The 72,089-nt window shown below is 47.3% G+C and overlaps 3 protein-coding genes across 3 annotated transcripts in view; 1 reads left to right on the top strand and 2 right to left on the bottom strand.

Moving 5' to 3' along the window:
- Positions 1-1,972, top strand: part of LOC119375277 (uncharacterized protein K02A2.6) — a 4,837-nt gene extending 2,865 nt beyond the window's left edge. The window contains exons 2-3 of the mRNA XM_037645458.2: positions 1,198-1,382; positions 1,452-1,972. Coding sequence (XP_037501386.2) covers positions 1,198-1,382; positions 1,452-1,972 — 706 coding nt within the window. The remainder of the gene's footprint in view (positions 1-1,197; positions 1,383-1,451) is intronic.
- Positions 1,973-22,792: 20,820 nt separating this feature from the next.
- Positions 22,793-23,455, bottom strand: LOC119375276 (sulfotransferase ssu-1). The gene has a single exon (XM_037645457.2). The coding sequence runs from the start codon at positions 23,453-23,455 to the stop codon at positions 22,793-22,795; it is 663 nt and encodes a 220-aa protein (XP_037501385.1).
- Positions 23,456-37,908: 14,453 nt separating this feature from the next.
- LOC119373364 (sulfotransferase 1B1) lies at positions 37,909-38,914 on the bottom strand. Its single transcript, XM_037643386.2, has one exon. The coding sequence runs from the start codon at positions 38,890-38,892 to the stop codon at positions 37,951-37,953; it is 942 nt and encodes a 313-aa protein (XP_037499314.1). The 5' UTR covers positions 38,893-38,914; the 3' UTR covers positions 37,909-37,950.
- Between the last annotated feature and the right edge of the window lie 33,175 nt (positions 38,915-72,089).

Raw genomic sequence — 72,089 nt, 5'->3', positions numbered from 1 at the left:
ATCTATCTATCTATCTATCTATCTATCTATCTGTCTGTCTGTCTGTCTGTCTATCTATCTATCTATCTATCTATCTATCTATCTATCTATCTATCTATCTATCTATCTATCTATCTATCTATCTATCTATCTATCTATCTATCTATCTATCTATCTATCTATCTATCTATCTATCTATCTATCTATCTATCTATCTATCTATCTATCTATCTATCTATCTATCTATCTATCTATCTATCTATCTATCTATCTATCTATCTATCTATCTATCTATCTATCTATCTATCTATCTATCTATCTATCTATCTATCTATCTATCTATCTATCTATCTATCTATCTATCTATCTATCTATCTATCTATCTATCTATCTATCTATCTATCTATGGAAGATGTTTCACGTTGATTACGGATCACAAGCCGTTGCATGCAAACAATCTTGGGACAAAAAACAGGCATTCCACCCATTGCAGCAGCACGTTTACAGCGATGGGCCGTCACGTTGTCAACTTACAAGTACTCGCTCGTGTACAAAAAATCCAGTGACAACGCAGAAGCAGACAGAAGCAGACATTTTTTCAAGGTTCCCGCTCCAGGGAGCTGAAGACAGCACATCCGAAGGCGAGGAATCGTTTTATGTCTTGCGCCTCGACTCCATGCCTGTGTCCGGATCACGCACTACAGCACGTGATCCGGTGCTCAGTAAAGTGCTCCAGCTTACAAGCATAGGCTGGCCATTGCACTTGCGAGATGTGAGCTTAAAACCACTTTTCGACCGACGTTTGCAGGTCAGCGTGCATCAAGGGTGCCTCATGTATGGACTCAGGATTGTTATCCCGTCTCCCCTTCGGCAATCAGTGCTCGAAGAACTGCACCTAGGCCATCCCGGCATGGTGAGGTGCAAGGAGTTAGCTCGCAGCTACGTGTGGTGACCGTAAATTGATGCAGATTTAGAGACAAAGGTACGAAGTTGCCAAGCCTGCCAGGAACAACGGAATGATCCATGTAAGGCACCTCTGCATCCCTGGGCAAGGCCGACCGCACCATGGAGGCGAATTCACTTGGATTTTGCGGGGCCTTTCCGGGCAACTATGTTTTTGGTGGTGGTAGATGCCCACTCAAAGTGGCCGGAAGTGTTCATTATGCGAAGCACAACGTCCGAGCGCACTGTTGCCTGCTTGCGCGAACTTTTCTGCAGATTCGGAATGCCGGAGACGGTGGTGTCCGACAATGGACCACAACTGGTGTCCGAAGAGTTCAAAGCGTTTATGCGGGACGTCGGGGCCAGACATGTCGTGAGCGCCCCTTATCATCCAAGCACAAATGGCCTGGTGGAGCGGTTCGTGCAAACGTTGAAGTCTGCTCTGCGCAAGTCACCGCCCGGTAAGTCTGTCGAAGAAACACTTCACAACTTTTTATTGGCATACCGAAACACGCCTCATCCTACGACAGGAGAAGCTCCAGCTAACCTGTTGATGGGTAGGAAATTGCGCACCAGACTGGATGCCATGAAGCCTACAGTGGAGGGGCAGGTGGCGAACAGTCAATTCACCCAAATGCAGCAGCGGAAGAGCGACAGAAACTGTTTTTGTATTAATGACAGTGTTCTAGTTCGCAATTACAGAGGCTCACCCAAGTGGGTTCGTGGAACCGTGCTAAAGAAGACTGGCCCAGTCTCTTATAAAGTCATAGTCACTACACCCAGAGGCAAGTTCATCTGGCAGCGACACCTCGACCAGCTGCTGGCAGGCACGGGCACTGTGGCGACACCAAGGGCATCAGAGCCAGACTTCACGGAGGGGTTCCTGGCCCTCCCTCAAAGCCAGGCTGGTGACCAGTCAACGTCGGAAGAGCCTGTGCCCATGGAGGCTGGCCCTCCAGCGCCCGCTCCTCCATCGGAGACACCCGCACCGGAAAGGCGCTACCTGTCAAGACAACGCCGTCCACCTGATCGATACGACGCCCGCTTTTAAATATTGCATAAGGATACAAATTCACCCTCTAAATAAAAGGGGAGGAGTGTTATGTTATCATCGCCCATAGAGCGATAACAGCGGCTCCACTAGCTACGCCCCTGGTAACGATACAAAATTATCTGCGCAGTGAAACCAAATGCTCAATGTTTTGAAAGTGCCAGTAATCACTCTGCTTTCGAAAATATTCAATATATGACTTACATTGGATCACCATTCAGAAAAAGGACACGAATCACAATACTGGATACGACATTCATCAACAGTAGAAATTTCACCAGATATATTCATATTTCCGGGATATACAAGCAAACAATAATTCAAATTGGCGAAAGAAAGGTCATTGACAACAACCACAATAATATAATAATAATAATACTTAATATTATTATTATAGTAGTAGTAGTACACTCACTCTCGATAAAATGGCTTGGGCTCCAAATAGTAGGTGTAGCGGTTTGCACATCTACCTCACCAGGCACTGCCGCCCCGCAGCTGTGACATCAGCACTGTCACGGAGGACGGAGGCCTGTGTTCCATTTTCATAATAGAGGAAATTGCAACCCGCGTTAAGGCCTTTAGATAGATTTAGTGCAGCGCAAAACACGCAGAACAGTCAGTGAGCCGTAATATTTGTGAAGGTCACTGGAGCGAGCCCGGAGAAGCCAGCTGTTGTTTAAGAGTGCATCAGTAGTATTATGGTACGTTCCACAGGTTGTTTTCGAGCGCTCCAGAGAGCTCTGGCGACGTGCCGCACGTTCGGTTGCCCGATGTCCAGCTCTCTGAATACGATAACACTTCCGCTTAGCTCGCCTAAGCTCGTCCACAGCGAAACAATCGTACGGGAGCACCGCAGTTAAGCTACTCTGATTAAGAGAGAGAGTGGGATTGGGCGTGTTGGTACAACATGATAAAGAGTGCTTAACAGCGCAAACGACAGGAGGGGATAGAAGAGAAGAGACAGAGCGCTGAACTGCCAACAATTTATTTCTTGCGAAAGTCTTCGCCTTTGTACAGTCACCAATCTGGTGGATTCTAGGTTGTTGCTAGCCTTTAGCTAGGTTAGTTATGCCATGGATGTCCAAACTCCGCAACCAACCGTTGGCACCTCTCATAGATCTACGGGCACGTCGTCGTCGGCCTAGGGCTTCCATCGTTTCGGGCTTATCTCGCAGCCGCCGTTGCTTTTCGCGTTCTCTAGTATGGCCGCGTGCAGTGATGGTGCCAAGCCTCAAGGAAGAGCGCAGCTGGGTGACCTTCTTTGTGTCTCATCATTTTTTCTTTTCTTCTCCTTCTTCCTCTTTTTACTTGTGTGCCATTTTTGTACCTGTTTATATTTCTTCCTTTTCATTTATTTCGTTTTTGTTTTTTTTTGTGTTTATTTCTCTTTCATCGCTTTCTTTCTCTCAGGTTTCTTTCTCTCTCTCTTTCTATTTCTTTTGTCTTGACCTTTCTATTTTTTTATGCTTCTCTCTCTGCTTCTTTCCCTCTCTCTTTCTGTGTTTCTCTTCCTCTCTCAATATTTTTCTCTGTCTTTTTATCATTTTATGTCTTGATTCTCAATAATTATCTCCATTTTTCCTTTCCCTTTTTTTCTATAGCTTTCTCTCTCTCTCTCTTACTAAACCAGTGATGAGTAGTGGGATTTGCCCAATTTCTGTGGCACACACCCGTTCATGATGATGATAGTTTTCTGATGGGCCGCACAAACTACGCTTAGTTTACACAGCATCGCTGTTAAGCAGACAAGAAATTACACTTGTTCGTTGACTACCGACGACTTAACATTCACCAAATGAGTTCTTTATCCAGAGCCACGGATTGATAACGTCTTGGATTGTCTACACCATGCTCAGTTCTTTAAATCATTATACCGCAAGTTTGAGTACTGGCAAATTGAAGTTGAAGAGGGCGATCGCGAGAAAACCACGTTCCTGACTCCCGATGGGATTTTCTAATTTAAAGTACTGCCTTTTGGTCTCTGTTCCGCTCCCGCCACGTTTCAACGAATGATGGTACTGTGCTAGCTGGACTTAAGTGGCAGACTTAAGTGTCTTAAGTGTCTCGTACTGGACTTAAGTGTCTCGTATACTTGCACAACGTCGTTGTGTTTCGAAGCTCGTTCGACGAACATCCTGCAAGGCTAAAAAGCCTCCTCGCTGCAATGCGCAAGGCAAACCCTACTGTCAAGCCCGAAAAGCGCTGCTTTGGCAACCAGAAACTCAAGTTTTAGTCCACGTGGAGAGCACTGAGGGTGTTTGACCATACTCGGAGAAGGTGGCGGCCGTCGCCGAGCTCCCTCGTCCTGAAGACAAGAAGGCTGTTCAGCGGTTTCTTTCTCTCTGCGCCTACTACCGTCGTTTTGTGGAAGGGTTCTCGAATATTGCAGAACAAGACTAACACGACAAGATGTACCCTTCGTGTGGACGGAAGAGCAAGAACAGGCCTTCGTAGGCTTATTCAAGCGACTTGAAACAGCTCAAGTGCTGGCACCTTTTGACGACACTACGGAAACTGAGATTCCCATGGACGCCAGCAACGTAGGACTTGGAGATATTCTAGTTCAATCGCAGGACGGCGCAGAGCTTGTGACCGCTTACGCGAGCCGAAGTATCACGAAAGCACAGGCTAACTACTCTACCAGTGAAAAAGAGTGCTTAGCAGTTTGGGCCATCAGCAAGTTTTGACCCCATCTATACGACCGGCCATTTCGAGCGGTAAGTGACCACCATTCTCATTGTTGGCTTGCCAATCATGTAGATCCATGATGCCGACTCGCTAGCTAGAGCCTTCGTCTTCAAGAGTACGACATCACTGTCGTCTACCGATCAGCGCATCAGCATACCTATGCTGACTGCCTACCCGCACTGAACCAGATTTGCCGTTTCTTGGCGTCATCGACGTCGTGCGGATGGTTGAACATCAACATGGGGACACTGAACTGCTCTGTGTCATCCGGTATCTTCAAGGAGCCGACGTTGTCATCCCACACCCGCTCTCACGCGGATTGACATCGTATTGCCTCCGGAACAACGTTCACTACGAAAGTAATTACAAAAAAATTCACTACAAAAAAGAATAGCGAGAAAACGTTTCTCTTCGTCGTTCCAACGGCACTGCGTGAGGAAGTTTTGCAGGCGTGCCACGACAAGGCCTCTACCGGTGACTTAGGCTTGGAAGGACATTGCGCGGATATGTAAAAAGTGCTACTGGTCACAGCTATATGTGCCTTTTCAACGCTATGTCCGAACCTGCCGTGACAGTCATGGCGTAAAGTTCCACCCGTCAAGCCTGCCGGTTTCCTCCAGCCTTTAGACCTGCCTCCAGCGCCGTTCCAGCAAGTGGGAGTGGATCTTCTCGGTCCGGTTCCTACATCATCCTCGGAAATTAAGTGAATAATCGTCGCAATAACTATCTAGCTCGATGCGCAGAAACAGAGCTGTGCCTGGGAGAACTACTGTCGAAGTCGGCAGATTCTTCGTCCACGGCATTGTTTTTCGTCATGGTGAACCTGCTTTTTTTCATCACTGATCGCGGCGCAGCGTTTACCGCAGATTTATTGCAGCAGGTTGCCAAGCTGACGCACACCACCCACCGGAAGACCCCACCCTATCATCCCAAAATAAACGGCTTGACGGAGCGATTAAACAGAACACTGGTCGACATGCTATGTATGTATGTTGACGTAGACGACAAAACATGGGATGAAATTTTACCATACGTGACGTTTGCTTATAACACAGCTGTGCAGGAGACCATCGAGCTAACGCCATTCGAGCTTGTTTACGGACGTCGCGTCACAACCTCGTTAGACGCCATGCTCCCAAGACCAAGACACCAGGAGAAATGACAGCGTTGACGGCTTCGTTCAGAAAGCCTAGGAAGCCGCCTAGCCTGCTCGGAACCGTATCCGCACGCAGCACGATACCGACGCTCGCCATTGAAACCATGGCCGACGAAGCGTCCACTAACAGCCAAGCAATTATGTCTGGGTGTGGACACCTATCGGAAAGCGTGTGCTCTCGGAGAAGCCATTAGAAAGCTATTTTGGCTTTAACAAAGTTGTGCGCTGCCTCAGTGACGTGAATTAAGAGGTGGTGCCCCAAAGCTCTGATCCAAGTTTGAGCCAATGACGTTCACGTGCCGGGCTGGTACACGTAGTACGGATGAAGCCGTACCACGCCGGCGAGTGAAAAGCAACAATCCAAACGCCTTTGAATCATGAAGCTTATTACTGCCGTAATTTTTTTCTGTCACGCTACCACCTTCCTCCATAGTGATGTCCTCTGGCACCTGAACCGATCCACAGGAAGGTTGCTCTTGAGAGAAAATTGACCTGAAGTAGGCTGGCAATTGTAGTCGCCACCCTCTCAAATAACGACATGAGTCAGTGTGCGTCCTCTCTCGGGTGTCAGCCATTTTATTGCGATAGCAATTATATGGAGAGTCTCGGCTGAATTTTGCCGTCGCCGTCATGCACCGTATATGTATAAGTATGTGTATATATAAAAAAGCCCCAAAGAAAAATAATTCAGAAAAATGCTTCTGAAGCGCGGAATCGAACCAGGGACCTTTTGCTCCGCAGCGAGTGGCGCTAACCGCTACGCCACGAAACGCAGATCGTGCAAGTAGCTATATTGGCCTCGAGGAGTTACGGAGTCGCCCTCTATCGGACTCGCCTCGATTGCGTGCTAGGCAGGATACCGCCGGCGCGCTCCCCATAGGTTTTGCTGTCGGCGCTCTACAAAAACACCTCGCGGAAGCCCTCCAGGGCATTTCTGTAAGTACTTTCGAAATGAACTGTGTTCTTTAGTGTCAAAATAATGATTTTCGACGAACTGAAAGCACAAGTTAGTCTACAGTCGCTGTCTCTTTGCATAAAACCGAGCACCCGCTTCACGCTGTCACCGCGTTGGAGAGCCCTGAACCGGCTTCTTGCGTGAAAGGTAGTCACTTGCTGAGTGCAAACTATGTGAAATATCTCGTTAGAGTAGACTGCCTGTATAACCAAGCGGAGCATAAGAGAAAGAAGCCTCAAGCCAGCGATCGCACGGGTTCGCGACGACTGACAGTGCCTCTGCATGTATGAGCGTCTACATGTATGTTCGTACTGATGGTTTCGCTTTTGCTACGAGCGCGTTTTGGCACCGCGCTGTGAACTTTAGGCCGCAAAATTTAAGAATTTGTGCGTAAACAAACAACTACTGTTGCGCGGACGCTATCAGAGCAGTTCAAAAACAATTTCCTTACAACTGCGGCTTCGGTGGGCATGGCAACTTTGTGATCGGCCGTCTCGACGACTCAGTGTTTTTTTTTTCTTTTTCAGTCTAAATTCGGGTACGTTTCAATGTCACTTGACAAGTTGTCTCGTACTGCGTATTGATCGGTCTTCTCAGCGGGCAAATGCCGCTGCTTCTGTTTCTGTATTCAGCGCATTCGATTCGTTTGATGCTCACACAAAACGTGAGCAAATGCGACGCCTTTTTTTAATGCTCCTTAATTATCGTTCCGTTCCCATTCCAGTGAACTTGCCGCTCTATGTCATCAACAAATTCATAGACCAAAGCTTCACCACTTCGAGATTGCTGGTGGAAGAAGAACCAGTCTACCAGACCGAGCATGTAGTAGCATGCGTCGCCTCGGAAAAGAAAGAAAATACAGTAACGTTTGCCAGACTCGTTCTGCAAACGTCGGCTGTGAACTAGGACCCACATGAACTTGAAATAGCGGTGAATAAAATAGAAGTTACTGCAGCAACCAGCAGCCGCAAAACAGGATAGTAATTATTTGGCGAGTACCCAAGCAATTTTGGCAGCAGTGTCGTGTCTAACGCCAACAGGGTGGCATCTTTCCCACGTAAATAAATGAGGCTCCAAGAAAATACATGGGGTTAGCCGGTGGGCCGATCATTGGTGGGCCGATAACGGAGGCAAGGCAAAATTTATGTAGCTTATGAAGCAATGCATGCCTCATCAAATAGGAAGGTTGCCCGTCGGCATCCCGCGTCGGCGGCGTCAGCACGAGTGATGCAAAAAATAATCGTCACGTGATGGTGTCACCATATGACGTCATCATGACGTCACAGATCGCCAAAATATGTAGCGTCATTATGACGTCACATAATGGGACGTCACATGATGACGTATTCACACATCATGGTCGCTTTGCATTGCCTCCGTGATCGGTCACGGAGGCCGTGCAAAACCGTGTTAGTTGCAGAACGCGTTTGGAGGGGAATCAGTAGATCGACTGACAAGAAGAAGATGGCTTTCGCCTTCTAGTCATCTTTAACGAATGCATAGGGGAACCTGTGCGTTTTTTAATTCAACGTATCTAAACAATGACTTGCGCATCTGCAGCCGATTTCGTGGACGCTGAGCACGGGGCCGACGATCAAGGGTTGCACGGGAGGGTTCTGAGATGGCATCGCACATGGTAAAAGGTAGCGCTTTTTCCATCCTGTGGCAGATAAGCATCATTTGCCGGCGGGAAGCGCGCGCGAGCCATCGTCTCAGTGCGCGCTGTCTGCTACTCACCGAACATCACAGGCCCGACGCAGTAACAAAAGTCTTCGTCTCGGAAGTGCTTGTTGCACACAAGACTCGTAGCGGATGGCTACTTGCCGGTTCTTAGCTCTAAAACCCATGCTTAACGCTGTTTATTGTCCCGCGGTTACCGGTGCAGGCTAACACTGGGCTCCTTTGCGTAAGCGCGGCACTGCGGCACCGAGCGGCAGAGCCCCATGTTCCTCGCCTTCGGAGGCAGCCACTCTATTACAATGGTTTCAATTGAGTAGAAAATGAGAGAAAACTTCCGAATTTGAACAGACCACAGCGCATGTGGGACTTGAAACTCGTTTTCAAAGAACGCGGCAGTGCGCCACGAGCAGCCGACGCGGCCGCGGAGACCACGTGATCCTGCCAAGCACGTCACGTCGACTGTGGCGCCGGCATTTCCAGTGGTGGGCCCCGAGGCCAATACATACCCTTTACCGCTGGACGGACTCAGAGACGGCCTGCGCTTATAAGCGTTTCTTCACTACCGGCGAGATGGCGCTAGGAGCACGACGGGCGCATTTAAAAGTCGTCGGCGAGCTCGCTCGCTTCTTCTTATATTTGCGCAGGGAGAACCTTGCCATTCCGCTGTCTGCTCGCGCGGTTTTCTGGTGGTGAGGGGAAGAGAGGGTTGTTTCAAGCTTTCAGCGTGGTGTCCGCGCTCATGTTACGGAGCGTAGGATAGCCACTCGAGCTCAAGGGACGCCGCTAAATGAACAAACAGACGATGAGCGCGAACTATCAAGTGTCACAGCTCGACACTTGAAGCACGCTAGTCTCCTTCGCTGCTTCGGCCGCCTTTGCAACAGGAACGCTGTTCAAACTGAGAGTATCCATTGACGAGCCTCACTTCGTACAGCATTAGTTTCTTGCTATCGCATTCATTGCTTCGCCCTTGCGGCGAAACTGTGACTTTTTTCTAAAGAAAACGCACCTGTTTTGTACCATCGCCGTCTGTCTTTAAGTATCTAGCTGTACATGGTGACTTGTAGTATAGCGTCGTACAAGGGTAAAATAACAACCTGGCATCGCACAATGCGATTTGCGCAACGAGAGGTGTGTTGAATGCTTCCATCCCTTTACAAAGGGATCAGCCACAATTCTTCATTGTCATTTGGCACAGAACAAAGTGGACATAATCATCATCATCATTTATTTACCCTTAAGGGCCCCTCATGGGGCATTGCATAAGGGGGGGGTAACAATAGGTAACCACGGGTCACAAGGTTACATGACATAAATACTGTTGGAAAAACAAGAAAAATATACAGTAAGGGGGAAAAAAGCAAGAAAAACAATAAAACATAACATGTAAATGGGAAGGCAGGTATTGGCGGCGAGGAGTTACGGAGTCGCCCTCTATCGGACGCGCCTCGATTGCGTACTAGGCAGGATGCCGCCGGCGCGCGCCCCATAGGTTTTGCTGTCGGCGCTCTACAAAATCACCTCGCGGAAGCCCTCCGGGACATTTCTGCACGTACTTTCGAAAAGAAATATGTTCTTTCCTGTCAAAAGAATAATTTTCGACGAACAGAAAGCACAAGATAGTCTACAGTCGCTGTCTCTCTGCAGAAAACCTAGCACCCGCTTCACGCGGTCACCTCGTTGGCAACCCCTGAACCAGGGGCGTAGCCAGAAATTTTTTTCGGGGGGGGGGGGGTTCAACCATACTTTATGTATGTTCGTGCGTGCGTTTGTATGTGTGCGTGTATATATACGCAAGCAAAACTGAAAAATTTCGGGGGGGGGGGGGTTCGAGCCCCCCAACCCCCCCCCCCCCCCCCTTGGCTACGCCCCTGCCCTGAACCGGCTTCTCGCGTGAAATGTAGTGACTCACTGAGTGCAAAATATGTGAAATATCTCGTTAGAGTAGACTGCCTGTATAACCAAACGGAGTATAACAGAAAGAAGCCTCAAGCCAGCGATCGCACGGGTTCGCGACGACTGACGGTGCCTCTGCATCTATGAGCGTCTGCATGTATGCTCGTACTGATGGTTTCGATTTTGCTACGAGCGCATTTTCGCACCGCGCTGTGAACTTTAGGCCCCAAAATATGAGAATTCGTGAGTACACGAACAACCACTGTTGCGCGGACGCTATCAGAGCAGTTCAAAAACAATTTCTTTACAACTACGGCTTCCGTGCGCATGGCAACTTTGTGATGTGCCGTCCCGACGATTCAGTTTTTTTTCTTCGGGCTAAATTCGTGTACGTTTCAATGTCATTTGACAAGTTGTCTCGCACTGCGTATTGATCGGTCTTCTCAGCGGGTAAATGCCACTGCTTCTGTTTCTTTATTCAGTGTATTCGTTTCGTTTGGTGCTCACACAAAACGTGAGCAAATGCGACGCCTTTTTTTAATGCTGCCTAATTATCGTTCCATTTACATTCAAGTGAACTTGCCGCCCTCTGTCATCAACAAATACATAGACCAAAGCTTCACCACTTCGAGATTGCTGGTGGAAGGAGAAGTAGTCTACGGGACTGAGCATGTAGTAGCATGCAACGCCAAGGAAAAGAAAGAAAATACAGTGACGTTCGCCGGACTTGTTCTGCAAACGTCGGCTATGAACTAGAACTCATGTGAACTTGAAATAGCGGTGAATAAAATAGAAGTTATTGCAGCAACCAGCAGCCGCAAAACAAGAGTAAATATTTGACGAGTAACCCAGCAATTTTGGCAGCAGTGTCGTGTTTAACGTCAACAGGGTGGTATCTTTCCCACGTAAATGAATGAGACTCCAAGAAAATACATGGGGTTGGAGAGTCCCAACGTCAGTTTGAGAGTGACACAAGTAAATTTGGGACATAGTGTTTGCGTCAGGGGAACGCAAGCTTGACTGAAAAAAATGTTATTGCCAACATAAATGCAGTACGCAGCCGCAGCATTTGACTCTCTCGCTATGTACGTCCACCAGCAAACGTCGCGTAGCTTATAAAGGCGAAAGCCAGATGCCTCTTCAAACGGGAAGATTGACCATCGCGGCATCGAGACGAGTGACGCAAAAAATTATCGTCACGTGATGAGGTCAACATACGGCGTCATCATGACGTCAGAGACCTCCTAAATTTGTAACTTCATTATGATATCACCATGACGTGACATAACGTGATGTCACATGATGACATATTCACACGACATGGTCCCATTGCATTGCCTCCGGGATCGGCGATGGCGTTATCATATGACGTCATCACGACGTCACATACCGGCAATATATATAGCGCCATTATGGCGTCTTATAACGTGACGTCACATGACGTATTCACACGACATGGTCGCTTCGCATTGCCTCCGTGATCGGTCACGGAGGCCGTGCAAAGCCGCGTTAGGTCAGAACGCTTTTGGAGGGGGGCGCGGGAAAATCAATACATCGACTGACAAGAAGATGGCTTTCGCCTTCTGGTCATCTTTGGCCAATGCATAAGGGACCCTGTGAGTTTTTTAATTCAACGTATCTAAACAATGACTTGCGCATCTGCAGCCGATTTTGTGGACGCAGAGCGCGGGGCCGACGATCAAGAAGTCGCACGGGAGGCTTCTGATATGGTATCGCACGTGGTAAAAGGTTGCGCCTTTTCCATCCTGTGGCAGATAAGCATCATTTGCCGGCGGGAAGCACGCGCCATCGTCTTAGTGCGCGCTGCCTGCTACTCACCGAACATCGCAGGCCCGACGCAGTAGCGAAAGTCTTCGCCGCGGAAGTGCTTGTTTCACACAAGACTCGTAGCGGATGGCTACTTGCCGGTTCTTAGCTTCACAACCCATGCTTCACGCAGTTTCTTGTCCCGCGGTTGCCGGTGCAGGCTGACACTCCGTTGCGTAAGCCCGGCACTGCTGCACCGAGCGGTAGAGCCCCATGTTCGTCGCCTTCGGCGGCAGCCACTCTATTAAAATGGTTTCAGTTGAGCAGAAAATGCGAGAAAACCTGTGTATTTGAACAGACCGCAGCGCATGTGGTACTTGAAACTCGTTTTCAAAGCACGCGGCAGCGCTGCACAAGCAGCCGACGCGGCCGCTGAGACCACGTGATCCTGCCAAGCACGTCACGCCGACGGTGGCGCCGGCGTTTCCAGTGGTGGGCCTCGAGGCCAATAAACGCGCAAAGAACAGGGCTACTGCTCGGCCTAGTGACAGTGGTGCTGTAACAATAAATCTTTAAATTTCACACAGTTTACCTCACTAACAATACCGTCAGGAAGTACATTCCAGTCCGATATGACAGTCGGTAGAAACGATTTATTGAAGGCGTTAGTTGAACCATGAATGCGTTGAACACTGTGACAGTTAAACAGAGGTCGTGATGATCTCATGGGCGGCAGGATTAGGCTCTCGTGTAAATGAGGAAAGTTATATTACAGCTTATGGAAAACGCAAATACTTGCTATTTTGCGACGGGATGCCAAAGGCGTTAGACCAATCGAACTTTTGATGTTAGTGACGCTGAATCTAGAATCGTATTTGGAAGTCATAAAACGAGCAGCTCGATTTTCTATTGCCTCCAACGCCTCGATTAGGTACTCTTGATGGGGGTTCCAGATAGAGGATGCGTATTCAAGTTTAGTGCGTATAAAAGTTTCGTATGCCATTAGTTTAACTGTGGGCGAAGCAAATGTGAGTGATCGTCTAATGAAACCTAGTGATCTAGAAACGCTTGCAGAAAGTAACGTGGTGTGCTTAGGCCAGTTTAGATTATCTGTTATTTCTACGCCGAGATACCTATGAGATTCCACCTGTTGTAGAGCGGTATTGTTTATCGTGTATGGGAAGTGTAGATGAGATTTCTTACGGGACGCGTGCATAAACTTACATTTTGATACGTTTAACTGCATGAGCCAGGTTGAGCACCAGTTTTGAATTAAGGTTAAGTCATCCTGCAGCAATTCCTGGTCGTTAATAGTAGAGATACGTCGGTAGAGAACGCAATCATCCGCGAACAAACGAATGGTTGATGAAATTTGAGCAGGAAGATCATTGATGAAAATTAGGAATAGAAGCGGGCCAAGGACAGAGCCCCGTGGGACTCCGGAGATAACGCTAGTGGCGGCAGATGGATGGCCTGCGATGACGGTGTACTGGGAGCGATCACTTAAAAAGCAGTGAATCCATGACAGTATCAGCGGATCAATTGAAAGGCAAGACAGTTTAGTCATGAGACGCTGGTGAGGAACGCGGTCAAAAGCCTTAGAAAAATTGAGGTAAATGACATCGGTTGCAAAGGATGAGTCTAGGTTTAAGTGCAAGTCAGTCGAAAATTCAACAAGTTGAGATTCACACGAAAAGCTGGACCGAAATCCGTGTTGGTTCGGGAAGAAAAATGAATTATTGTCCAGGTGTTTTGCCAGGTGGGAGTAAATTATATGTTCAATAAATTTGCATGCAATACATGTTAGCGCGATGGGACGGTAATTAGATGTATTGGAGCGGCTTCCTGCCTTGAAAACTGGTAAAACTCTGCTAACCTTCCACTCAGACGGGATTTGGCCGCTGGAAATATACTGCGTCAAAATGATTTGTAGGACGCGACTAGATATTACTTTTGTGCCTTTAAGAATTTTAGCAGATATGTTGTCAGGCCCAGGGGCACTAGATATCTTTACGTTATCAATCAGATTACAGATTCCTTCTGCCGAAATATTAACTGGTAGCATTTGAGGAAACTTAGGATTCAGCGGAACAGGAATATTTGCAACCGGTTCGTGGGGGAAAACTGAGGTGAAGTAGGCATTCATAACGTCAGAACGAAACTCCTACGGAACGACAGAACCTTCTTGATTTAATGAAGAGATGTTATGCGAGCCACTGTGGTTGGGAGGTAATAAAGTCCAAAATTTTTTTGGATTAGTTCGAAGGATGTCCAGTATGTCTCTGTTGTAGAAGTGCCGTTTAGTGCTCCTCAGCAATTTAGTATAATTACTCAGACACTCGAAATACTTTTCCCATTTTAATGCTGGAGCGGAGTTCTTGGCTTCCCTGAATAATCGCTCTTTCTTATTGCACAGTTTTTTTAATGAATTTCTAAACCACGGTTTCCCGGCATCACCGCGAATGCAAAGTAAGGGTACATATGATTCTACTAGCGAGATAAGTTTTGCTTTATACGAAGACCAGTTGCCATCGATACTCCTGTTAGGAGCTGATTGTTCAAAGTGTTGAAGAAATACGGCCATTTTCTTATTGATTCGGGAAAAATCTGCTTTTTTGTAGTCACGAATGTACTTTACTGAAAGTTGTGGTGAAGGAATGGAAACTGCAAGGCTGAAAATTACCAACTCATGATCGCTAAGGCCATCGATGGATGACAATGATTGAATTTTCTCGGGATTTGACACAAGGACCAAATCAAGAGTGTTACTGCCACGCGTTGGTATTCCTACAGTTTCAGCAAGGTTAAAAGAGAGAATAAGATAAAAAAAATCTCTGGAATGACGCGAAGGTGCAGTGATGTTGACCCAATCGATGTCTGGAAAGTTGAAATCACCGCAAACCATGAGGTTTGCGCTGGGAAACTGAATCTGCATATCAAGTAGAGTGCTGCTTAGGTCGTCAATGAAGGTGCGATCAGAATCATGTGGTCGGTAGCAGGCTATGATAATGGCGCGATGAGCAAGTGATATGCTCACACAAAGGATTTCGCTCTTAGACATATTTGCAACGGGAGAAGAAACCAGGGTATCCTTAACAAGAACCATCACGCCGCCTCCCCTGCGGTCAAGTCTGTCACGCCGAAAAAAAGAGAAAGATTGCTTATCTTGCAAAAGTTCATCATTGCGTATATCACTTGTGAGCCAAGTTTCAGTAAAGATGGCGATATCGGTGCGGTTGTCATCTAATATAGCTTCAACAGCGTCTTTCTTTGAGAAAAAGCTTCGTATATTTGTCAGTAAAACCGATATCGATTTATCTCTTGAAGGAGGGGTAGCGCGCGTGGCGGCCCTCAAAGGGAGGTGCGCAAAAGACATGGGTAACTGCGGTGAGCGCTACGAATTCAGCTCGACAACGGAATCAGTTCCAGCATCGTAAACAAACTGTTTGTTGCTCATAATAAGCTTGTCAAAACGGATCTTGAAGGAAGTTGAACTGTGCTGACCAAATGAAAAAAGTTTTTTTCTCGCCAAGCGCACACGCGCAGAATAATCTTCCCGGATTGAAAACGACGGGTTTTTTAGCTTTGAACTGACAGACAGAATTTGCCCTTTGTCTTTAAATCTCATGAATTTGACAATTATCGGGCGGCTTTTTCCTGGCTGGAAATGGCCAAGTCTGTGGGCCCGCTGAATATCTTGACTATTAATGGTGATATCGAGCTCCTTAGAGCAAAATGAAAGGATACGTGACTCAGACTGTGACCACGTTTCTTCTTGCTTATCGGCCATACCAAAGAACAGCAAGTTTGAGCGTCGCAGACGATTGTCGGCGTCGTCGCATTTATTCGACAGTAGTTGAATATCCGAGGCAAGTTTAACCATACTTGGGTCTTCTGCAGAGCTTGGGCTGCCTAACTGATTTGTTTGTGCGATTTTTTTCTAGGGTGTCGACTCGCGAGGAAAGCCTAGAAATTGACTCCTCAACCTTTGCTTGAGCGGCGCGAACCAGCGCAAGTTCGCTTAACATAGTATTTTGAGAGCTTTCAATGCGTGATATGGCCATAGCGATAGACTCAAGGGAGGGCTGAGGATTACTATTCCCTTTGGGTCCTGGGTTCAATTCAACGTCCCCCGCTAGCATCAGCAGAAGGCAAACGGTATACGCGTTGACACTCTGGTAACAAGTAATAGACAATGTTTTCCGAAAGCAATCAATGGCGTCGGTGGGGCACGACACCGCAAGCAGAAATGCATTATCGGAGCGAATGCAAGTCGAATTTGGCAAGTAACCAACCTGCATGAAGAAAGGCATTCTCGTGACCAGCATAGCTGCGGTGGCGTGCCCCAAGTGCTTGTGGCGCGTAGGCGGCATTTGTAGTCCATCCGATGCGGTTGCGCAGAACGTAGCACTTGGTTGCCAGGTGTGGAAATGATCCGAAGTTGAAGGCAGCGGGTAGTTCCTGACATTGCTTGCGTTGACCGTGCCGGCGGGTTGTCGCCAAAAGTCCCGATGGTAGTCCAGGTTGCAGCCGCTGCCTCGGAAGCACAAGGGCATTGATGCGGTGATCCACATTAGGGCGGCCTGCATGAACAAAGGCATTCTCGTGACCAGCATAGCTGCGGTGGCGTGCCTTTACAGATGAGTAGCGGGTACCACGCTTCTCCGCAGAAGGACGAAAAATGGCATAGTGGGTGCTTCTGTACATCATGAAAATTACATATATGGAGTAGTGGGTGCTTAACATGTGTTCTTGCATTAGTTGCCCCAAGAAAGTCTACTACGGGCTCTAGAAAGACCGCTCTTCCAGCGTTCGCTGTGACTGTGCTGCGTGTCCCGCGCAGGCCGGCGATATTTTTAGATGCGAAGCAGCTTATGAACGAGGCCTGACCCCTGGCGTGACCAGTGGCCCGCGTGCCACTAGATGTCTGGAGATCCAAAAAAATGACAGGAAGTGGAAGATGGAAGCTGCGATGAAAAAATCTGTAAACAGGGGGTGGGTGCTCGAGCCAACGTTTCGACAAGTGGACTTGTCTTCTTCAAGGCTGGAACTGATTTCCTTAGCTATCGTATGTATATGCTTTGTGCCCTCTCGAAAAGAAGGAAGAAGGGGTGGGGAGAGGGGGGGGAGAGGCCACCGCGACGACTGGATGAGTCATAAGGAACGCGAAAAAAAGGGAACAAAAAGCGGGGGGGGAGGGGGGGACGGGAGGGTGTACGTTTCACTAAATGATTGTCAATGGAAGCACATGGCGTTTTAGCAATAGTAGGTTCGAAATGCCTAGAAGAAGGGATTAACTCTCATTCGTTTTCGTTGTGTATGTACCATACCGAATAGATTCAAGAGCCCCCTTAGAAACGTTAAAGCCTACTGGCTGGAGTGTATTGAACTTGTGAATAAGGTATGACTGTATATTTTCTGTCTCTTGGGGACCAGAAGTTTGACTGAAGTATGTAAAGTTCGAGATCTTCGAAATTGTGACCTGCTCCATTAAAATGCTGTGCCACTGCTTTAGGTAACTTTTTCGCTGTATCCGCGCGATGGCCGTTTAATCTAACAGTAACTGGTTGTCGCGTTTCGCCAATGTACCGTTTTTGACAATATGAACATTCGATCATGTAGATAACGTTTAAACTAGTGCAGGTAAAACTAGATTTTATATGATGAGCGTAATCACTTCCGGTGCTTTTAACTATAACGTCATTTTGAAGGTGCTTACAAGTCTTACATCTTGGACGAGAACAAGGTGTTATGTGGGCAGTAGAATGAGGGTTTACTTTTGCATGCACTAACATGTCCTTAAAATTCCTATTGCGGCGATACACGACCTTTGGTACTCCGGGAAACGCTTTTCTAAGGCGCTCTTTGCTTGCCAGTATTGGGTAATACTTACGGAGGATATTATTTATGTTTGGTAGCGCATTTAAGTATTTGGTTATAAATGCTGGCGGCTGGTTAGGCTGTGCTACGGGGGCCCTTTGAGCTAGTGATGATTTCCTATCTAGTTGACATGCCTCGTTGAAGACCTTTTTAGAGCATCATGCTTGTAATTTCTTTTGACTAATGTTTCCTTTAGGTTGCTTAAGTGGTGAACGTAGTCGCTGTCATCGTTACAGATCCTTCTTATACGCCTCGCCTGTCCTAGAAATATCCCTTGTTTGCAGTGTCGAGGGTGATGACTAGTGTAATCTAGGTATTGCTGGTTGTCTGTTGGTTTTCTGTAAAGCGTCGTCTTTAATTTTCCTGCTTCAATAGATACCGTCGTGTCTAGGAAGTTAATTTCAATGGAAGAATGTTGCATGGTGAATGGTGCATGGTGACCGTTACAGTTAAAAGCACCGGAAGTGATTACGTCCATCATATAAAATCTAGTTTTACCTGCACTAGTTCAAACGTTATCTACATGATCGAATGTTCATATTGTCAAAAACGGTACATTGGCGAAAAGGGACAACCTGTTAATGTTAGATTAAACGAGCATCGCGCGGACACAGCGAAACAGTTACCCAAAGCAGTGGCACAGCATTTTAATGTAGCAGGCAGGAGCGTAGCCAGAAGTTTTTTTCGGGGGGGTTCAACCATACTTTATGTATGTTCATGCGTGCGTTTGTATGTGTGCGTGCCTATATACGCAAGCAAAATTGAAAAATTTCGGGGGGGGGGGTTTGAACCCCCCCAACCCCCCCCTTGGCTACGCCCCTGGTAGCAGGTCACAACTTCGGAGATCTCAAACTTTACATACTTCAGTCAAATTTCCGGTCCCCAAGAGACAGAAAATATACAGTCATACCTTATTCGCAAGTTCAATACACTCCAGCCAGGAGGCAATAACGTTTCTAAGGGGGCTCTTGAATCTATTCGGTATGGTACATGCACAACAAAACGTATGAGAGTTAATCCCTTCTTCTAGGCATTTCGAGCCTACTATTGTAATAATGCCACGTGCTTCCATTGACAATCAATCAGTGAAACGTACACCCTCCCGTCCCCCCCTCCCACTCGCCCCCCGCTTTTTGTTCCTTTTTTTTCGCGTTCCTTATGACTAACGCAGTCGTCGCGGTGGCCTCTCCCCACCCCTTCTCCCTTCTTTTCGGGAGGGCACGAAACATATAAAAACGATAGCTAAGGAAATCAGTTCCAGCCTTGAAGAAGACAAGTCCACTTGTCGAAACGTTGGCTCGAGCACCCACCCCCTGTTTACGGATTTTTTTCATAGATGTCTGGAAGAAAGAAGAGAACGGAGTGCTGGCACGAGAGGAGAGCTCGCGCATGGTGTGCAGAAAGGAATGTTTACCTGACATATGGACGTGCGATAGCGCGCTCGTAAGGTACCCACAACGCCATAAATCATGCAAGGTACCCACTTCGCCATAAATCATCGTCATTCATGCAAGGTACCCACTACGCCATAAATCATGCAAGGTACCATTAGATGCGAAGCAGCTTATGAACCAGGCCTGTCTCCCCGGCGTCGACGCAGCCAGTGCCCCAGCCGATCCGGAGCGGCGGGCTCGCAAATCTGAAGCGAAACGGACGCGTTGACATCGCATTCTCAAACTTCAAGCTGCAACCTTTGCAGCAAGAACCATTAACTTTATACTATACGGATCACAAGGCCGTTATATTCAAGGGAAAACGTTACCCTGAGCTTAAAGTCATATATGACGTGTAACAACATCAGGGGAACCTCGAATAGAAGGGCCATGAACAGTGATGAAGAAAATAAAACATTTACATAAATTTAAGTCGATTCATGGCTGCTTCGCACACTACTCAGGGTTCCCTTTACGGAGAGATGACGGGATTTTTAGGGGCGAAGCTCCTTATAGCGGCACCCGTTCGTCCCCGTCGTAGTAGTGTGTAACCACTCTTAAAAACGCAGGAAGCGTGCACACATGAAGGCTCCCTAAAGACAATGCGCTGCGACAGTACGTGATATGTATCACCCTCTCCTCTCCTACGCTTCCCCCTCTCTCCTCTCCTTTCAGCATAACTGTTGTCAGCCGCAATCTTTCTCAGAGAGTGATATCAGCCAACGGCACACCGTGCGAGGCAAACGTTGGTTCGAGGCACGACTTGATAACATTGATTCTGCTATCCAAGTTTAAGTATGACGGTCATACTGCAAGTGGGTGCTTTACGTGAAAACGACTAACTAACGATGCGTGACGTGCGAGTAGAAAATTGATATGCGAGCGAACAAAAACAAGACCGGTTTCCGGCCCAGCACTCCGGTCGATGGCAGGTGGCGCACTGCTAGATGGCGTGGACAGGCAGTTTGGCACGCGCTCGCGTGGTCCGTAAACTTTTGTGGCTCACTGTACATGCGTCCGCATTTGATAGGGACCTCAGCTTAAGCTACCTCTCCACTGCGCTTGTGATTGACACTCTATCTCTGCATAACTACAAAGTAAAATATGAATGTTGACTGATGAAACGATTACAAAAATATATTACATTAAGATTAAATTAACGATCGATCCCCTCCAAGCCTTTCCAAGTGTTTCTGATTCGCGGTGCCTACTTAGTCATTCTTACCAGAGAACAGCAGGTTCAGTGTTGAGCAATCTCCAGGACAGGCACAGTGTAAATGGTGTGTCGTTCTTGTAGCCAGAGTAACAGCAAAGCATGCCGACTTTACAAACAGTACGGCATATCTATTTATTTACTTGGTTGTTGTACAAGCTGATGCCTACTTCGAGGCACACACATGGTCGAAAGCGAACTGTTACAAGTGTTCGAGCTGCACATGCCGCCTGCGCATACTACTTCTGCAGATGTGATCGCCAGTGGATATGTTCTCTGAAAAACTACGCCATAAAACAAGAAACGCTATCAAAGAAAGTTCTCCGCATCAAAAAAACATCATCACGCGCAATAGTACTTCACTTTATATATTTGCCTAAGCGCACGCCAATGGCCAGTTATCGAAAGTTGCTTGCGCAGCTTTGTCCCCGTGAATTTCCTTTTACAAACCACGGACACCCGCGCATACTATAAATTGCTCAAGACGATTCTGCACTCGTACGAATAATTCTTTCATGCGTGCTGAGCAGGTTAAAGTTGTATATGATACTTGTCTATTGCCTACTAAAAATTCACCCGAATCGTGGTTTGTCGATTAATGGGGTACTGACAAAACTTTTGGCATCGCGTGTTTTGGCTGCAATGTGTTGCTGGGGGCCTGTTAGTCATAACAAGGCACGTCGTTTGCTGCAGCGTGCTACATATAAATATTAGAGGCCCCTCATCACCGACCTGTGTCAGTTTCGGTTTCAAAAACGACAAGCCTCCGGGTGCAACTATCACCACCTAGCGGGTGCAGCGCTCGATCACCTCAGCACACAGAACTGTGACGCACTTCCGCGCGTCAACAAAAGAATGGCGGCTATGACGCATCATAACTTGTTGCAGCGTGGTCACGTGAGGGAAGTAGGGGGGTCACCGAGGGTGACCATTGACGGTGTAGTAGCGCGAGGGTGTCGATCGCTCACGCAAACTTTAAAATTCATTTAAAATACCTTGCAAGGTATATTCTCTGTTGATGTTTTGCATATGATATACGCATGCTCATGGGAATCGATCCCGCAGGCTATCTCGGCCGCGAAATTTTGAGTCAGTACGCCTTTAAGTTTCCGAATTATTTGTAGCAAGTCATTCCCGGTACTACTCGATAGTTGACTGCTGTCCGGAAATTGTAGGTTTCTGAAATTCCTCCAAGTTTTTCAGCTTGAGTACTTGTAAGCTGGTACAGAGACTGTACCACCTTGATTTATGGCTGAATGTCTCCTCTATTTAACCGGAAGTCTTGGTGTCAAGTTGGTTCATTACACATAATCGATGGACAAATAATTCATTGCGATTGCGTGTATATTTTGTTCTGCAACAGCGTACAAAACTAGTCAAGTTGGTTTATCTTCGCGGTAAAAGCAGCGCGAAACGACGATACCTCAAGAAGAAGAACGACGCAGGAAAAGATGTAGACAAAGGATTGACACTGGGAAAGATGTAGACACAGGATCAGCGCCTGTCCTGTGGCGTTCTTGTGGTACCGTCCTTACGCGCCGCTTTTACTGTGAAGAATATTCTGATCAATCAAGTCGCGACAGAGTGGGCAACAATTTGATTTCGCCAGTACGGTGCAAAACGTAGTCCTCCTGTCATCAAGCACATTGATGTGATCAAGTCAGTCACATCCATCGTTTAGCTCCTTATGAAGGCGCCGAGTTGAGCTCGAACAAAGAAGTGGTATTAATAAATGTCAGGTTTCGGTTACTCAGCTATTACTTTCCCAAATATTTAGGCGTAACAAATTTCTTCAATACATCTAGCTTACACCATGTCGAAGCAATGAGCGAGACTGGCTCTTTGGTAATACACTGTGAAAGATATAGACCAAGCTACGGGATGTCGACGTCTTTCCAAAGACCCATAAAATCAGATATGGTCGATGCCTCGGCTATCCTGTCTTTCATTCGCTGAATCTGCTCAGGCGAGAAGTGGTTCCTCCAGTCTCCCACCTTACCCTTTCGAACGAATTCGCCTGTCATGGGAGTCTCCATTAGCGCTACGAGCGTGAGAACGCCCTTGCGGATCTCTGGACGTACAGTGCTGAGCATAGGGGACTTGCTCAGGGGCGTCCTTTGTGGATCGTGATGAAAAAGCATCTTCATATGCGTCAAACTGGTCTTCTGTAGAATGCGCTCGAAGAGCTCCGGGCTTTCCTTAGCTTCTTCTCCCATTCCGGTCCAATGAATGCTGCGATCTTGAGAACACAGCTTCGAGTGTCCTTCTTGAGCTCTTCGTATGTCAAGAACAGGACGTTTGAGTCGCTGCGGTGTTCGTACCAAGAGATCACATTTTGAAAGTAATCGCCGAACTCTACTCGGCCTTCAATGAACAGGTCGAAGAACTCGTCGAATGTCCCATCTCGAAAACGGTACGCAGGTATGTCCCTAGTGTGATAGTAGAAGGAGACGCACGTGTCGTACGGATTCCTCGCAATGTACACGTACTTAGCTTCGGGTGAGTACGGTATCTTGTTGAATGGCAGGTGGCTTTTAAAAGCGCTAGGTTTGGGCGCGTAGACGGCTGCTTCTGCTCCCTGCAAGTCCAGGCAGGGGAATCGCATGAGAAGGTCGAAAGGGTTTGTAGGATCTTCGGCATTCATGAGGATGTTGTACATGATGTGCTGAGTCCACGTGGAACCCGCCTTCGGATAGCTCACCAGAAAAAGGTCTCCAGGCCGTGGTTTGTATGCCAGCGTCGAAAGTATTGTATCGTCTGAGAAGTGCTTGCCGATGTGGAGTCCTGCAATATTCCTGAAGACATCCGTTGCCATGGTGTACTCTCCGATGATTTCAGCTGGGGAGAGAAAGGGGTAAATGAGAGTGGAGAATGGAAATGAGGATCACAAATTGACTCATCTTCGTTTGCATTTTAAAAGAAAGCACATAACATAGAGGCGAACGAGATGGGGAAAAACTTACGCTCGAAATGGACGGGTGTCTGTTATTACTGTCGATGTGAAAGGCATTTGCATGATGCATTGCACCCATGTTCAAGCTCTATTTGGATTTATTTTATGTAGTATATTATCGCATTTTGAAACATTTCTCGTGTATCCGCTGTCTTATTACCATCCTCGTAAAACTGTTATTGAAGTACATTCTGCCCAATTTTCATTATTTCTGAATTTTCTTCTATCCTCCTGCCCGTTTTGTTGTCGCTGATTTTGCTTTATGCGCCACCACGACTTTCCGCCGCTGCAAGCGACGGATATCGCATACTGAAACACTAAAAGTATTCGAACGTTTTCATGTGGTTAAGGGCTGGATTAACGCTGGGGTTCATGGCGCCTTCCCAGATGACGCATCTTTCGAGAACAGCTGCACCGACAGGTGCTACAGAATTTCAGCGAAGACATCCGATGATGGGTTAGTATACACCAAAGCTGCAAGCATCTATTTACCTAAAGCCTGGCTTTTTAGATCAAAAATGCTGTTCATATGAAAAAATCACAATATCATAAGTAATCGGTTGTGATCTTAATAATATGCGCACCATTCTCCTAAGCACGAAATCCCGTTGCGATTGAAAGAAGAATTGGTCGAAATCAATGAATTTGTCTCAATTTATAGCTTTTAAATATCACAGAAAGTAAATGTCTAACGGAAATCTGTGCGTTGTTTGTGCACCATAATGTCTGATAAGTCGATTGTGGCGGAAGCTCTGTTTCGTACGACAGCACGACGTCGCGATGAAGTATTAAAATGTAATAGAGATAAATTTACGCCGTGTAAATGGTGCCAAGAGCATAGATAAACTGATTTCTGCGTAAAATAATAAAAAAAAGGTAACAAAATGCTTCAAAATCACATAACATTGTGTTTTCCTGTTTCTGTATTCTTGATTTATCCTTACTGCGTTCAGTAAGGTTGCTTTGCGCTACCTGAACCTCAATATTGAGAAGAGACCCAAGTGCAACCTTATTGCTTTATGAAAGCTTAACAGTAATAATATTTCTGTCGAAAAGCACCGTATTATGACACACGCCATTGTGCGGGGCTGGGAAATAATGTCATCTACAGAGTTTCATTATTGACCGCCTAAATCTGAGTGCAGGGGTGTTGTTGCATTTCGTCCCCTCGTAATGCGGTTGCTGTGGCCGGGCGTAGTACGCGAGTCCTCAAGCTTAGCCCTCCAACAACACAGCCGCTCAGCTACTGCGGCCGGTTTAGGGTAGTTTAATTCGTCTAAACGGTGGTTCTGTTAGAAAGAAGGAACGTGTTAACTTGCGGAAACGTAACGAGAAGACGTTCCGGGTAAAGGTATGGTGCAGTTTATAAGTGTAGCCAATATAACATTTTCTACGGTTTGGCGAGACCGTAATGAGCTCGAAGAAATGTGAGCACACTGACTTTATCGGCTATGTTCTAAATGGGAGAACCATGTCAAGCTTCTCCTTTTCTTCATTTCCACTGCTACTTGTTTGAGGCATACAGCAAAACCTATTGTTATAAAAGATTGTGCTTCATGGAAAGCTTGCTGTCGCGAAATGTAGATAGAAATGAGAATTTTTTATTCCGTTCCATTGAAATCGATGCGACATGTTAAAACTAAGGCTTAACAAAACAGGATGACGTGCACACACTGAGCCAGCAGCTCTACCACTGTTACGATGGCGAACGCCCCTAGGAATGCAATGACCTCTGGAGAAATCACAAGTGCTCCAGGCAATCAATATAGCGTGGCGATCTTTCTTTCGCTATGGCACGACCTTGGTAGGGAATCTTGCATACTGGAGTACGCTTTTTGGGTGAAAAAGCAGGTATTTTCTTTCACTTCTCCCGTTCTCCCATAAGAAATTTTACATCTGACTCAAACTAGTTCCCCGCGTGAAGGAGACAAAAAGGGCATTCTAGCATTGAGAACACTTACCGGATGCCAGCAAAAAGCAGTGGAAATTTCGACAATGGGCTCTCTCACTTCAAGTCCTTGTGGTAGTTGGGTGGTTTTGCAATGTTCAATGTGAGCCCTATTTCAGATGCAGGCACGAAGATAACATACGTAGTTGACAAATTTGCAAAAACGATAGCCTGCCGAGACTGAGATTGACTTCTACGAATAAGTCAATAGCCAGGCGCCTACCATAACGGCAGATGCGCTGCCTTGACCGGGCTATATGGCCCGCTTTATCGGAAATGGAATCTGCGTAAACATATTCGTGAGGACTATCTCTTCGGTCTGTCCGAAAACAGATTGGAGAGAAGTGTCTCTTGACGTATGGACACGGAAAGCCAACTACTGGCGATAGCACTGGAGAGTGCATATCTGGAAGCTGGGTCGACAGGAACATGACATTTCATTCCATAGATTGCGTCGCCTAAACAATGGCGGGCCCAGGAATCGCTCTGCTGCTGTGTCCGCGTGTCGCAGCACACAAATTCACAAAATTCCAAATTGTATCCGCAGAACATTCTTATCCTCCGTTTATCTGCGACTCCATTTGGAGCACGTGAACACAGCTTCGTGCGCGATTGGTCTGCACGAATACAGCTACGGATATATGGCTTCCGAATAGGCCTGTCCCGGTGTTCGTACCAGGAGAGAATGCTGTCCAAGTAGTGGTCGCAATTGACTGATTTCAAGGAACAGGTCGAAGAGCTGGCCAAAAGTGCCGTTCTCATATTTGTACGGCGGGACGTTCTTCGTGTGGTGGTATAAAGGCACAAAGGTGCCTTAGGGATTTTCTGCTCGGTATGCACACTTGGCCTCGGCAGAATAAGGGTTCTTATGGAATGCTTGGTGTGTCTTGAAGGCCGCCGATCTTTGAGCGTAAATGGCGAACTCCATTTTTCTCATCTCCGTGCACCAAAATGTAATCATTGGCTTCAAAGGGCCGTCAGAGTTTACCGCTTTACAAAAGGTAAGCTCTAAGTGTACATGCACTAAGATCGCTTGTTTCTGTGCCACATGTAAGGCCCGCACACGCCTTCGAAATGAGAGTAACGTTAAAAAAAAGTTGCGGCAGCCTCGCACTATAGGGGTGCCAAGCCTGAAGGAAGTGAGAAGCCGGGAAGCATTGTTTGTTTCTCTTTGATTTCTCTTTCTTTCCTCCTCTCTTTCTTTTTTCCCCTTTTCTTTCTCTTTCTGTCTTTTCTTCTCTCTATTTTTATGTATTTCTTTCTGTCTATTTACTTCTTTCTCTTCCTTGCTCTTCCTATTTTTCGTTTTCTTTCTCTGATTTTCTATTTCTCGGTTGCTTCCTCATTTTTTTTTTCTATCTTTATACGTGATTTCGTTTGCGTTACGCCTAGCGATGGCAGCATACGAAAGTTTACGACAGCCCAGGCCCCTAAAATGCTCCGCACTAATCATCATCAAGGCACTCGAAGAACAAGAGGAAGTAGACTTCTCCTTGGCGCGAGCACGAACTCAATATGTTACAGTGAGCCATGCATCAAGGAAATCATCATCATCATCAGACGGCTATGCCAATTGTCGTTTTGCCTGCGTTACGCCAAGCTACGACAGCGTACGATGACACCATATGACAGCATACGACAGGCCATGCCCCTAATGTGCTCCGCACTTAAAACCGACTGTATCTATGCCCGTCATAAACAATTACGTTTTGCCTGCCCTAGTTGAAACGTTTTCACAATTCTGGTATGGTTGTAGATGTTACATTGGCGATGCATGACAACCAGTTAAGGTTAGTTTAAATGGTCATCGCGCAGACACAGCGAAGGACATGTCGTGAGTAGTGGCACAGCATTACAATATGAACAGTCAAATTTGGCTAACTTGTAATTTATATACATTAGTAACATTGCTGCTCTTACAGTGAAAGAAAACGTACATATCCGTATCACATTCGCAAGTTCAATGGGTCTAGAGTTAATGGGTCTACGCGTTGGAAGGGAGCTCTGTAATCTTTTCGACAGCACAGGCCAGCAGTTACGACGCAGTCATACTCAAGCCTCTTCTCTAGCAGGCTCACTATCCATGCCTTGCTTTACCGGAAGCACTGTAAATTGTCATTTTTCGCTGCTGCCCACTCTGTGGCGAGTGCTAGAGCACAAGAGAACAACGACACTCTTTATAGAACCATTGTGTGAACATTTCTCAGCACCGTGCGCAACTTCGTCACCGTGGTCATCATTATCAGTCTATTTTATGTCTACCGCAGGGCGAAGATTTTTGCCAGTGATCTGCAAGTTGCCTTATATCGTGTACAAGCTGATTCAGTATGACGCCTACGAACTTCTTAATATCGTCGCATCATATAATTTGCTACCAGCCTTGGCTGCGTTTCCCGTCCTTTGCTATCAATTCCGTTTGTAGCGACGTGGAAACCGCATTCATCTTAAAGCTTGTAATGCAGCCAGCCTTGAAGAAAAGAGGAGCGCTGTTTGGGAACCAACCACGCATCTATACAATCAAACAAAGAAACAAACAAATGACGAAACAAAGAAGAAAATTAAGAAACAAAGACTCGAGGTTCTAATCACAACGGGAAACACAACGCTGTACGTCTTGACACGGTTGCACGTTGCATCCGCCACTACCTCATTTCGTCATTCCGCCGCGTCCTGATAGAGCAGTGAGGTCGACATGGTCACGTAAGCCGCCGTCGCGTCGTCCCTATACACTGATGTCCAAGAACACAAAGACAAGCGGTTAGCGCCGCATCGCTGTCACCGAGCTCCGGCTTGTCGCTTGTAGCCTCGTGCGTTTTTTTTTTTGCGTGTGTGATTTTAACGCGCACTTGCGGCTCGTGTGCTCTCCTCTTCAAATTTTAGCGGACCAGTCGGGACTAATGAGCTTGCCCGATTTTTTTTCGCTTCGCTGTTGCGGTTCTAGACTATACGCACAAATGCATAACCAGCTCTTCGATTAGCACAAGACAGCGGAGGAGGTAGCTATCGCACTGGCCATAGCTCACACCGATGACCAATATACTATGTGACTCGCAAACGGCAGCACGAATTTTTCCACATAGTAGGATCTCTCCAGCGCAATTACAAGCCCTTACTAAAGGCAAAACCCACTCTGACGAACGAAATGCATACATCCTCTGGTTTCTTGCCCATACACCCGCCAACCACGCGGATGTGGCGCACAGCGTGGCTCGAGGCCTAGCGTTCCGAGTTGCGTCTGCGGTTGACACTACCAGTAAATACTTCCATGTAGACGAATGCGGGTGGGGGGATAGAGTGACTAAATTCAGTGATATTGCCCAACGCTATAAATTTCTGCGAAGGGAATACCTCCTGCTCCACCCCAAAGTCAGCCGGGGCCAGTCCGTTAAATGGCGGCAAATACAAACAGGCACCTACACTAATCCCATAATTATGAAGCACATTTACCCTGATTTGTATACGACCAACTGATGCAAGCATTGGACGAATAGGGCCCCACTAGCTCATATTCTCTGGGAGTGGCCAGTACTAATTAGGAAAACTAGGGACGCGGCTTCCAACGAGGAACTTCGGGTGCTCTAGCGGCCCGCGCTGCTCATCTAAAGAGTAGACCATCAACTCTGGGCGATCCAGCAAGCCAAGGAAGCTGCTGAGAGACACGCCGACTCCTAGGAGAGAATGCAGTCCGGAAACCTGCAGGAATTGAATAAACTTATTGACTTACTCACTCACACACATGCCCTAGCCATGAACAGCCTCGTTATTGAAGAAGCACACCTGGAGAAATTCGTTTTCCTCAAATATATTCACGCCCATAAAATCTCGTTGTGGCTAAAGTAATGCCGCAATCAACCAAGGCTATTATTTCAACCATTTTAAAATGACAAAGAAAGTAAATGCCTCATGGGCGTGCCTTATGTACTTGCAAAACGTTTGGCGATTTGTGAACGTTGCCATAACTATAATACACGGTGTTTGTGCTAAATAGACAGGCGCAAAATGATAACACCGGCGTATCTCTGTCAAAATTTCAGCTCTTATTTCTATCTTTCAATTTCTTGCGGTTGAACGAACACGTGAAATAAGGCTGTGTGTATTATAAGTTCAATGACAACGCCTCTGCTAATTCGCTAGTCTAATCAATGTGCGGGCTTTCGGGACACAGAGAGCTTTACGGGAGGGAGCGTTCTCTCCTCCTTCCACTACGCGTCGGCTGCTCCTGGCCTGCCGTCCAATGCCATCGTCTAGGCAGCGCCCTGTAACCTACGTGTACTGCAGGCGGAGTAGACGAAATGCTGATGCACTTGCTGTTCGCCTCCACCGCTCTTCCAACTCGGGAAACCACTACGGTCGCCGGCACTCTGTCGCCCGGGTCTACCCACGGCTACACAGAAAGACACCATGTTCATTGTCGGCAACAACACGCACGTTTTCAAGTCGGTTATTGAATTCCTGCAATGCCGTCGACAGAACAATCGGCTGTAGAGGCCACCCACCACGTTCTGTGTTGTGGACACCGCTCTCCTCTCCTACTTGGACGCATTGCCCGTCGTCCCAACTGGTGCTTGGCACTGCTCCCATCTAATGCGGTGGAATCAACGTCTTTACCGCGCCTCAGCCTTGTGCCCCTCTTCCTGAACACTATCTCAAGGATAAACCCAAAGGGGCTGTTCCAAGGAAATATCGCGCAGTTTATGTTGAACGGTATAAAGCACATCAGCTACCTTGAAGGAACGTTTTATACGCATTTCTGAGAGTGTAGTAACCACGCAGAGGGGCTCACAGAAAAGAGTACAGGCACGATTCACATAAAATTGGGTCAGTAGCGACGACAGCTGCACTAATACCTCGTCAACTTCAGACGAGCAGCGAAGGCATTAGGTTGTAACCAAAATGCCAAAACATTGCTTCAATTTTGACGACGGAATAAACAACAATCGGATGTATACAGTAACAATAGTATCGCTGCCTTATCACTCACACATTGACGGCCTTATCGGGCAGTCATGATGTCAGCAAAGGAGGTCTGATAACTGGCGCCTGCTGCGGATCCTTTTGTATGCGAACATCAAATGTCAGCATCGAGGCAATGCTACAAACCTGTCTGTGGTGCTTGCGGATTTCGTGGCAGAAAATTGTTTTCACTGTATTCGAACGTCCGTGATTGGCAAACGTCCGTGAATGGCAAAGAAGCGCAAGTGGTCGAAATGTTCTGAAGCCCTCCAGTGTCGCATCTCTCACAGGATGAATCGCTTTGGGACGTTCGAACCCATATACCTTCAACGAACAGACGAGAGTCGGTGCGAAAAATTTTCGCCCGTGGTGACTGACTTCTTTTTATTTATGTTGGTTCGTGTGTTCGTATCTATGTGTGCGCGTGTATATACACATATAATTGCCATTTGTTAGTGGGGATCTTCCATTTTCGGACTTCTGGTAGTTTTCTGGCAACCAGAGCTAGCCAGTTTCGGTCATGATAGGTAACAACATCGTGGCCACGTGTGTTGCAATCCCGAGACAAGCCGAAGAAGCCTGAAGATTAAAAAAAAATCCAACGCTGGTATAGATAGCGTAAACAGAAACAAAACGCTACCGCCGTAGGAGGAAACGAAACTTTGCGCCGTGTGAACGTCGATTTTTTATGCATTGCTCGCTTGGAAATATGTGGCTAGGTATGCCGCAGAGCCTAAGTGATACGCTAGAGCATATGCATTTTGAATACGATAACGTACGTTTGCAAGATCACGCACGACTCCCCCGTCCGTGAACAAAACAGCCAGCCGGCGCTCGACGCCTCGAGAACGACGCAAGGCGAGCTGCCGCACCGCTAACGGCTTCACAAGCACACCTCCGCGCAAGACTTGTAACATTCTCTGTGCAACACGACGCGAAATCTCGCGAAAGTGATCGTGTCTCCAAAAGAGCTAGAGAAGAGACCTGCTCGTGTCTATCGCGTACTAAGTCGCAAACGCGAGTTGATCAATTTGCATTTCGTCTTAACTTGAGCGTACGGTGGTATCGGAAATGCGAGTGTGCGTTATATCTGAAATAAACTTTGTCACGCGTCTTCGACTCGTTTCGGCTGATGATGCCTGGACCTCTCTTCCTGTTCTAGATGACGCTTCCAGAAATCGGATGTAGCACAGCTTTCACTTGAGCAAGTAGGTAATAATCATACTTACGCAATGGTATAATTACAAAAAAGGAAAAAGAAACAAAGCCTACGATGAAATCCCCAGCAATAGGATGTCTACATTTCTCAATTGGTCTCCCTTTTTTTTCACGTCGACGCGTCGTAGCGTAACAGTACCGTACCACATATACCGGCTCATAGATCGAAGTACGCTCGCACACCGTTGGCGACCAACGAGGATCACACAAAAAACACTGTCGTGGTCACTATTATTTAATCAGTGCATTCTATAAGCAATTGAAGATCTGGTTGGATTAGATAAGCTGCGAAGGGGTTCCCGCATGAAAACATGCGACGCAGCGAAATAGCTAGTTCGAGCACAATCGTCTTCGCTATCCGCACAGAAAACAGACTCCGGATCCTACAGACTCCTACAGGAAAATAAACTCGAAAGGGGCCTCCACGTGTGCGTACGAACGTGTACATAACTTCTGAGACACGTGCGCGACGCACTCAGTCGGCAACAGTTCGCTGCGTTGTGCACGGAAGGAAGCTTCACGGCACACGTAAAATAAGAAACATCAATGAATATCAGCACCAAATGTACGTTGCCTCCCGAAATCACGCCATCTCGACCTTTTCGTCTGCCTTCCAAGTTTAGCGGCCCTTCGTTACTTTTTACACTTCGTAAAATTGTTCATCAACGCAGAAATTTTCAAAGTTAAATAAAACTTGTTACTGGGCAACAATAAAAATAAATACGGTAAAATCTCGGTGATACGAATCTCGCGGGATCACCAAAAATATTCGTATCATCCGAAATTCGTATCATCAGTAAAGTATGAAAAATTAGCATGCGACAAAATAAAGCTGACGTACATTTTTATTTATTATTTTTTTTTCAGGGCCGTAGCAATGTCACTAACAGCTCTGAACGATTGCCAGTGAAGTTTTTAGACGTGAACGATCATACCTGCACTCGTAAATATACGGCCCGTGCGCGCCTGTGTAATTACGAATCAGGTGTGTTGTGACCCGCGACAGCTAGTAGCTCTTTCCAAATCTTTAGTATTGTTTTCCGCTTATTGACGGAGTGCTGCGGCTAAAGTGACTTAAGGAGCGCTTTGACGCGATAGATGAAGACCAGAAAATTTTACAACCGTAGTCTTACGCTATTATTTTCTTATCGCGGTGGTGTTGAGGATGTTTTTCGAGAAATTTACGGCCGTGCCCGCACAACTGCGTCCCCAACAGTCGTGCATGTTGATGTTGTGAGGCCTATCTCCTTCGCCAAGACCGTCCTTGTCTTCTTTCGGTCCTCGTCCACCTTTCATAGGGTGTCTGATGCACGAGGACACCGATTGCACGGAGGACACGGCTTGAATCCAAAACGCGAAGGCGCACGAAGGCGCATTAGGGCATCAAAGGTTCGCGCACACAATCGCGGATGCTACGACGCCTCACTGGATGTTTATTCTGATCACTGTGTAAGAAAAGTATGTTTCTTACACCGTGATTCTGACCAATTGGTGGCGCGGCGCGCATGCCCGCGCTTGCGTTTCTGCTTACGCACGTACTTGGCGCGTCGTCCGCGACAGCATGGACAGCACCTCTTCGTACCTACGCGGTAGCGTACGTTCGTATCAAACGCCGCGGGGTGAAAATCTGTTCGAAACAACCGTACTCCATTACATTGTAGGCCAATGGGCCTTGGCCGGGACCAAAGAAAAATTCGTATCACTAGGAAATTCGTACGAACCGTGATCCTATCACCGAGGTTTCACTGTAGCTTACTACGTATCCCTTCAGTACGAAATCAACCATTCTGACACAAAGGAACGCGTCGAAGCCAGACTCGTCTTCGAGGTGTCCGGGCTCCTCGTGAGCGACGCCAATCCGAGCCAAGTGTGAAGCTCGCGTATGACGTCATTCCCATGGCTACAACAGGTCACTAGCGCCAGACTTCCCTCTGGGTAATTGTTTGAAACTCTGTGGGCTCTGGTAGCCCACGGATAGCCGGATGTTTAAAATCGAAGAGCCCTGGTACAGGCTAACTTGAAATTGCCAAAGTGCGAAATTAAGCGATTTCATCACTTGTGCTCTTCGAATTTTCAGGACACCTTGATCGTCGGGCCAATGAATCAAAGAATCACGCATGAATCAAGGCATGATCGAATCTACGATTTTTTTACTTACATTGTGCTTTTTCTGTTTCTTCTTTCATTTATTTAGACTCATGCAAAAGGTCAAAATGTTAATCTAGTCTTCAAGTAATCAATCATACTTGATTTACCTGTGATGACACACCTCCTTTTATCGCTTGTTTACGACTTGACATGTAATCCAGGAAGTAGCTTCACGATTTATTCAATTATGACACGTGGAGCTAGTAAGCATGAAAAAAGTTACGTCGGTTAGGTGTATAAGTACTTATATATGGACTATATATGGGGCTTAATGTATACTTTAGTTCGACTAGTTTCCACTCTTCTACAGCTGGACAAGTCTACCGGTGTATTTATTTATTAAATGCGAAGCATTTCTTAGCGAACCTCAGGCACTTTGGCCGTTTCTATCTATCTATCTATCTATCTATCTATCTATCTATCTATCTATCTATCTATCTATCTATCTATCTATCTATCTATCTATCTATCTATCTATCTATCTATCTATCTATCTATCTATCTATCTATCTATCTATCTATCTATCTATCTATCTATCTATCTATCTATCTATCTATCTATCTATCTAGCCGCCTACGTCTGGGCGCCCTCCTGGTCACCTCCTTAACTTGTAATATACCAAACTTGGCATAGCAGGGGATCAGTGTATGACGAACACGATTCACTGGTCGTGACATGAATAACGCAAAATACCTATCGCCTACGTCATGAAACCCTTTCTCTCACTCACGTGTGGCACATATCCGTAAACCAGAGTTAATGTTATGCGGGTATGTGCCACTGGTGATAGAGTCTCAACCAATACAGTACCCATGTACACATACATTGACACGCAAGGAAAGTGATAATAATAAAAAATTCGGCAGATCCCACGTACCGTGGTAGTCGACGTTATGCGAAGCATGCGGCGGGTAGGTGACTGTGGCGTAACTTTGTTTACTAAGCGACACGTTACAAAACGACGCTACAGATTTGTATAAATTTTATACGCACAGATATACATGGTGAAGGTACGCATATGTGTTATATAACCAGTCTTTTACGGTTGGGTAACGCTGCCAATGGCAACGTGGGTATTACCAACGCAGAAGCGGTAAGCTGATATATAGTGCTTATACATGTCCCGAGAACACACGCACGTTTCACGAACCCGTGTGCATGTGTGCAAGAAGTTCTTGACAGTTCTTGAACAAGGGCATCATCACCGTGATCAGTGAGCACCAGCAGCTGGTCATGACTTGTTATAGGATCCGGTCGTGATCGTGGTGACGAGGGGTCCATGTCTAGGGAAGTATGTGGTATAGTAGAGCTGTTGGAATTCGTGGATGCCTCGGTCATTTCGTCGACAAATTATTTGTCGACAGAGCCGGCGAAATGCCGGAACCTGAAGTGAAACTTCGCGTTGATGAGGTATAGGCCGTCGAGGCTGGTAGCCCTGGATAGTGTTACGTAGACCAAAATCAGTGGATGATGTTTGTCGTAATCGTAGACAACCTGGGCGTACGTGGCCTACGTATCCTAGTGTAGAAAGCGGCTGTCAATTAATCTGGCATCATCCTCGATCAGCATGAGGCCAACGCCCAGCCTCGTAAGAAATGAAGAGGACACTGCGTCGTTGTGGTAGACGAAGTGCACTTTACGATGCGGAAATGTGGATATCATATGTAACTTTCGTTAATGTATTTCTCCGCGGTCGAGCAATGCTTCAATATAGCTTGCTGAACGATAGAAATACAAACGTAATGTTTATTAGACTTATTACAAACGTAATGTTTATTAGAAAAGCGGAGCCATCACTGGAACTACATATGTTAATCTGATATGACGCCTGTATCGTAGGAGTGTACATGTCATAGGAGTATCATGTAGTGTTATTGCTTCCTTGTAAAATTAGATAGCCAGCACCACAACCACAGTTGACGTTGCACCGACATTACGCCTGCGTTGGTTGTTTTTGCAAACCAGTTTATAGGCCTGGCGTGGCTCAGTGGTAGAATACCTGATTGCCACGCAGAATACTTGGGTTCGATTCCTCCTGGAATCCTAATTTTCATTTTTTCCATTCGTTGAGTCAAGGGTGCCGATGTTGGTATTCCTTAACGCTCTAGCATTTAGGTTACCAATGTCTGTTCTCGCCGTTCCTGGGTAGACATAAACTGTCAATCACCTGTGGCGCATACCCGTACTCCGCGGCCTGTGGTAAACGGGTGTGTGCCACACGTGTCTAGTGGAAAGGGTTTGACGACGTACGCGACAGGATTTTAACGTTATTCATGACCTGACTTGGCACTCATATTCGCCAAATGCTCTTACCCTCCCATGCAAATTTTGGTCTACACCAGGTTAAGGAGGCGATCATGAGTGCACCCAGACGTAGGCGGCTAGATAGATAGATAGATAGATAGATAGATAGATACGTAGATAGAAACGCTCAAAGTGCCAGAGGTTCGCTAAGAAATGCTTCGCATTTAATAATTGTTGGGGTTCTTTGTCCCAAAATCGCGATATGATTGTCACAGACGCCGTAGCGAAGGGCTCCGGAAATTTTGACCATCGGGTATTCTTCGACGTGTACCGAGATCGCACAGAAGACCGGCATCTAGCATTTTGCCTCCATCGAAATGCGACAGCCGCGTCCGGGGTCGAACCCGCGACCTTCGGGTCAGCAGCCAAGAACCTTAACCGCTACACCACCGCGGCGGACGCAAGGAAAGTGAGGAAGCTGAAGACAGAACACCCCTCGATGACGCTCAACTACCATCCACTCGTTCACGTGTTCCGCAACGTGGACATCGTGGATTACGCGAAAACCCAGGTGAATGTTTCCTACAATAAATCTGCTGAGAGAGCCAGGAATCTCATCATTACCGGTAACTTCAACATTGATTTATAAAGACCCAACAATGCTTGCTCCTTATACTGCGTGAAAGACGGCTTCGATGTAGAGAGGGCATCAAAAGACCTCGCTGCCGCGTCCAGGACAGGAGGCATCATAGATCATGTCATCGTAAGAGGCATCCAAAATTTCCACCAGCTGCACTATACCTCGCCCTTTACTACACTTAGACTCCTCATAGGGGAGATCACGAACGGATCCGATTAACAAGTCTGGTCCACCTGCTGGTGCTCACTGATCACGGTGATGATGACCTTGTTCATGAACTGTCAAGAACCCCGTGTACATATATACACGGGTTCGTGAAACATGCGTGCGATCTACGTCATAATGGACACGTATAAGCATAACAACTGTAACTCTGACTGTAACGCACGTGCAGTGCGCCTGCGCGTTCCTCTCGGCTGTCTATATATCTAGAGCAACTTTCCGTAATGAAGCTTAGTTGCGAGTAATGCCTGTCCTGTGCACCTGTGTTCCTTCATTGTCCCGTGCTATCCAGTATTGAAGAATATAAGCACTACAAATCAGCTTACCGCGTCTGGTGTTGGTAACACCCATGTTGCTGTTGGCATCGTTAAGCAACTATAAACAACTGGTTATATAATACACTTGCGACTCTTCAACATATGAGTGTGCGTATACCACTTTTATATTTCTCTAGCGTCATTCCGCAACGTTTCGCTCAATGTGAAAAATTACGCAACAGTCACCATCCCGCGCATGCTTCGCATAACATCGATTCCCATGGTACGTGGGATCTGCCGAATTTTTTTCTACTTCTTTATTTATTTCTTTTTGTATATAGCAATCATTTTTTTACTGATGTTGTAATTCTACTTCGACCAACCTTTTCTCTTATGCGAATCGCGATATTAAGCAAAACAATGACAGTGATTACTCTGAAGGCTCCTAAAATTCATGATGGTATCCTACTCACAAAATGAAGAATTGGCAACTATGTTTTTGTTTACCTTTAGTCTGGTTTCACCTTCTTTTAAGAAACAATTATACAAGTGTCACACTAGGTAGGTAGAGAAGAGCAGAAAGCATTATTACTTAAGAAAAAGCTATTTGACGGCGTCAACAAGCTGGCCAGGTTGTCAATGAGGAAGTAGAAATCTTACGGGGAAATCATATCTTTATTTTTAGGTATAGTCTGAAGCTTTAGATGTTTTATCCGGACGACCTGCTTAAGGAATATCCACGTCCTCCCAAAGTTTCATAAGGTCTGACCCTTTCGTGGCCTCAGCTATCCATTCTTTCATTTGTTGGATCTGCTCTTGAGAAAAGTGATTTCTCCAGTCTCCTACCTGTCCTTTACGAACAAAGTCACCTGTCATAGGCACTTTAAAAAAGTCAAATAAAGCTCGAAGTCCCTTTAGAAGTTCCGGGTGAATGGTTTTTAGCATCGGCGATTCGCTCCAGCTTTGTCCTTGTGTGCCAACGTTAATTGTTTTCTTCATGTTCGCCAAGCTTGTTTTGTCCAGGATTCGGTTCAGGATCTCGGTATTTTCCTTCAGTCGTTTCTCCTTCTCAGGGCTTATGAAAGCTGCAATCTTCAGGACCGACTGACGTGTATTAGCCTTGAGTTCTTCATATGTTAGGAACAGCACGTTGGGATCATCGCGGTGTTCGTACCAGGAGAAAACGTTGTCAAAGTAGTCCCCGTAGTCAACTCGGCCTTTGATGAACAGCTCGAAGAACTCATCGAAAGTGCCGTTTTGAAATTTGTACGCTGGAAAGTGCTTGGTATGGTAGTAGAAGGACACGCATGTGTCGTATGGATTCCTAGCTATGTACACGTACTTGGCCTCGGGAGAGTAAGGGTTCTTGTGGAATGGTAGGTGGGTCTTGAAGGCAGCCGGTCTTGGCGCGTAGATGGCGGCCTCCGCTCCCTGCATCTCCAAGCAGGGAAATCGAATGATTGGCTCCAGAGGATCGTCCGAGTCGACAGCGTCCATGAGGATGTTGTACATTATTCGTAAAGTCCACGTTGAACCGGATTTTGGGTAGCTGACGAGAAAGAGGTCTCCAGGTCGTGGTTTGTACTCCAGTGTCGACAGGACTGCGTCGTCTGGAAAGTGCTTGCCGAGGTAAAGACCCTGAATTGTCCGAAATACATCCGCCGCCATGAGTGCTGCGGGGTCACGCAATGATCTGTGAGCAAAAAAGCAAGCAAAAAGTATGTAAGCGAGTGTTTTCAGCTACCCATTCTGGCTGGCAAGTTTGTATACCCTGTCGAATATTCAACGAGAATACAAAAAAGCATACAAGCTGCACAAATTCGGCTAAGAACGTTCTTTTGATATTAGTAAGTACCTGGCGCCCACTCGTGCTCTTACCAAGCTAAGTGTACTTACTTGGTCATTCGTAGCGTTTTGTTCGTGAATTAGTTATTTAAACAAAGCCAAAGTGGCTTGAAGCTTTTCTGCAAAAATGAATTTTTGTAACTGACACTAGAGCTGCTCTTCATATGCTATAAGAAATCCTTGAACACGCGGTGTCGGTAGAACCGCCGTTTCGACAAGCCGAGTTGCCTTTGTGAAGGCAGCGCTTTGCATGCTTCTGTTTGCTGCCTTGACAAAGACAAGTCTGCTTGTCGAAACGATGGGTGACACCTCCTGCTCAAGGATTTTTCATATCTCCAAGCTTCCATATTTCCTTGAAGTTCAGCTTTATTTGGAGCTTTATCAGGCCGTGATATGAACTGATAGATGTCGGGGTGCTTCTGTCTGTAAATGTACATCAAATATTTGATTAGGCTAAACCGTGGTAATCTGGGCGATCTCGATGACCACCCTCGATGCTTCAGATCCTGCCCTAAAAGCGCCGTTTGTACGTTGGCGAATGCACGGGTACACAGCCATTTAGATATTTTTCTTTCTTCCTTTTCTTAATTGTTCCACATTTCTCTATGAATTTATTCATGTTGGCATTGCTGGCTTTAAGGCTGCTTACGTATTGTCACTTACATTTACAGGTAGGATAAATCTGGATCTGTGTTTCTGGAAAGATCTGTGACAAAGGGATCGCTTCTACCTGTCCTAATTACACATTCTTCTATTCCGCCACAAAGGATTCGTTTCTCAACACAGCTTGAAATAAAGTCAGCTATTATTCGGTCTCAGGAACTAACATTCTTAACTATGAATAGAAGTAGCTCCAGTGAATTTGTGTGTTCGAAGAATTCTTAATAAATTTCCTGGAATGTTCCCGAGCTGTGTTCGGATTACGGAAGTCCGGAAGGAAAGACTCTAATGAAGCGCATTTATCTAAATTACATGTACACTCGCCTGCAAATGTCCGGCATCGAAAGATTTTCAAGTGATTTTGAAGAGTCCAACTTTTGGAATGATCCCATTTACAAAAGTCCTTATCCTACCGTTGTGTCACTGCGTATAGGTAGATAGAGTCAAAGAGAGAAGAGCTGGCGTAATATCGAGGCAAACATATTACTGACGCAATAACTGCAAGGGGGTAGTGCAGAGAAAAAAAATGCAACGATAAATAAAAGAACGTGGTTAAAATGCCGGCAACGTGTCCTGAAAAACATTAACAGCGGTATGAAATACAACAGCATTGATGAAGTGACTTATTAGGAAAAAATGATATGGTTGAACGCGATTAAACCAAACTTGTCTAGCGATAGCATTAACTACCGTGGAAAACATGCTTTGGCGGTGTCCCGCGGGGCAAGCAGTGGTAAGTTGTGCACATTTCTCTTCGTATTCCTGGCACGGGAGTTACGTGACAGGAGTTGAAGTACAAAGCAATACTGCGCATGTCCGTTGCTATGACGACGCACGCGGGAGGAGGAAGAGGATGAACTTGACATGTGCTGAGCTTCAAGGTGAAGTGCATGCACAGACGTTTGCTCGGTACGCACCGGGAGAACTAGAAATATGGCCTTAAAATTATTCTATCGTGTACTGTGATACTGCTGGACGAATGAAACGCATCGGAAAGAGATCGGAAACATATAGCAACGAAAAGAAAGAGAAAAAAAACAGGAACCGTAGTGCACGTACAGCATGGGATCCCACGCCCGAAAGTTCTAGATTTTCATAAAGTCTCCGTATCACATGAGGGGACCTTAGTACTGAGAGCGCATAGTTCAATACCTGCCTTCAGTGGCACTAGGTTACAACTCTTCATCGATGAAGCTATGCGGAGGGGAACGCTTGCACATGAAGGTATTACAAGGCTGCGCTGAAGGAAACAGTTTTTTCGACCTTGGTATTGTGTTTGCGAATGCTGTCAGGAATTCTTTGTAACGAAATGACTTTCGAAATCTCGTGTTAACGCGAAAAGGCGTGCAAGACAAAAAATTGGCGAAGCTTGCACTAAGCCGCGCAAGACTTCAAACAGCGAAACTGGACGAATTCTGAAGGCTAATCTGGTCATAGGCGTGCGCACGGGGGAGCGGCCGCACCGCCTAATCATCCAAAAGGAGGGGCGCAAGATCTGCCCCATACATTGACCCTCCCCCCCCTAGTCACCTCAAAGGGGAGCGCGCAAAATATGCCTCGTACATTACCTTAGTGGGGGGGGGGGCGCTGCGATGAACCTTCGACCCCCCCCCCCTGATGGGTAACCGCCTATGAATCTGATTGCATCTACTAGATTGTTTCTAGGCCTTAGCTAGGTCATGCAGGTTGTTTGTAGGTTGCTTCTAGGTCGCTGCTAGGCTTTAGCTAGATGAAAACCTAGCTTTAGCTAGCTAGGTTTTCAACGTTGATTCTCAGCGCAGACACGCAGTCACAGTCTCGACATGGATGTAGAAATTCCGAGGACCGAACCTCGCAACGAAACCCAGCGTTCGCACCTTGCAGAGACCTACGGACACGTCGCCGTTGGTGTAGGCCTTTCATCGCTTAGGGGTCTTCTCGAAGCCGCCTTTGCCTTTCCCGTTCTCTATTCTTATCTCGTTGTACGTACTCGGGGTCTCGGGCTCGCCGCCGTCGCTTCGCAGCCATTTCTTGGCCTAACTGTTGCCTTCTTCATATTTAGTAGACCAGTGGTACCCGTTTATGATAATGATAGTCTTGTCACAGGCCGCACAGTGGCACATTCCCGTTGATAACCATAGTTTTCTTCATTTCTTGTGGACCAGTGAAGAGTAGCAGTATCTACACATTCGTGCGGCGCATACCCGTTTATGATAATGATAGATTTCGCGGAGGCCGCACGGCACATACATGTAGGCCGCACAAATTACGGCCAGCTTAAACAGTTTCGCTGTTCAAAATCCTTTCAATATCATTGCAGATCCCTTCGCCACGCATTGCGCTGAACAAATGGTAAAAAAGCACGTACCTGAAACTGAATATGTTAGAAAGCCGTACGTGGAGCAGCAAAGCGCGTACGCTGCTGAATTTACCGTCGATTCGTTTTCAATCGCAACGCAGCCTTACTAGAAGGCGGTTACGAGGGTGCCTACGCAAGTTGCAAAAGGTCTGCTTCGTTTGCATGGGTTGCGATGGCATATGGAACCTCAGCGCGACAGTAACAATACTATCGCTGCCTTATCACTCACACGTTGACTGCCTTATCGGGAGGTCACGATGTCAGCAAAGGAGGTGTGATAACTGGCGCCTGCTGTGGATCCTTTTGTACGCGAACATGAAATGTCAGCATCGAGGTAATGCTAGAAACCGGTCCGTGGCGTTTGTGGCTTTCGTGACAGAAAATTGTTTTGACTGTATTCGAACGTCCGTGATTGGGAAAGCCTCTTTTCATTGGACTATTGTTAATACGGACAACAATATTTTTTGTGTCCCCTGGTAAAAGGAAATCCTGGAAGAGGAATATTTATTTCTTCGATTTGTGAACTGTCTTGCCGCTAGACCTTAACGTACACTGTAGGTGCTACGTGAATCATCTATTGATAAAGCGCAACACTTGCTACCGGCAGGTTTGCAGGTTTTCAGTGCTGCCTATTATTTTTGACCAATGCGTCTTGCGAACGATACTCTACCACTGGTTTACGAAACTTGTGTAGTAATTATACCAGACAACCCGCGAACAATTCTTCTGAAGACCAGCTGTAGTGGTACAGTGGTTACGGTGCTCAGTTGCTGACCCGAAAGACGCAATTTTGAATGCAGCCGTGATTGTTGCATCGGTGCAGGCCAAATTCTAAAGAGGCCGATGCATTGCGCGATGTCAGTACATATTAAAGAAGCGCAAGTGGTCCAAATGTTCTGGAGCACTCCACTGCCGCATCTCTCATAGGGTGACTCGCTTTGGGACTTTCGACCCCATGTACCGTCAACAAACAACGAGAGTCGGTGCGAGAAATTTTCGCCCGTGGTGTCTGGCTCCTATTTATGTGTGTTGGTGAATGTGTTCGTATGTATGTATGCCCGCGTATATACACATAGGGTATTAAAACTTTCGGGGCGGCGATAGTTTGAACACCCAAGCCACCCGCCTGCCTAGGGGCGGCCGCCATCCCTACACCTAAGAAGAGGGGAGTGCAAAGTCTGCCCCATACATTGGTTTAATAGGGAGGGAGGGGGGCGCCGCGATGAACCTTCGCCTCCCCCCTGAAGGGGAACCCTGTGCACGCCTACGATGACCTGCATACGAAGTAAACTTTTAGGCATGGAATGCTTTTAACTCACGTTGTATGTGGCCTTCAAGGAGCAGTGACATCAACTTCACGCATGCCACGCTTTCTGTGTTCACGTTTAGTTATCAACCCCCTATAATGATTGGCTACGGATAATGCAAACGAGGGATGAATAAATATCTGCAATATTCATTAGTAGGACCAGTATTGAGCGTGATGCAAAACGGGTTCCAGGCCCGCCAATTTGCAGCGCTGGCAGCGCTGCCACGCGGTCACCTCCCGCGGTCACGTCCCGAAAGGGTTCCACCTGATAACGTGGCTACACAAAACGGCGGCGCGAGTTTAGGCTGCCATTTCGTATGCTAGGCGCGCACGTGTAGTCATGTCTTCGTCACCACCATCGTAGTCGCCGCCTTCATCAGTGTGTACGAGTGAGGAAAAAAAAATACCGAGGAAAGAGAATCGCTGCGATTCGCGGAGTCGCGCATGATTTTTGCTTGCAAAGAAGCCTTGCAAAGAAGCGATTTTGCCTCTGCAAAGAAGCGATTCTGAAATCGACGCCGGTCTGAGCAGCGACGAGGAGGCACCCGACGAGGCACGCTTGGGCCATGCTGGCTTTCAAGATCACAGAAGAGGAAGAAACGTTGTGGACATGACAGGCGCTCCCATCCAGTCCACAAAAGTAAGCCGTCCGGCGGCTAACAACAACAAACGATTTATTCAACGATTTATCAAAGGTGGAATACGTCTGCACTACTCTGACATCCATTCGCGACTGCGGATTCTTTCATTACGCCGGGCTCCTATTCTTCTTCGCTCACCCACATACACACACCCACACACGCTGTCAACGCGCTGCGCGTATCGGCCCGAGCCAGGACTATGTAATGTAGTCAAATTCCAAAGAACGGCACAGTCTCTGGGTATGTAATACGAACGTTCAATGCATCGCGGAGACGCGTGGAGAGGCATAAATTGGCGTGCGCAGTCCTACCTGGAATGGAAGCTTTTATAAACGACCTTTGGAGTTTTCCGCGACAAAGACATTCATCCTTGCGGTACTTGAAACGTCACGGGTGTAAGTCGCGTACAATTGCTTCACGACATGCTGGTACATATAGCAGTTGAGATCGTCGTTCCCAATTATCACACGCTGACGCGCGCACGACAAATCAATCGAAGCGGCGCGGCGAAGACGCAGTATATGATACAACCAACCCAGACAATCGAAGTGAAGCCACTGCCAGGCGTCCCCACCAGTCGGCACCCCGATGACAACACTGCGATCGTTGATGCTGTGTTTATTAGCGCATCGTCACTCAGAGCCTGGGGCGTGGCATTCGTACTCGTGGAGCATTCGTACTCTGTTCGCCCTCGAAATAAAATAAGTTCTACGTAACGGACGTAATTCATACTGCACTGAAAAATCTATTTGAAAGCTCTCGAGCTTGAAATCTTATGTCACTGCTCCTTTCAAGTGACCTCGAGCAAAAAGCCAGCGCTGTTATGCGGACACTCAAACGACACGTACCAACGCTTAAACAAGGTTATCTATCCACTGAAAGAACACATACGGGTGTTCAAACCAAGTCATCCGGGCCTCAAACACGACATTCGAGTATCGTAGCTCGAGTTAAACGAGAACGTCAGGGCAATCAGCCACATGTACAAAAAAATGTGGTCCCTGGCTGCTAACCCCGTGTACTGGGCCACATTACATAGGCTAGTCCAAAAAATTTCCAAAAAATAAATATTGCTTTCGAGTTCGCACTGGTTGTTCCTAATATCACTGAAGTTGTCATTTTCAGTACGCCGGAGTATCACTTGCCATTTCCAATAGTTGCATTCCAAAGGTAGATACTGCACCGTACACTACCTTTTTCAAACGAGTTGTCCCTCGCAAAGATTATCATGAATCATCGGTGCCTTTGCTGACGCCCCCGCCACTGCTGCGATTTTAAATGCGAAGCACTTCTTAGGGAACAAAAGAAACTTTTGCCTTCTCTATCTATTATCCATGTGGATGGATGGAATGATGGATGCTATCAGCGTCCCCTTTATACCGGGGCGGTGACGTGCGCCACCACGCTCGACAAAAAGAAAAAAAAACATCTTTTTTTAAGTCGGCGTAGTGCCTCGTTTACTTCAACTATTCCGATCTTACCGTAGACAAAAAAAAAAACAAAATACAAAAACAAAACAAAAACAAATTTCTGCCCTTACGGAAGAATCACTTTATTTTGCGCACTATATATTTTTTGTCATTTGTCTCTACTTTTCTAGCACCAGTGCTCTAGCCGCCTCTTATTTCTACCGCGGACGCGTTCAGCTTTCCATTGTTGTCCCTAAGACCCAGAGCTTCATGTAGGCTCGTGCGCATACATACACGTGTGTTGATTTCTTCACATTCAAACATATAGCCACCTGCGATTGGGCCCTCTCGTGGTCATCATCTTAATTTGAGACATACTAAAATTTGTTAGGGAAGACATTACCTTATGACAAAAACGATCAAGAGGTCACGACATGAATAACGTCGGATACTTGCCACGTATATAACGGAACCCTTTTTCTCAGTCGCGTGTGGCACACACCCGCATACCATGGCACATGGAGTCTGGGGATGAGGCACATGTGATTCAGAGTTTATATTATCCCAGGAACGGCGACACTAGACGGCGGAAATATTAACCCGAGAAAGTTAGATGGTAACTAAAGAACAAAATGATTTTTTTCGTATTAGTAAAGTACTCTCTCACAATACCTAGACACTTACTAAGCGAAAAAACACGCAAAAACAAAAGGCGGCTGGCGACGCCACCTTGAAGTTTCCGCACCATTCGCCATGACGTCACATGTTTTGACGGCGCCTACTAGGGACTACGTAGTTCCTAATCGGTAAAATTGAAGTGCATTGTCCTTTGAGGGGGCCATACACTTAACATACCAAGTTTGGGGTAATTTTGCTGAGCCGATGGTGCCAAAATACGATAAATACACTTTGAAATTTGTGACGCCACGCCGGGAGATTTCAGCGCGAAAATTGAAAATGGGACTTTGAATTTGACGTTCTTCTCTATTAATACACCTATAATGGCAAAATTAACGACATTAGAGTTGTCAGAGCACAACTTATCGATCTAAACCAATTAATTGTTTCTCTTCAGTGTCCCTTGAAGAAGCCTGCGTAGCAGAAAATCGGGCGCCGGCGTGGGCAGCGTTGAAGGTGCGAGAAAAAAAAAACAAATGCAGCTCCACTACAGTGAAACCTCAGGAAGTGCGTAGCACGGTCACGCAGTGATTCCCGTTCGTAGATTCCCACTGCTCCGTTTAACGCACCGACGATGATGTTATTGGTGGAGGTAAGCGCACAGGGTTTCTCCGGCACGAGTAGCATCTTGTTAGGGAGATTCCTAAACTCGGTGTCCAACACGCGCCCTACTTTTATACGCTTTACCGACTTCCTGCTTGTTACGGCAGTTCGGATGAAAGTCGTCCGCACCAGGTTATTTCCCCTGCAGATGTAGCGACCAAGCGCCGGAGAAGTGCACGTCAGAGGAGCTCTTGTGCTCTTGGCGAGGTGGTGGCGCCATCTCTTTTGCGGCACAGAAGTCGGTGAAGTTCCCGAATCGCTCTTAGTGATCTTTAGTTAATAATTGAGATTACTTCTTGGCTATTGCTGTTAATTATATTACCTTGTTCGTTCACTTTAACCTTGTTTTGAGTATTGCTAGCCTTGTTATGACCTGTATTGAGCGCTTTGCTGTGAGCGTGATCCAACCACATGAGATGCATGGATGGACGAGCAGCCGGGCCCCTAAAGTGCTCAGCGCCTAAAATCAGAGGGACACAATGATTAAAATCACGCTACGAACCTGAATCGAACCCAGGCATTCGGCGTGGCAGTCAACAATACTACCACAGCACCACGCCGGCGCTTGAACCTTCTTGGAAAAAATACCTTATGTAGGCATCAGTTCGGGGCAACGTCACTTGTGGTTGTGTTCTCTATCCGCTTGCAAACAATGTAATAAAATTACGTATGAACTCTTATGAGTTGCCAAGCTACAGTCGACTGTTGTTGGACCCAGAGGACTACTACGACAACCATTGCCTGTGATACGCACATCGCACCGTAGCATGCGGTTCCTGTCGATACAGCTGGCATCTGTGCTCTTACGTGAGCGCCGACATTTCGTCGGACCACAGATACTATTTGGCTGCCAGCGTCTCGACGTGCCTGGTAAGCGCATGATATTTCCATAGCTACTCCATGTGCCCAAAGACACCGGTCCAACTAGGGGCGCTTGGCTGAACACAATACAAAAATTCGGGTGTAGGCTGGTACTCGCCTACTGCTTCGAATGACGTCGACTCCCATAATGTGTGGGAAAATTGTGGATATTATGCCAAAAAAAAAAGAAAAATTCCGGCAAATCGCACGTCGAACAGTCAGTCAGTAGCTGCCCATGCCGCATCGTTTTCTTTCAGCCAAGCATTAGGCGCTAGATCGGCGCCATTTTGTAAATTGAGTAGTGGTGAGCATATTGAGGGCTTAACAGGAACGTAAGAGTCCACTGGCACCTAAAGGTTAGCTGATGATCCGATGTAAGGTCGCTACAAAGTATATACGTTTGTTTTATCGAAACGAAGTGCACGCTGCGGTGGGATGAGGTACGTGTCGTGAGTAGCCATCGTCGGCATATTCCTCCAAGGTCGACACATGCTTGACTACAGCGTGCTGCGCCATAGGAGTATATATGTAATGCTTGTTGCAGATTTATCAAAGCGGTTAGTCAGCACTACCAACACACTTGATGCTGCCCTGAGATTAATAATGTATCAGGCCTCTTTGCGCGGCACATTCATGAAATAGTATCGCCCCTGGGAGGGTTTCGGGCTGGGACAGTGACTGTTACTCTTTGCGTCTATGGAGGTTTTCTACGACACGAATTATATATATATATATTGTAGCGAAGCGTTCGAACTCAGTCATGGGTCGTCGTCTCGAGCGCCTTCTAGTGGGTCGTCCTCTTCTCTGATAGCACGCCCCTCGTGCTGAGCATCTCCCCCGCCTGGACTGTCGGTGACGTGCATCGTCGTCGTGAGCCCCTTAATAAACGTCTTCGCACTTTGGTGAAGAGTGTTATGCCCTTTACACAACCACGGTCCGCATTCGATGCCCTTAGAGCTTCGATCCCGCACCGTGCCTTCTACCATGACTCAAGACACCGCCCAGCAAACGCCTCCTCTTGCACCGACGGCATTGTCCCCCGTATCCGCGCCGGTCTGCACCGGCGCGGATGGCACCGACGTCGAGGACTGGCTCGCGATTTACGAGCGTGTGAGCGTCCCCAATAAATGGGGCGAGGCAGGCAGACTGAGCAACCTCGTTTTCTACCTCGCGGGTGTGGCAAGTCTATGGTACAACAGCCACGCACCCGATCTCGGTACGTGGTCCGATTTCAAGACCGCCACCATCGATGTGTTTGGCCACCCTGCCGTTCGGAAGCTGCAAGCCGAACAGCGCTTACGTGAACGAGCCCAGCAGTCCGGCGAGTCTTTCACGAGCTACATTGAAGACGTCCTCGACTTGTGCAAGAAAGCCAACGCGACCATGTGTGAGTCCGACAAGATCCGGAACGTTATGAAAGGCATTGGCGACGATGCCTTCAACATGCTGCTCGCCAAAAAACCCTCGTACTGTGGCAGAGGTCATCACACTGTGCCAAAGCTACGAGGAGCTGCGCCGGCAGCGGCTGATCACACGTCGACCTCCATCACGCGAAGCCGATCACGCTGGCATGTCGGCCATTTCGGACCACTCTGTCTTGCTGCCAAATCGAACTGCCAAAGCCCTCAGCAAAGCGCATCAAGCGTAGTAGACGTGTTTGTAGATGGTGTGTGCACATCGGCCCTTGTAGAAACTGGAGATGCCATATCCGTTATGGACGCTAAATTCAGCCGTCCACTACGAAAAGTGACGACGCCACTTTCCGGGCTCTCCCTCCGTACAGCCAGCTCCAAAAGTATTCACCCGACAGCGGTGTGCACAGCCCGTGTCATGATTCAGGACGCTCTGTACGCCATCGAATTCATCATAATTTCTTCATGCTCTCGCGACGTCATCCTTGGGTGGGATTTTCTCGCCCGTCACGACGCGATAATTCGGTGCGCACCAGCCGAAATAGAGCTCTCACCACTCTCAGATTTGACGCCTGCGAACAGTCCACCGACTACGACCAAGGTACTAGTCAAAGACGACACCACAATTCCTGCAAACTCATCAATGGCTGCGTCAGTCTATTCCACAAGTCTCGCCGACACCGTTGCACTCTTTTCTCCATCTGACCGAGTTTTCACTAGGAAAGGCTTCCTGGTCCCATTTGCGGCCGTGCAAGTCACTCAGGGCAACACCGATATTTTTGTTGCACACCCATCCCCGTACATTGTTACGTTGGTGCGAGGGGAATGTCTCGGCTGAGCGGAAGCCCCCGAAGACGCACAAGTTATGGACGTACCGGGTGATACGCACTGCGCCAGCTCCCGTCCGCTCAGTTCTGTGTCCACATCTGATTCTTCACCCGCTGATGTATTTCGTTCCTCTGTCGCTGACAACCTTACATCGGTCGAGCGTTCGCAGCTTCTATGCCTGTTGGAAGAATTTAGTTCTTCGTTCAATGTCGTGCAAACTTTTCTCGGCCGCACGTCTGCTGTCACTCATCACATCGACACTGGCGCCCAACCACCACTGCGGCAACGTCCATATCGCGTATCGCAAGCAGATAGTCATGTAGTTAACGAGCAATTCGAAGACATGCTTCGCCGCGATGTTATTCGACCCTCAAACAGCCCTTGGGCGTCTCCTGTCGTTCTCGTTGCGAAGAAGGACGGCTCTGTGCGGTTCTGTGTGGACTACCGACGACTCAATAAGATCACCCGTAAGGACGTTTATCCCCCGCCTCGAATAGACGACGCCATTGACCGCCTGCAAGAAGTCTGCAGAATTATTTTCATCCCTCGATTTGTGCTCAGGTTACTGGCAAGTCCCCATGGCTGATGACGCTCGGCCGAAGACAGCGTTTGTCACACCCGACGGCTTGTACGAATTCAACGCCATGGCGTTCGGACAGTGCAATGCGCCCGCGACCTTTGACCGCATGATAAATACCGTTCTGCGGAACTTGAAATGGCACACGTGCCTGTGCTACCTCGACGACGTCTTCGTTTTCGCCCCGGACTGCTCCACGCATCTTCATAGCCTCCGGCAGGTTTTGACGCGTTTGAGCAACGCCGGGCTACAACTGCATCTCAAAAAGTGCCGATTTGCAGCACGGCAGCTGACGATACTTGAATACGTCGCGTGCAAGGACGGAATTCTCCCTGATCTAGCCAAGCTTCGGGCTGTGACAGAGTTCCCCAAACCTACGTCCGTCAAAGAATTGCGCAGTTTCGTAGGACTATGCTACTACTTGCGGCGCTTTATCCGAAACTTCGCGACTATCATATCGCCGCTGACAAAGCTCCTTGGCAGCAGCGGGGCCCTCCATTCGTGGTCGTCAGAGTGCAACGACGCTTTCGCAAAGCTCCTTCGTTTGTTGAGGTCTCCTCCCATACCGTGCCACTACGACCCTACGGCGCCTACAGAGGTACACACGGACGCCAGCGGTGTTGGCCTCGGCGCTGTTCTTGCGCAGCGCAAACCTGGGTTCCCGGAATGTGTCGCGGCATATGCAAGCCGTACGCTTACTAAAGCCGAGAACAACTACACCGTCACGGAGAAAGAATGCCTGGCAATAATCTTGGCCCTTACGAAGTTTCGACCTTACTTGTATGGTCGCCCATTTGATGTCGTCACCGACCATCATGCACTGTGGTGGTTGTCGTCATTGAAGGATCCGTCAGGCCGTCTCGCCCGCTGGGCACTTCGCCTGCAAGACTACAACATCAGCGTGCTGTACCGCAACGGACGCCAGTAATTTTTATTTTTATTTATTTAACAATACTGTAGGTCTTCTGCAGACCCATACAGGAAGCGGGCATACATCATCACAGGTAACCAATTAGATACAAAGTTCAGGAAATACAATATTTTGAGGGACGATACGCACAACAGCGAAACACTTGAAAAACTACGCATGAGAGACAATATATATGTACAAAAGATTACAATGCACCACTGCAAAACACGTTTTTCGTTATCGCAACAACAAGAACAGCAAAATGTAACTATACTGGCTCTGTTAACTGCTCCACAAAAGAACAAAATTCATCAATATTTGTAATATTAACAGCTTCACCTCGTAGCGCGTTCCAAGCGGTGACAGCGCGAGGGAAAAAGGAATATTTAAACACATTGCTATGGGCACTGAAGGGACGTATACATTTATCATGGTTCGTCCTACTAGAACGGCGGCCAGGCGGATGAATGTAGTCGTCTTTACAGATTTTAAGGTGACCGTGAAAAAGGAGATAAAAAAACTTCATGGAAGCAACATGACGCCGGCTAGACAGAGTTGCTAGGTGCGCTTGATGACGCATGCCCGTTGCACTGTCGCGCCAGGAGTATTTTGAGTATATAAACGTCAGGGCCCTGCTCTGCAATTTTTCAAGTTTTTCGCGAAGATAGTTTTGATGAGGGTCCCACACTATACATCCGTATTCTAGAATGGGCCTGACCAGGGTTTTGTAGGCGGTTAGTTTAACTGCTGAAGGTGCTTTGCTCAATTTTCTACGCAGAAATCCAAGTTGTTTAAATGCCTTGGTACATGTATTGGTAATGTGCTGTTCCCATTTTAAATCTTGCGAGAATGTGACGCCCAGATATTTTACTTTGTCAACTTTGCTAATATTGGAGCCATTAAGATTGTACACAAATGACAAAGGTCGTTTTTTCTTGGTTAGACTTGTGAACGCGGTTTTAGACACATTTATTTCCATTCCCCACATCTCACACCATCGGGAAATGTTTTGTAAAGTAGAATTGAGTTTTAATTGGTCATCGGTACCGCGTATTGTAGTGTAAATGACGCAGTCATCTGCGAAAAGTCGCAATGTTACACCTGGTTCCGCACAAGAAGAGATGTCATTAACATAAACAAGAAATAATGTTGGCCCCAAAACAGACCCTTGGGGTACACCGGAAAAAACACCGAGGCAGTCAGAGTCTACGTTGTTTAAAGTTACATACTGGACGCGATTAGTTAAATAGGCCGAAATCCACGCAATTACTTTGCTATTAATCCCAAGAGATTCAAGCTTGGCTATTAATTTGGAATGAGGCACACGGTCGAAGGCTTTCGCAAAGTCTATGAATATTGCATCAGCCTGAAGTTTGGAGTCAATTATGCCAGCAAAGTCATGCGCTATTTCTGCAAGTTGCGTTACCATGGAGAGACCCCTACGAAATCCGTGTTGCTTCGGGTACAGCATATTGTTAGATTCTAAGTAATTTACAATGGCTTTGTTGAGGATGTGCTCCATTAATTTACAACAGTAGGTCGTCAGCGATATGGGTAGATACGTGTCCACCAGAAATCTGTTACCACTTTTATGGATCGGAATTATTCTTGCGCGTAGCCAGTCTCTCGGAAGTGCGCCAGTTTTCAGTGAAAGTATAAATATTTTAAACAAAAAAGGAGAAAGCTGTTCTGCATAACGCCTAAGAAACGCATTTGGGATTTTATCTGGCCCCGGTGATTTCTTAACATCAAGTTGTAAAAGCAGGTTCAAGATACCTTGTTCGGTTATCTCGATTTCCGGCATGGCCGAGTCACGTTCAGAAAGCGGCCCTTGGACTGGGCATGCTTGGGTGAATACCGATTGGAAAAAGGAATTGAACGAGTTAACTATTACGTGCGTATTTTCAGTAACGATGCCGTTGATTTCCATCTTTCGGATTGGACTGTCCGGCTCAGCTAGGTAACGCCAAAATTTCCTCGGTTGTGTTGTCATAAAGTTGGTTAGGGTGTGTGAAAAAAAAATAGGTCTTCGCTTCGCCCAACAGGCTTTTAAGCTCTTGGTAGCACTGACTTATTACAGCTGGATCGCATTTACGCTTCCGCATTCTTTTCAGCTTCCGTTTAATATGAATTATTTCTCGCGTTATCCAAGGAGTCCTTCGTTTTGTCCTCTTACGTTTCGTAGGAATGTAGGTTTCATCACAGTGAAAAATTGCTGCCTTGAATTTTAACCACAAGTTGTCAACATCATCGGAAGGTTCAGCGTCAAAATCGTCTAACTGCATTTCTAGGTAATCAATAATACTTTCATCGGCGGCTCTGGAGTAATCTTTAATAAATATATGTGAATTTTCATTGTCACTTTTTGCCGGGCTAAGATTGGGGAATTCAATTAAAACCATTTTATGGTCGGAGATTCCATCTTGCACCATAACTTGAGCATTTATTGAGCTAGAAATTAAAGCAAGATCTAAGATGTTGGAAGCAAGCCCTTGAATGCGTGTCGCTTGCGTTACGCATTGAGATAATGAGAAACTTAGCATAGTATCCAGAAGTTGCTCGCAGCTATTTGCCTCTCTATTGCTGGCGGTTAGGTTTTCCCAGTCTATTCCTGCCAAGTTGAAGTCGCCAACAAGTACTAGCTTCGTCCGATCGTGCATTTTCGCGAAGAGATAGTTATGCAGTTCCGTAAGATAAGATTCAGGTGCTCCAGGTCGTCTGTATATTCCACCTATTAGTAGAGGTGTGGTTTGAAATGTTACAGTGCACCACAGACTCTCGTGGTTCAGTATACCATGTTCTTCCTGGAACGCTAAACCATCTTTTATAGCGATATCCACTCCACCTCCGCGGCTGTCACGGTCCTTGCGAAGTAGGCTATAGCCTTCTGATATTATTTCTGAGTCATGAATACTGGGATGAAGCCACGTCTCGGTAATCACCAAAACATCAGGTGCAAAAGCCAGCAAGATCTCCTCTAGTTTGTCCGTTTTGTTCACTATACTTCTGGCATTGAAACACAACAAAGAAAACGACGGCGTGTTTGCTTGGCTTCATGTACTTGAGCTACTGCCTTCGTGGCCAGCAGTTTGGGAACGCGCCGGCTGCAGAGGTATCCTCTTTCCCACGTGCCTATCCCAAACGTAGAGCATGTCATTTATTTTCAGCTTATCGAAAAGAAGCACAACCCTGTCGCCGCTGTCTCGGTTAGATTTTGAGGACTTCCATAATTTGCTGCGTGTTTCACGGACTGCAAGTGAAAAATCCTCGGAAATCGATATGTTCGTACCTTTCAACTTTGAACAGTTGCGCATTATTGCCATCTTTTCAGCAATGTCATAAAACCGCAGTATGACGGGACGATCCCGATCAGTTAGTTTTTTGCCAGCACGATGAACGCGCTCCACAGTCTTCACTTTAACTTTCAGTAGATGGCTGAAGATTCCGTTTTCAACATAGTTCCTCAAAGATTCGGGGCCTTCATCGTCATTTTCTGGTATGCCGTATATCACGATATTGTTACGGCGGCTTCTGTTTTCTAAGTCGTCCATTTTACTGCACACTTGTGCGACTTGCTTTTGAACCGCATTAACAGTTGCTTCACACTTTTCAACTTTTTCCTTGCAGTCGTTGAGCGATGCCAGTGTATTCTCAATGAGAGACAAGCGCTTTTGAACGCCCTGCATTCCGGCCTGAAGTTCAGTTTGGGAAGCCTTAATTTCTGTGACGACATCTAAAATCTTCTGGAGAACATGAGAATCTGGACCAGCCTCTACGTCGGGATTAGGGCCTGGGTTTTCCTCTACGTCACCGCTCAGAATTAGCAGTAACTTAACTATACGAGACGCATCCATACAACATGACCACAAACAGCCGGGGCTCGGCAACACCACAAGGCATGCACAGCTAGTTCTGAAACACTTCGTGAAATGATTTTTTTTCACCAACCTGTGCATAGAAGAGCACGAAATTTAGCATCGTGCGCCTGGCGGTGCCACCGAGCCCACTTAAGCCTGGGCGTAGGCGTTGTCCCATTCTATGCCGTTCCTCGTAGGTCGCTGGGGTTGCTGGGTTACCGAATCTTCTATCAAGATGGGCCACGTGACGCGACGCCGAGTCAAACCGGGGAAGCGATATGGCTGTAGCAGGGGTCAGGCCAACTTGATACGGTGCTGTCGATGTCACAGATGCAACGTGTCCCAAAGGCGCCGGAAACGAGGAATCGCCGCGCAAACCCAGTCCCAGGAACACCTGTGCATAGAAGAGCACGAAATTTAGCATCGCGCGCCTGGCGGTGCCACCGAGCCCACCGAGCCCACAATGCTGACGCCGACGCCCTGTCGCACTCTCCCTTGCCTGACGACAATGCCCACAACTCAGTGTCTCACTTTGCCGTTTCTTCCATCGCCATTGACACCATTGCTATCGAACAGCGCAAGGATCAATGGATTGCCTCACTGATAGACCTACTGACTGATGCATCGGTCACACCATCCACTCGCGCGTTGCGTCGTCAAGCCCACCATTTCGCCGTTCGCGAGGACCTGCTCCATCGACGCAATTACAACGGCGACGGCCGCCGGTGGCTAGTAGTTATACCCCGCAGTCTGCGTTATGACATATGCGAGTCGTTCCACACTGATCCGCAGTGTGCACACTCTGGGGTATCGAATAGCTACCACCGCATTCGCCAACGGTACTTTTTGGCGAGGGATGTACCGCTACGTGCAGAAGTTCGCTCCTGCATCGACTGTCAGCGCCGCAAAACTTCAGCGCACCTGTCGCCGGCAGGTCTGCAACCTCCACATTGCCCTGACCGACCGTTTTGGCGCGTTGGCATCGATCTGTATGGGCCATTTCCTTTGACGTCCGCTGGTAACCACTGGGCCATCGTCGCTGTAGACCACCTCACGCGATACGCTGAAACTGCCGCCCTCCCTGCGGCTACAACGCGCGATGTGGCCTCCTTCCTGCTCCACCGATTCATGCTGCGTCACGGTCCACCCCAGGAGCTGCTCAGTGATCGAGGCCATGTCCTGTCGGAAGTCGTCGAAGCCATTCTCAAAGAGTGCAACGTTGTTAACCGCTATACTACTGCTTATCATACGCAGACGAATGGCCTCACCGAACCCTTTAACCGCACGCTCTGCGACATGGTCTCGATGTACGTCGCCGCGGACCACACAAATTGATGCCATTCTGCCCTTGGTCACGTACGCCTACAATACCGCCCCTCAGAGCACTACTGGTTTCTCACCACTTTTCTTATTGTACGGCAGGCACCCGTCGCACACAATCGACACGATCCTTCCCTACAAGTCGGATCGATCTGAATGTGCGCCCAATTCTGCGACAGCCAGACTTGCTGAAGAGTATCGCGAGCTTGCGAAGACCTTTACAACGCACGAGCAAGAGTGGCAGAAGAGCATTCGCGGTGCCACCAACAATTCTGAGTCCACGTTCCTCCCTGGAGCGCTCGTATGGCTCTCGATCCCTACCGCTACAACTGCCCTCCCTTCAAAACTACTGCCGAAATACGAAGGCCCCTACCATGTCGTCGAACGCACATCCCCGTTGAATTACCTGATCGAACCCATCGAAACATCTTCGGACATGCGCCGTCGAGGGCGCGACATTGTCAACGTGGAGTGCCTGAAACCCTACTATGAACCGCTCTTAGTGATAAGCTGCTAGATGGTCAGGCGGCCCCCTTTTCGTACCCGCGGTAAGTGTAGCGAAGCGGTTGTATTCAGTAATGGGTCGTCATCTCGAGCGCCTTCTAGTGGGTCGTCCTCTTCTCTGAGAGCATCCCCGTGAGCCCGCTAATAAACGTCCTTGCAATTCATCTATATATATATATATATATATATATATATATGCTGCGAAGCTTTCTTTTCGATTAGCGCCTACGACTTTTGTAGTAGCTTTGTCCTGCAAAAAGAGTGCAAAAAGAAACTCACGGGAGTCCGCGCCAGGCTGGTCAAAGTACACAGTTGCTGCAGGGGCCACGCAGACTCCTCCCCCTTTCTCCTCAATATCCCTTTTGCCCGACGAAGACGGCGGAAGCGTTTCCTCACCATTAGATCGCGATCATCTCGCGCCATCGCAGGCTTTCACTCACACGTAACACGTACGACACATGGGTCGATGTCATCGATTTACACTTTAGGCGGAGGCTCAAGGCCGCACTGATGGTGGTGGCGATGGCGGCAGCAAAAATTGGGGGTCACTTAAGCTTCGCCTTTAAGAGTTGAACGCGATAGCGATATCCTGCCGCTAGTGCGCACTTCGACACTACGAGTGTTTAAGAGAATGCGCGCACTAAGGTGTGTGCCTTATGTAATGGGTAGCGTGCTATAAACCAGTAGCAATTATACGCGAGAAAGTTTTTCGAAGTTGCGATGCTCCCACTACGTGGTCTTAAGGGAATACGCGCAGTAATGTGTGCCTTTTGTAATGGGTGGCTCTCTTTAGACCACCAAGTCTTATGATATTGACATGGTGTGACGCCCGATGGCAATGTACGCTTGTACCACGCAATACTACTGCGATATTACATCTCGTACTGTGACACCTGTATACAGGACGCGTATTTTTGGGAAGCATGAAAGTTACTTTCAGTGCAGCTGTAACAGCTGTAAGCAGGCGCGTGGCTGTGTGGTAGAACACCTGCTTGCCACGCAGACGTCCTGCGTTCGATTCTCACTCGGACCCAACATTTTTATTATTTATTTTATTTACAGCTTTTTCGATTTTTCAGTCACGGACAAGATGATGATTTTTCGCTCACAACCAACGGCGCCGACACCGACGGCGGAATTTCTGCGATACGAGCTCTCTAACGCTATCGCGTTAAAAAGGCGCCTGAACTGTCCATTTAATATATAGGAATGGCACATATGCAATGCCTCACGCGAACACTCAAAGGTATAGTAGTTTACCGAAGGACGAGAAGTGGAGTAGGTGAGTGAAGGTTCGTTCCGATGGAATGGCCCTTTGCGTATTCGCATGAGTGAACGGACGTGTTTAAGTTTGACGGTCCTGAGACCGCGGAGTTCAATAAATACTTTGATCCCATTTGCCTATGAAGAATTCTAATCATGCCAGAAAACTGCCAATGAGAACTCTGCGCTACACGAAAGAGACCAGGTTTGACAATGAAATAATACTTTGAACATCAACATCGTCAAATATACACAAGATTGCCTTAAGCAGCAGGTATCATGCAAAAGTCGTGCAATAAAAGAAATGTTTGAAGAGTTTTTCAGGCTCCGTCTCTTTGACTCGCACTTCGGTAAACATTTGTTAAAATTTACACACTCGCAACTGATGACGTAAGGAAGTCGTCACTTGACTAGCTGTAGAGGTACACTGCTCGACTTGCTGTCGATGCTTTGGGAAGGCCACGACGTGAGTGACTGCGCACGCTGCATAACCACTGGTGCTTATGTATTTGGCCCAGTGTCACTTGTGACCGCAACACGTTAGCAACGCTAATTGGTAAACATGTATTGGTGGGCGAGTTCTTTGACTCATATGGAGTACATATGAGCGGAAACAGGTAATAATAACTTGAGAAAGAAGTAGTAGGAAGCAAAAGGCCCAGCGCTAACTACGGTGAGCTTCAATGCTCGATTTATATTAACATAATATGTGTGGCGAATTTGGCGTCCCAAAACCGCGATATGATTATGAGAAACACCTTAGTGGCAAGCTCCGGAAATTTCGACCATATAGGGTTCTTTATCGTGCACCTGAACCTAAGCAGACGGGCCTCTAGCATTTTACTTTTATCAAAATGCGGCCACCGCGGCCGGGATCCAAGCCCACTAAAATTCGGTTAAGCAGTGGAGCACTGTAACCACTCGACCACAGCGGCGGGTTAGCACTCGACCTAGTTTTTCTTTATCAGGTTCCTGTCCGTTGTTTCAGCTGACCTGTATTCTCTGGGCCATGCTATTGTCTCCCTTATCGTCAGTCGCTACGGGAACAAATAAAGTTGGGTGGCTGTCAGCGGTCAGTAGGCACCTTTGTAGGTCAATATCAAACGCCAACGTCAGGCAACGGCGAACACTGCTCGAGGGCAATTGTGGGCTGTGCGACAAGAACTTCTCTTGACTGCATTCGAACGTCTACAACAATGAGCCTCTCTTTTCGATACACTATCATCTATATCGACAAGATAAATTCTGGAGTGAGCCCAGCGTCCACGGTAAGTGCGGTCATACCAACTGCTCTACTTCTCAAGAGTGCCCGCTCTCTCTGGCGTATACCGTGTGCGCTAAGTACACACTCCATTTATAAAGCACAATAAATGCTAAGAGCAAGATTGAAAGCACGACTCAATTACCAGTAAAGACTTTCGACCAGTGCAGCACACGAACGACGGTCGTAGAACATTTTGACTCAGAGCGCATGTTTCTGATTTCAATCACTCTCGACAATGTGAAATCCTAAGATGATAATGCGACTCAAAAACTGAAAATATAATATATTTACAGCTAGATAAATCGTTACGAATAGGTTGCCTTTCAAGCTGTACATGGTGTGAGAAAGGATTGAAATGCACTGTAAATCGTGGTCCGACACGGAATGTCGCACCAGGTACATGCGGTTACAATGCCCACCGAGGATTCCGTGCACAGTGTTAAACATTGCTATCGCTCTTAATAGTTCGTGTTTCTTGTGCTTCTGTTTTCCACTTGCGCTCTTTCGCAAATGAAATGCATGTAGTTCGCTGCTGGGAAGCGTTGCACTGCGGTCGGAAAGATGGTAGACACAAATTATTGTTTTCTTGCTTTGCGGTGGGACCTTAAATACAGTAGTCGGCGTTAGTGCTATTCGTTTACCTTCTCTTGTTTTTGAAAACCAGCATGCCTAACTCTTCTGTGACGCATTCATATCCACCTCCTGAAAATATTTAAGGCGTTTTTCGAACCATAGTATGTGTATTAATTTACTATTCTTGGTACCTCGCTACCAACCGCAAGGCGCTGTTCTCTGCCGTGACCGCTGAACATTACCTTAGCTGTTAAATACGATAGTCTTGCTTAGGATACTTGAGCGCAGAAGTTTTGGTCTGTCTGTCTGTCTGTCTGTCTGTCTGTCTGTCTGTCTGTCTGTCTGTCTGTCTGTCTGTCTGTCTGTCTGTCTGTCTGTCTGTCTGTCTGTCTGTCTGTCTGTCTGTCTGTCTGTCTGTCAACGATTCCGCCACCCGGCTAAAGTATAAGCACTTGGTGAACGCCCAGCCATCTTGAACTGGTAGCTGCATTCATACTTGTGAAAAATGTCGATCAAGAAGGAACTATTACTCATATCTGAGGGCCAACATAAATACGTAAGTATTAGGTGGTGTGTTCCTAGACTAGGAAATACACTGATACGTAATTCTAAAGATCCTAGAGTTTCTTAGGCTGCGCTGAAAACGCGGCGTAATACACGAAAAAGCCCTCTGCCGATGATATGGTTCTCCCATCTGACAGTGGCCCTGGGAACAGCATCACGGGTGGCCGCGGATGAAACCAGGACTCATGTAATACTCATGTAATATCGTCTTTCGATGACATTTGCAGCGAAGCATGCAGATACGCGGCCATTTTCTGCATATAGATTTTTAGACCTACCTTGTCCTTTGCCCGTCAAATTCAGTAATGATGTTTTGTAGTTTGTCCCTTAGTTATTCAGAAAAGCATCGTACCTAGCGATTCGCAGGCTACCAGGATATTCTCCAAAGACTCTTATCAACAACTGTTCCCACTTCATGGCTCTGAAGATGTCTCATGAACCCGTGGTGAATAGCATTCCAGATATGGTGTCTCGCTGCCTAACACCTTCCTTTAATGACGCTTTATTGCTTCTCTTATGTAGGACTATGACGGCTGTGGAGCTTCTGTACATATCTTCCAGTATTTTTACATACGACTGACCTGCACCTTGACTCCGTATTATCTCCATGACTGCTGAGCATTCGACAGAATCAAATGCTTTCTCGTATTCGATGAAGGCTGTAATAGGAGCAGGTTCTAATCCCCACACTTCCGTATTACTTGATTGATTGTGTCAATATGACATTTTATTGGGCACCATTCACGAAATCGTGGTCGTTCCTTCGGCGATTGAATTCTACAGAATACTCAGGGCAGGCAGTAAATGCAGGTCGGTCTTTGAGAGAGAAGTAAATAGAGGAATACGAATGGGGTGGAGCACATTATCTAGACATGCTCAGATCACGAATGGCAGTTTGCCAGTATCTCTAAAAAGTGCGTATAATAGCTGGCGATCATTTGGATACGGCTTTTTCCTGCAGCGGATCTAAACAATGAGCCTGTCAGTGATGATCGCCCTTCGCGTACATCCGGGTGCCGTCGTGCACGCAGCACTAACTTGAGGGGCTTAAAGTCCCCCTTCAGAGGAGGGGGCCCTCATAAAGCAGCGGCAATATATATATATATATATACGTATATATCTATTTGATAAAGGCCGGTCCCCGGGCGAAAGCTCAGAATAAATGTTGTTATGCATTTTACCGTGACCTTCTTTATATTCTTTATATTCTTTTAAATATATATATATATATATATATATATATATATATATATATATATATATATATATATATATATATATATATATATATATATATATATATATATATATATATATATATTGACACGGCTGTATAGATAAAAGACAATGACGATGGGGAGGTTTTAGAGACTCTAGCTAGTGGGGCAGGAGGTTTCAAGAAGAAAGACAAAGAAGACGTTCGGCTGTACAGCTGCTTTTGAACACGCTGTCTCGCTGTTGCAAGTTGTTCTTGTCCTTTGTTCGCGTTGCACCGCGACACTGGTGGAGGTGCTGGACCGCAACCCTGCCTGATGCTCCACACTCCCACTGGGAGCCGTTCATCCAGCCCGGACGCACCTGCCGCAACTCCCGTGCATCGCTTCAGCCGTCGGCTGCGAGGCCTCGCTCCCGAGCTCACCCCCTCGCAGGAACCCGCCCCAAGCCGCCGCTCACCCCTACCAATGGCCAACCCCAGCCCTCAACAAGTACTCCAAGGCTGCGGTTCTCACAACCCATCTCAGGTAACACTTTTTCAACCACTGGTGCCTGATCGGTTTGGAGGTGGCGCACATGAAGACGTTGAAGACTGGCTTGAGCACTATGAACGTGTTGCCAAGATTAACCAGTGGTCTGCTGAGCAGAAGCTCTCCCGTGCCTATTTCTACCTTGACGACAGCGCTCGTACGTGGTATGAAAACAGAGAAGGCAGTCTGTCAACATGGAGCAACTTTCGACAGCAGATGATTGACACCTTTGCCAATGTCGACCGACGAGACCGTGCCCAGCAACTACTAGAGTTACGGGTTCAAAAACCCAATGAATCAGTCGCGATGTTTGCCGAGGACATGGCCCGTCTCTTTCGTAGAGCCGACCCGCAGATGACTGATGATAAGAAGTTGCGCTACCTCATGCGCGGCGTAAAAGAGCAGTTGTTCGCTGGACTTCTGCGCAACCCGCCAAGCACCGTAGCGGACTTTATCAAGGAAGCTACGGCTATCGAGCGGGCACTTCACCAACGATGCCGGCAGTACGATCGCTTGTCCAGCAGCGCCCAAATTCATGCCGCCGCCATGACATTTGACAATCATGACTCCTTGCGTGACTTGATAAGAGAGATTGTTCGGGAGGAACTGCAGAAGTTACGGACGCCGGTAGTGGAAACACCCATGGCGTCTGTAGTTGAAGTCGTCCGCGACGAAATCCGCCAAGCATTCTCGGCGGCTGACACTGCTCACGAGCAGCGTCCCATGAGTTACGCAGCCGCCCTTCGGCGCTCCCCACCCGTCCCGCCGTCGTACCGCCAGGCGTCTGCAGCCATTCCTTGTTCACCGCCGCAAGAGGACACACCGAGGTGCCCTGCCGTCCAGCCGCCATACGACCAGCCGTCTGCTGGCATGCCACGGCCTTCGTTCCAAGAGGAGTCGTTGCGACGTCCACAGCTTCGCAAGACAGACGCCTGGCGCACTGTAGATAGGCGTCCACTTTGCTTCAACTGCGGAGGTGTAGGCCACATTTCCCGTCATTGCTGGCACCGAGTCGATTCGTTTCGCCCTCTCAGGCCATGGTCTGACAGTCGGCGCGCCAACGACGACTACGAATGGCGCCGCGACGACGCTTCTTCTCAAGGACCTCCATTGTCACGGCCCCATTTCGCCGACCGCCGTACCGACAATGACGAGAGCATGCCTGATTACCAGTCGGGCTTGGGACATCGACCACGGTCTCCGTCTCCGGCCAACTCACCTTCATCGCACCGCCGCACTTTTTCTGACCTCAGAGGACGGAGGTCACCCAGCCCACGCCGGGGAAACTGAAGGCGGCGACCTCCGGGGGTAAGGTTGCAGGCCGTCAAGACGCCGAAAAAAAGCCCCCATTACTGTCACCACAGGACGCCGTAAAGCCGACAAGACGTAACGCCGACGAAACTGTCACCGCAGACCTTACCGTTTTTGTGGACGGACAGCAAGTGACAGCCTTAGTCGACACTGGTGCCGACTTTTCTATTATAAGTGAAGACCTCGCCGTACGCCTCAAGAAAGTAAAGACGCCGTGGAAGGGACCTCACCTAAGGACTGCAGGCGGCCAGTTACTTATGCCTATAGGAATGTGCACAGCGAGGATCGACATCGGTGGTTCTTCTTTCGTGGCGGCGTTCGTTGTTCTCACCTCATGTTGCAAAGAGCTAATTATTGGGATGGATTTCTTGAGAGAATATGGCGCCGTCATCAACATCCCGGACAGTTTAATTACGTTCCAGAACAGCCCTGATATAGTCGAGTGTTCAGAGGCGAGAAATAACCCTTTGCGTCTAACTGACGATGACGTGGTCGTCCCGCCACGGTCATGCACTCTTGTTTCGGTGGCAGGGGACGCACTGTTTGACGGCGAAGGCATTGCCGACCAAATCAGCTCGCTGCTATTTAGCCATGGCATTTCAGTTGCACGAGCTATTGTCAATATCACTGCTGGGCGCACGAACTTACTCCTCACCAACTTTAGTGCTGAGCGCCGGCATCTTCCGAAGGGCACAGCCGTCGCCTACTTCGACAATATTGTAGAAGTAGAAGGCTGTTTATCGGTACTGGACGTATCGCCTAAACAACAATCAGTACCCGTTCTTGACGTTGGCACTACTTTGCCAAAGGACGAGCGAAAGCGACTTGTTGAGTTGCTAGCCGAATTCCAAGACTGCTTTTCATCTACATCACGAGTTGGTCGCACGCCGCTAACCAAGCATCGAATAATTACTGAAGACACAGCGAGACCTATTCACCAGAATCCTTATCGCGTGGCTCTGAAGGAACGTGAAGTGATACAGCAACAAGTAGCGAAAATGCTTGAAGACGACGTGATTCAGCCATCACAGAGTCCCTGGGCGTCACCTGTAGTGCTAGTCAAGAAAAAGGACGGCACCCTGCGTTTTTGCGTGGACTACAGGAAGCTGAATCAGGTGACCAAGAAAGATGTGTACCCACTTCCACGTATCGATGACTCCCTTGACAGACTTCGACACGCTCGCTACTTTTCTTCGATGGACTTGAGGAGCGGATACTGGCAAATTGAGGTAGACCCGAGAGACCGGGAGAAAACCGCTTTTGTGACGCCAGATGGTTTATACGAATTTAAAGTTCTGCCATTCGGTTTGTGCTCAGCGCCCGCTACTTTTCAAAGGCTCATGGATACCGTACTTTCAGGGTTGAAGTGGAAAACCTGTTTAGTTTACCTTGACGACGTCATAGTGTTTTCGGCAACTTTTGACGAGCACCTCAGAAGGCTGGAAGTTGTTTTACGAGCCATACGGTCTGCGGGCCTCACGTTGAAGCCAGAGAAATGTCACTTTTGTTTTGAAGAACTGCAGTTTCTTGGTCACGTCGTCAGCCACGCAGGTGTTCGGCCCGATCCTGAAAAAATTGCCGCCGTTGCACAGTTCCCGGTACCGTCCGATAAGAAGGCTGTCAGACGCTTTCTGGGCCTTTGTGCCTATTATCGACGGTTTATCGCAGACTTCGCACGCATCGCGTCACCTTTGACTCGCCTGACGAGAGACGACGTTGCCTTCGAGTGGAACGACGAACAGGAAGCTGCGTTTAATGATCTGCGCCAACGTCTTCAAACACCCCCAGTGCTAGCCCACTTCGACGAGGAAGCCCCCACGATGCTTCACACTGACGCTAGCAATGTAGGTCTGGGAGCTGTGCTAGTGCAGCGGCAGGAGGACACAGAAAGAGTGATTGCCTACGCAAGCAGAACGCTAACACGCGCAGAGGCTAATTATTCGACAACAGAGAAAGAATGCCTCGCCGTGGTATGGGCAGTTATGAAATTTCGCCCGTATTTGTATGGCCGCCCCTTCAAAGTTATTAGCGACCATCATTCACTTTGTTGGTTGACTAATCTCAAAGATCCCACCGGCCGATTAGCGCGTTGGAGTCTCAGGCTGCAAGAGTTTGATATGACGGTCATACACAAGTCAGGGAAGCGACATATGGACGCCGACTGCCTGTCCCGATCACCAATACAGTCGGCTTCTCTACCTGATGAGGATGAAGCTCCATTCCTTGGTGTCCTCGGCACTTCCACCATCGTCCAACAACAACGTGATGACCCCGAGTTGCTTGGTTTAATTAATTACTTAGACGGACGGTCTCAGAGTGCACCAAGAGTTTTTGCAAGAATATTGTCGTCGTTTTGTCTACGAAACAGCATCCTTTATAAAAGAAACTTTTCATCGATCGGATCTCCCTATTTGCTCGTCATTCCTGCAACCCTTCGTACTGAAGTGCTTCAAGCATGCCACAACGAGGTGACTTCTGGCCACTTAGGCTACACGCGCACGTTGGCAAGAGTTCGGCAAAGATACTACTGGCCAAGACTCCCGACATCCGTGAAGCACCACATTCGTACTTGCCTCGACTGCCAGCGGCGCAAGTCGCCTCCGACGAAACCAGCCGGTCTGCTGCAACCTGTTCAAGTCCCACGAATGCCGTTTGACCAGATCGGAATGGATATTTTGGGTCCACTTCCTACTTCTACTGCAGGGAACCGCTGGGTTATCGTCGCAACAGATTATCTGACCCGGTACGCCGAAACAAAGGCTATCCAAAGAAGCACAGCAGCGGAGGTCGCGAGATTTTTCATCGAAAATGTTGTACTGCGACATGGTGCACCAAGCGTCGTGATAACGGACCGTGGAACCGCATTCACGGCAGCCCTTTTAGACGACGTCTTGATGCTAAGTGGAACGACTCACCGTAAGACCACCGCCTACCACCCGCAAACAAACGGGCTAACAGAGCGCCTAAACAAGACGATCGAAGACATGCTTTCGATGTACGTGGATGTCCAACACAAAAATTGGGACGAAATCTTGCCCTATATCACGTTCGCATACAATACAGCTAAACAAGAAACGACTCGCATGACTCCATTCAGCCTCGTTCACGGACGGGAGGTACGGACGATGTTGGATGCGATGTTACTACACGAATGGGACGACACTGACACGGACGCCGATATGTTTACTCAACGCGCAGAAGAAGCTAGGCAGCTCGCACGCTTGCGGATCCGCCAGCAACAAGACTACGACGCAGGCCGCTATAATGCCCACCGCAGGACAGTAACCTACGAAACCGGCGACAGAGTGTGGGTTTGGACGCCCATACGAAAACGTGGACTCTCCGAGAAACTGTTAAGGCGATACTTCGGACCATATCGAGTATCGCGACAGCTGAGTGACGTCACCTACGAGGTCGTCCCTGACAGTCCCTATTGCACGAGACGTCGCCAGCACCGGCCTGAACTTGTGCATGTAGTACGCATGAAGCCGTATGTGAGCGACTGACTGTGCGTTCCCATAAAACGGTGGTCCTCGTTTAGCATCGGGGCGATGCTCTTTTAAGAAGAGGCAAGTGACACGGCTGTATAGATAAAAGACAATGACGATGGGGAGGTTTTAGAGACTCTAGCTAGTGGGGCAGGAGGTTTCAAGAAGAAAGACAAAGAAGACGTTCGGCTGTACAGCTGCTTTTGAACACGCTGTCTCGCTGTTGCAAGTTGTTCTTGTCCTTTGTTCGCGTTGCACCGCGACAATATATATATATATATATATATACTGAACGAATGCTATACAAATACATACATTATTCCAATGTATTTCGGGCATTTATTCAACGTGTCAATGCAATGAAGCATTAAATGAAATTATTTGGGAACGATTTTTTAAAAATAACTCGGGATGTAAAGATTTAAAGATATGTGAGCTCAAAATAAGTAACATTAGTTGAAACACTGGATTCAGAACCCCAGGCACGACAATGCTATATTTTATTTTCACTACCCCTTGCCTAACAAAGCAGGCAAAATACATACGTCTTTGCAATCACAGACTTGTGATGCACGACTAAAAGATTGAAAATTGAGTGGCAAGCTAAGCAGACCAAGGTGAAACAGACTGAGTTACGGGCAGGTAGCTTCACACTCAGGTGCCTCGTGAAACAGTATGCTGTGCCAAGACGCTGTGTCGAACAGGGTGGTGACCAGTGGTTTCAGGAGGCCTTGCCCGTGGTGTCCAGTGTCTCAATGAATTGCATTCATCAGTACGACGATACCTATTTTCTTCTGTTTCGCTGACACCCCGTGAAGGAAATATTCGCGATTCTAAATCATTATTCGGATAATGGTAGAATACAACTTCCGCGCACAAAGCGCTACTGCCCAAACTTCAACTCTATAACTTGTCAAATGTGTGCCGCAGTGTCACCGTTGGACTGCTGAGGGGGAGCCGGGCCCCTCATTAAAAATGGAGGGGGGGCCGGGCCACCCCCCCCGGGCCCCCTTGATTTTAAGCCCTGCTAATTTGGTACATACGAAACTTACCGTATGATGACGGGATTTTATGAAGAACGTAAAGTCTAGGTTATGACATGAAGGACATGACACGCCTTTTTATGTATGCCACGAAACCGTGTGCCCCATTAAGTGTGCCGCATAACAGCATACCAAGGCCCGGGTTATGCGTGTATGCGCCATGCGTGATGGGATGTTAAAATTTAAAATCTATATCAAGCTAACTACAGAGAAAAATGGCATTAAAATCTTCGTAAGGAGCCACTTTGGGTGGCTTAAACAAGGTAAACACATGCCTCTTTAATAGTTTGCAATTTTAATGCAGAGATCCCACAAGCAGGCAAATGTGCTGTAACAAACCAACCACATGGTAAAGATTCTAAATAAATGTATTGCAGTAGCAGTTGATGTGATGATATCCTAAAGCAGGTTGTGGTGCTTCTTTATAATCAACTGTGGTTGCAGCTTTTACTATCCCCTATTATATCCAGCATTACATATACATGTATATTACTGGAACCGTGAAAACGATGCTCTGGGGTGCTCGAGCCTGCAGGAATACGCAACTTAAGATGCTTATGATATGCACACGAGCCCAAATTAAATAGCATTTCCCATGGGTAAAGACAGATGTATATACTCTAACGCGAGTGCCGACGTCATGCCAGATCACTAGTTGCGCTTGACGCTTCACAGTGTAGTGGACGTGCATTGTAAGCAATATGCACCACTACCAAATATGCACGAATATGTTGATGGGACTGGTAAATCTAGTTTTAAAGCCAAACAATGCGGCGTAGGCACCTACTTGATGACTGCTTCACATGACATAGATTCTAAGTGTGCGGCATGTAGCTTTGAAGCTTTCTGTGAAATCCGCACGGATTTCCTCGTAGCTTTGTGCTACATAAGGGTAGTTGTCAGATTTCTTTTTCATAGCCCTTCCGCCACTTCGCGGAGTTACTGTACCATTTACTTATTGTTCACGCAGTACCTCGCGTCGTCACCTTGCATATGGCGGGCATACTGACTATACGAATTGGGAGCAGGCCTTTTAAAAAGTACGCAGTTTTTGTCTGTGGTATAGAACAGGAAAATTTCGTATTTAGCTGTAATGACTTTAAGGAAATCTGAAGTTTGAGATGACTAACCGCCGCATTTATAGAATATCTGTATTTCGCCACAAATTCATGAGCTCTGGCCCCACCGCTGTCTCCTCAAATCTCTGTTTCAGCCGTTGAATCTGCTCTGGCGAGAATTGATTCCTCCAATCTCCTACTTGTCCCTTCCGAACAAAATGGCCTGTCCTGGGTATCCTCGTAAACTCCATCAGATTATTAAGTCCTTTAAGAAGCTCCGGCCTGAGATTCTTCATTTGCGGTGAGTTGCCGAATTCCCGTCTGGGAGCCTGCCGACTGCTGCTAATATTTTGCTTCATGTATTCCATGCTGGTCTTTTCCAAAACTCTCTGAAGCAGCTCGGGGTTTTCTTTAAGCTTCTTCTCCTTTTCTTCGCCAATGAATGCGGCAATTTGCAGCACATGCGCCGGCGTGTCTTTTCTGAGGTCCTCGTACGTTAGAAAATGCACATTTGGGTCATTTCTATGTTCGTACCAGGAAAGCACGTTGTCGAAAGTAGTCTCCGAAATCAACTCGCCCTTGGAGGAACAGTTCAAAAAACTCAGGGAAAGTGCCTTCACCAAATCGATAGGGGGGATTGTGCTTGGTGTGGTAGTAAAATGACACACAGCAATCGTAAGGGTTCCTTGTGATATAGATGTACTTCGCCTCGTCGGAATAAGGATTCATGTGGAAAGGTAAATGAGTCTTCAAGACGCGCGGTTGTGGTGCGTAGAGAGCGGCTTCTGCTCCTTGCATCTCCAAGAAGGGCATTCGGAGTACTTGATCTAAGGGATCTTCAGGTTCTTGGGCGTCCATGAGAATATTGTAGACTATGTGATGCAACCATGTGTTTCCACATTTGGGGTAGCTGACGACAAATAGGTCGTGCGGTTGTGGCTTGTAAGCCAGCGTTGAAAGGAACGTCTCGTCTGGAAAGTGTTTCCCAAGGTAAAGTCCTTCAATGACACGAAAAGCATCGGCAGCCATGGTCTTTGTGCTGGCACTCCTGCAAAAAATATTGTAGCTTGAACTGTGAGGAAATTACATTGCAAGAATGTACCATAGTAGCTTGCTCCTGCATTAACACCGTCACGACAATTCTTCTAGGGAGATGATACACACGGGAAAGACAGGCAATAAGCCAGGTGTAGCCCACGGCTAGGCAAGTAATTCAGTCATTGCTTCTGAAGAGAATAAGTGTGGCCAAAGAGATATACTAACGTAATTGCACCGCACCCGAAAACCAGAACACGCTCAGAAGGGTAATATTCGAGAACTCAATTTGAGCAGTACTTTACTGGTGCTCTATGAGCGAATCTATCTAAGGACGCAGATAAAGCGCGGGTTGACTGTTGTCGCCCGCGACTTGCCGTGGGCGTTTTAGGAAGTTTTCAGGTGATCCATACCGTTACGCAGTTGCGTAGCCAGGGGATGGCCCACCGGGCCCGTGCCCCCTCCCCCCCCCCCCTCGAAATTATTTCCCCATTGGATGCACGTCAAAAAAATGACATTCGACCACACTTATGCGCCCGCACCCCATGTCGGATCAAGAAGGTGCCCGCCCCCCGAGAAAATTTCTGCCTACGCTACTGCCGTTCCACCGCTATATCCTCACACCCTTTTGCACGCTCTGACTGTTACTGCGTGAAACGACAGCTAAGATATCTAAATTCATGTTGGCTCTCCACCCTTTGCTCAGGAGGACAGTGTCAGCAGCCCCAGGCTAACATTCGCGACTGTTATTGTGACGAAGCCAGCCGAATACGACTTTCTTCATATATACTATATGTTGCAGCGAAATTAGGAACCTCCGAACGCAATTGGCTGACAGGACATGCTTTCGCTGGAACTCTTCAAATATCAGCGCTTACAAAAATCCTACGCAAAATTGCTGCAGTAATGGACTCGTGTCATTTATCTATGCTGATACAAATAACATAACGGCATCTCTAATGGTGCATTCAGACGACGGACCGAATCCAGATGTGGCGGGACGGACGGCGCGTCACGTGACCTCACATCAGCGATTCCCCTCGTCCGCGTGGCTCGCGGACGGATGACCCCAACCTGTTTTTCACATCGGGATTCTGGCGGCGGAACACCGCAGATTTAGCTGACAAACGTGCTGGCAACCAGTACACTTTTCTTGTGCTCGAGCCCTACGGCTGTCCTCGCAGTTTTTTTCAGCTCTGCCGGCGCGTAGTTCAGTTTATTTCTGCGGCCGTATGCTAAGGCGATCACCTTTGATATACAGGTTGTTTCAAGAAATGTGTCCAACCTTCTCAAAAAATCAGAAAGATGCGATATTTGCTCGGGGCTTTCAGAATTGCTTTTTCTGTAGCGACAGGAATCTTAAGGTAGTTAAGGACATCATTTAGGACAGTAATTAAGAAAGTTGCATTAATTAACATTTTATTAGTGGAGTTAGGTGATTGTGTCAAATGGGAGAATTGAAGTTCTTCATGCGAGGAACCCATCCGAGCTTTGAGATATCGAAAAAGCGTACTCTAGTAATTGCTGTGGCGTAATGAAATTCAACGAAATGCAACGGCTTTCAACAGCGAAAGCCATCGAATTCGGTTGAATTTCATTACTTCGTAATTATTACTAGAGGCCGCTTTTTCGAAATCTCAATGTTGGGATGGGTTTCTCGCACGAGGTACTTCAATTCCCCAATTTGAACGGTCACCTAACTCCACTAATTAAAAAGGTTATTAACTTAACTTTCTTAATTACTGTCTCAAGTCACGTCTCTAACCATC

The sequence above is a fragment of the Rhipicephalus sanguineus genome, chromosome 11 (assembly GCF_013339695.2).
Source record: "Rhipicephalus sanguineus isolate Rsan-2018 chromosome 11, BIME_Rsan_1.4, whole genome shotgun sequence".
Taxonomy (NCBI): domain Eukaryota; kingdom Metazoa; phylum Arthropoda; class Arachnida; order Ixodida; family Ixodidae; genus Rhipicephalus; species Rhipicephalus sanguineus.
The sequence above is the reverse complement of the archived record's forward strand: the minus strand, read 5'-3'. Positions and strand labels throughout refer to the sequence as shown.

What these genes read in the sequence shown, in the direction of transcription:
- LOC119375276 (XM_037645457.2), bottom strand. Translation starts at nt 23,455, where the DNA reads ATGGCAACGGATGTCTTCAGGAATATTGCAGGACTCCACATCGGCAAG.
- LOC119373364 (XM_037643386.2), bottom strand. Translation starts at nt 38,892, where the DNA reads ATGGCGGCGGATGTATTTCGGACAATTCAGGGTCTTTACCTCGGCAAG.